This window comes from Nicotiana tabacum, chromosome 2 (assembly GCF_000715075.1).
Source record: "Nicotiana tabacum cultivar K326 chromosome 2, ASM71507v2, whole genome shotgun sequence".
In the NCBI taxonomy this organism is placed as follows: domain Eukaryota; kingdom Viridiplantae; phylum Streptophyta; class Magnoliopsida; order Solanales; family Solanaceae; genus Nicotiana; species Nicotiana tabacum.
In genome coordinates, this window is record NC_134081.1 from 65,972,834 (window position 1) to 66,044,922 (window position 72,089).

Consider the following 72,089-nt stretch of genomic DNA (forward strand, 5'->3'; position numbering starts at 1 on the left):
ATGTATCAGAAGGAATGGAGGTAGCCGCTTTTCAAAACGGGCTGAACAGAAATGGTTCGAGAGCGACAAGAAAATTATTAAGTCATCTTATGAAATACCCCCCAACAACTTGGGACAAAATACATAATGCATATTTTGGGATGAAATAATGCATACTGTGCCGAAGTAGGAGCAGACGAAGATGACCTCAATGGGCCGACTCATCGACTGACCTCAGTACAAGCAGAATACATTAATGATCGGAGAAGTAATATATAAGGAGAGATTCGGCGATCTCACGGCCGAACCGGGAATGACATCTTCCATATGTCAGAACTACCGATGTATCCTCACCTCGAAATGAACAAGGCCTACCCCGATTAAGGACAGGGACTCACCGGAATGAAAGAGGTATGCCCCCTTTATTATCCACTCACAATTTTTGTGTCACCTGCAGAGATCGTCTACGCCTTAGAGAAGCTCGGACCAAAGGTACAGTGGCTGCAGAAAATGAGGTCAGAACCTAATACCAGAAAATCAGACACCCTCTACGAGTTCCATCAAGAGCGAGGACACAAAACCGAAGATTGCATCGCCCTAAGACAGGAGGTCGTAAACATGCTGCGATAGGGACACCTCAAAGAATTGTTGAGCGATCGGGGAAGAACCAACTTTGCTAAGGGATGCGAACATCATCAAGGGCCACCGAAGCCATCCTCGCCAACCCGCACCATCCACATGATCATCGGCGGAGGAGACAACGCTTCCATCAATAGCGTGAAGTTCACAACGACCCACAAACTCAAACGATCTATCACCAATGAACGGTATTCCAAACTCGAAGAAAGTATCATCTTCGATAAGTCATATACCAACGGTTTGGTATTCCCTCACTATGGCGCTCTTGTTATTACTTTATGAATTTTAGATACCAACGTAAGACGGATTATGGTAGACAATGGGAGCGGCGCGTGTATTATCTATCCCTGAGTACTCACACAAATGAAACTCAAGGACAAGATAGCACCACGCTGCATCACACTAACATGATTTAACAATGCAGATGAACGAACATCCGGCGAGATCACACTCTCCGTCATGGCGAGTGACGTCACTCTAGAGACCAAATTCCACATCATGGATCAGGATACGGCATACAACGCCATAATAGGGCGACCGTGGATACACACCATGAGGGCCATACCCTCCAGCTTGTACCAAGTCATAAAATTCCCAACTCCATAGGGCATATTCAGCATAAGCGGCGAACAACGCACATCCCAAGAGTGCAACCGCATCGCCCTTGACAGCACGGTCGCTCAACAAATGAGAGAAAAAGAGAAAGAAGCATAGCAATCAACAAGGTCGAGGTCGATAGACAATGACATCGAGGACGTCATCAGAGACCCCGATGTGGCCGGAGCCGCAGGATCGACCATAGAGGACCTCGGCCCTGTTCAGCTCGACGTCAATGACCACAGCAAGAAAGCTTACATCGGCTGCAAACTCCAAGAATCGGGTAAGTTCAGCAAATTTCTAATTGCTAACGCGGACTTGTTTGCTTTTAACCATGCAGATATGCCAGGTATCCCAAAGGATATCGCCACTCACAGATTGAACGTCGACCCACTCTACCCCCCAGTAAGGCAGATTCGACGTAAGTTCAACCCCGCAATCAATAACGTGGTGCACAAAGAAGTGGAAAAACTACGAGAAATTGGTTCCATCAGGGAGTCGAAGTACCTCCAATGGGTCGCCAATGTGGTCATGGTGAAAAAAAAGAATAGTAAGTGGTGGATGTGTGTAGACTTCACCGACCTAAACAATGCCTGCCCCAAGGACTCGTTCCCATTGCCCCACATCGACCAGCTCATCGGCGCGATAGACGAGCATGAGTTGCTAAGTTTCTTGGATTCCTACTCGGGCTACAACCAGATCCTTATGGCGGAAGAGGATCAGGAAAAGACCACCTTCATCACTCACCAGGGGATGTATTTCTACAGAGTTATGCCTTTCGGATTGAAAAACACGGAGGCAACTTACCAAAGGTTGGTGACGAAGATGTTCAAAGAACAACTCGGAAAGACGATGGAGGTATACATCGACGACATGCTTGTCAAGTCCAAAAGAAGAGAAGATCAGAACGACCACTTAAGAGAAGCATTCAGCATACTCAGGTAATACAACATGAAACTGAACCCCGAGAAATGTGCATTTGGCGTGGCCTCAAGGAAATTCTTCGGTTTCCTAGTGTCGTAGCGGGGTATCGAGGTCAATCCAGCCCAAATCAAGGCCATCGAGGGTATACTAGAGCACTTTACTACCAAAAGGCATGTCCAGAAGCTAATCGGCCAAATAGCCACTCTGTCAAGATTCATCTCGCGATCCTCCGATAGATGCCACAAGTTCTTCGACGTACTCAAAAAAGAGGACGTCCTCCAATGGACCCCTAAGTGCGTCCAAGCACTGAAGGAGTTAAAGGTGTACCTATCCTCGCCGTCGTTGATCTCAAAACCCGAACCAGGATAGCCTCTTCTTATCTATCTCGCCGTGTCTGAGGTAGTTGTAAGCGCAGTCTTAGTCCAACAAAATAAAGGTACGCAATCTCCCATCTATTACATTAGCAAGACACTGGTCGATGCCGAGACGAGGTACCCCCATCTTGAAAACTGGCCCTGGCCTTAGTCATAGATTCACGGAAGCTTAGACCGTATTTGCAATGCCATCCCATCTTGGTCGTCAAGACTTTCCCCCTAAGAAGCATTTTGCACAAACCCGAACTTTCGACCAAATTGGACAAATGGGCCATTGAACTAAGCGAGCATGATATTATATATCCACCGCGAATGGAAATAAAGTCTTAGGTCCTCACCGACTTTAGTGCGCACATATTTCCCGAAGTCGAAAAGGAAGCGATCCATGCTCCTTCCCAAATACACAACCTCTGGGTCCTATACACTGACGGTGTATCTAACGCGTCAGGGTCCGGGCTGGGACTCGTACTCGAACTCCCAACAGGCAAAGTGATTCGCCAATCCATAAGATACCCGGACATGACGAACAACGAGGCCGAGAATGAGGCGGTAATTGCAGGATTAAGACTAGTACTCAAATACGGGGCGACGCGGCTAAGGTTGTGCTGCAACTCTTAGCTCGTGGTCAACCAAGTCACAGGGACTTTCCAAATCAAGGAGCAGAGGTTACAAAAATACCATACCAAAATCTGCAAACTACTACCCGAGTTCGACGAATGTCAACTCGACTGGATTCCCCGAGCATAGAATATCGAGGTGGACAGCCTCACCAAATTAAGGGCAGCTACCAAAAACATCACAACCAGAGACCAAAGTGTGATCCACCTCCTCAACTTGTCGATAGACCAAATCGAGGCAAGAACTATCAACCTAACTTAGGACTGGCGCAACCGTATTATTACATATTTGCACGCCATTCGCGAATCCCCACCGTGTGAGGCAAGACCTGGCTAACCCAGTCAAGAATATCTGCAACCAAAGGAGGGGGCAAAGTCACGGCTAAGCGAGGAAAAGATAGAATGTTAGATTACGATTAAAACAGGAAAAATAAATGCTTGGCAAAAGACACTTACGTGGATAGTTCCAAGCCTCGGGGAATCCACTCGCGTTGGCCACCACTTCCTCGTTCTTGACGAAGAAGTAGCTAAGCTAGAATTGACGATTTGCTTTATCATCCATCTTCACTACCAAACTTTTACTTCCTCGGTGATGAAGTTGCAACATCGTCCCCCTATAGAAATTAGGTGCAAAAAGGTGCATCAGGTGGCGAAGAGAAATCCCGCGGCCAGCCAATTCCGCGTATTTCGTCAACATGCGGATGAGTTTGTATATGTAAGGTGAAAGTTGGGCCTGGCAGACGCCGTAGTAGCGGAAAAATTCCTCCGCCAACGGGAGAAGAGGAAAGGAGTAGCCAACATAGAACGGATATACATAGAACGCGCAGTATTCGGGGCGATTTAGTTACACCACATCCCGCCGGACCAAGTTGATGTGGGCTGAGATTTTGAACTTTGCCCTAAAATTAGCAAGAACGATCTCGTTCATCACCGATTCAGAGGCCTCAGGGTCATCCTAAGGGTAACTTCAAAAAATCAGACATAGGCTTTTCACTACGAGGAATTATTTCCTCCACCGTAGGAAATCTATCATCCTCGAGGGCAGCAGAAGCATCATCGTTGTGAGGAGGCATACATATTGCCAAGGGGGTAGGGTTAGACAACATACCGGAACCGGAGGTTGCGTTAACCATAGTCTTGAAGGAGGATGTCTTAAGCACAGAAATTGAAAGCAATGGTCACTAGAATCAGGGGAGTGGGCACGCAATGATGAAGAAGAATGGAGACTAGGATTCAGTATGCAAAATGAAAGAGAGAAACGTAGGGTATTTGATATTAGATAAAAGCAAAACAAACACAAATGGCCTCAGATCCCTATTTATAAGAGTTTGAGCGCCAGAAGCAAGAAATCAAACCATCATTACCCAACGCAGATATCGAATTAGCAGATGAGCAAGAAACAACGCAAAGTATCGGGAAAAGCATCATAATGACGCATGATGTCATGACGTCATTCTGAAACGACGCATCCCCAAAGTTTGCAACTTACGAAAAGTCATGCTGCCACCTCGCCTAATGTACCGCTACCCAACTTGCTCGCCCAATTTCTTCAAGAAATGACAAACAGAGTCCGCTTACTAAGGCCGTCTGACCTCGGCCTTAATAAGTGGAGAGACTAACTAAATAGGCCAAAAATCTGCCCTTGGAATATTTAGTATAAAATGGCATTAAGGAACGTCATCGGTCGAGCTCATCCAAGACATAGCGAGATTAATGGTCGAGGTGTCGACATGAGCCGTGGTCGATACATCAATAGAAATCGCGATCAAGATGTCAACAAGGGTCAAGATCGAAATCGACTACTAGTGATAAGACTTATAACGGCTAATTTGTCAGAATAGGGTATTAAAAGGGAAATATTCTAGTGAATATTCCTGATGTTTGTACTATTAGAATTTTCTAAGAAAAGGTCCCATATATATAGAAAGAAGAGACAATGATAAGGTCATGTAATATTATTGCTGATAAGAACACTTTTGAGAAGAAAACTCTCTCTCTGGCACAAACACAAAGATTATCTTTTTACAAAGATTCTTGTTCATATTATTCCCTACTTTTCGATCAGATCCAAGGATTGTTCATATGAATCTTGGATCTATCCGTCATACACCGTTGTCAGGCAGAATATTCGTCATGTCCATTCATTATCGGGTGAATCCTTCCATTTGTTTTTACATAAAGTCCATTTATCGACATGTATTGCTAAATATATCTCACTTAATGTTATTGTTGTAAGAGTATTTTACATTTATTGTCATCAACTATATACAGAACTTGTCTCATCTACCGTGCTTTCTTGTGCTTAATTTTTTGAGTTATTATCCTTATCTAGATTTAGCCCTTCATCATATAAATTTAATAGTTTAACCGAAAATTATATTTTTTTTGGTCAAACACATATATCACTCATATCAGTAACCTATATTGATTCTCTATAACAATGAAAGAGAGCAAAATTAAGACACATGACTCACAAAGTCATGTACTTATTCCAAAACTGATAGAACACTACGTGAGCTCTCTATTGTATTCTTATACATATGTATGAAGCTATTTAAATTCGCATTTACTTGAAAGAAAATGTACCAACTGATGGAAATCACATGCATAGCAGAAGTGCGCACTGATAATAGACACCTCATAGTCTATTTTAATCAAATTTTAAAGCGTAAAAAACATATATAAAATTAAACTTTCTTGATATCTTGTGTTGTGTGGATAGACATTGAAATATTAATGGGTCAAGCTCATACGAAATTTGGGCTAAATCCTAAATTCAAGATACTACAAGACGACTCTTGTAAATCTAGGAGTATATTAGGGTTGCTTGGAGACTACTCCATAAAAATCCGAACTTGGAGGTTACTCTACCCTAACCCTAGGTCACTCCTATAAAAACATTTACATATTTGCTTAAAAAAGGATCTCGAAAATGGAGATCATCTCGAAAATTCCATAAACTCACGGGATACTCGCAAAGAGATCAAGATGTGGCCGACTAATTCTTGATATCAAATACTTCAAGTTAAGATCTTATAACATACTTTCATGGATATCAAATAAATCCACGGAAGTCATCATCACCCTACGTTCGAGAAACACGTTGCTCCAGCCCTTGAATCAAAGAGATAATCGGGAGAGAAGAATCAAGGGAGAAACATAATTGTACTCACAATTGATTAATAAAAATATTTTTCTCTTATTTTATGATTTTTGTTTAATTTTCCATATCCGAAATATTTGTTGCAAATAAATTGGCACGCCTAGCAGGATCAGTTCTACCTTTCATCTCTAACCCTAGGTCACTCCTATAAAAAAAGTTACACATTCCCTTACAAAATCTCGAAAATGGAGATCATCTCGAAAATCCCATAAGCTTGGGGGATACAGTCAAGGAGATCAAGATATGGCCAAATAATTTTTGATAATAAAATAATTCAAGAAGATCAATAACATACTTTCATGGGTATCAAATAAATCCAAGGAAATCGGCATCATCCTATATTCGAGAAACACGCTTCTCCAACCCTCGAATAAAGGAGATAATCAGGATAGAAGAATCAAGGGAGAAACAGAAGTATTGTCACGACCCAATTTCTCCTATAAGTCGTGATGGCGCCCAACGACGCCGCTAGCTAAGCCAACGATGAACTAACTACGTGATTACTCTTTTTAATAGGTTTTCAAGTAATTAAATTCTATTTATTAAGAGATTCAAGAAGTAGAAAGTTTAATAAACAAAACGAAAGCAACTGAGTGCAATCATCGATATGTAAACACTCAAAAAAAAAATATGAAGTCTACTAGAATGTGTGCCAAGACCTGGTGTCAAAAGTGTATGAGCACTAGTAGAATATACAAAATTCTAACTATTATCTGAAACAACATAGTCAGAAAATAAATACAAAAGAAAGGCTCTAGGTGCTGCAGAACGGCTCAGGAAGCAGATCACCACTAGGCCTCAGGGTATCGGGGATACGCGTCAGTGTGACCGCCAGATGCACCTGCCTCAGATCTTGCACGGTTAGTACATAAGTGTATACCCAGTAAGAATCAAGTCTAACCTCGAAGAAGTAGTGACGAAGGCACTTACTATGGGCTAAAAGTAAAGAAATACATAATTCTAAATAAGCATGGGTTATGTAAATAATAATAATAACTCATTAACAATCAGAAAGTAAATAATTCTTTCACGCATGGTAAGTCCCAAATAAATTTCTGTCTTATATAATTTTAGCCTATCAAGCCAGGAAAAGATATCAAATATATAATTACACTTCGAGTGTTATCACACACGATTATGCCGAGGTCGTACGGCCCGATCCAGAATTATATGTACACTGTCGAGATCGAGCAACACGAACCATAGATGTATCTATCTACTGCTGAGGCATTCAGACCGCTCCACAAGAAGAGAGGATACTTTATAAATAACCGATTTAAGAGCTAATACAAGGCTAATGTATAACGAAACACAATTTTTATTAACAGTCAAGTAACCCGCCAAAACTCAAGTAAGTAAAATTCGGTCTTTTATAATTGCTCTATCAAGTTCCAATATTAATTAGGCACTTTAATTAACAAGTAGGGTTCAACGTTACAAGTATTTCATGATTCGGGTCCTAAACTACCCGGACATAAGCATAGTTAGTAGCTACACACGGACTCTCGTCACCTCGTGCGTACGTAGCCCCCACAATTAGAAGCAAATAGCAATTTATATCACCTATGGGGTAAATCCTCTCTTACAAGGTTAGGAAAGAGACTTACATTGTCTCAAAGCTCGCTTTCCGGCCTCAAATTTACCCTAAAGCCTCAACTTGGTGCCGAACAATCCGAAACTAGTCAAATATTGTATAAATTAATCAATATACGCTCAAAAGTTAATGATTTAGCTATTAGACTAACTACTCAATCCAAATTGGAAAATTCTTAAATTTTGCCCCCGGGCCGTGCCCGAATTCCGGAAATTGTTTAAAAACATCGTTACCCATAACCTTACGAACTCAAATATATAATTTTCCTCCCATTCCATAACCATTTTCGTGGTTAAATTCCATTTTTATCAAAACCTAGGTTTTTCATCTAAACCCATAATTTTCATAAATTTACATGTTAAAATCTACCCATAATCTATGTATTTATCTCACATTGGATAGAAATTACTTACCTCCAAATTGCTAAGTGAAAACCCCTCTCAAGAAGCTCCAAAATCGCCCGAAATCTGAGAGAAATAGGTTAGAAATGGCTTAAATCCCGTAATAAATGAAGCCTTCTGCCTCCAAGACTTACGCATCTGCAATACCGCTTCTGCGGAACAAGGTCCGCTTCTGCGGAAATGCCTAGGCTGGCTGGCTTCGCTTCTGCAGACGGGATCCTGCTTCTGCGGATGGTGAAGCGCATCTTCGGCCCCCCTCGCACCTGCGGGCTACTCATCGCAGAAGCGAGGCCGCTTTTGCGCGTGCTTCACCTTTTCTGCGGACCACTGGCCAATTGCCCAACGCCACTTCTGCAGCCAAGAGATCGCATCTGTCGGCTCGCACCTGCGGCCAAAATCTCGCATGTGCGGGCACACCAGAACTGGTGCACCAATAACCTTTTTGAGCTCTAAATCGATTTGTGCATCGTCCGGGTTGCACCTGAGGCCCCTGAGGCCTCGTCCAAACATACCAACAAGTTTGTAAACATAAAATGGACTCTCTCGTACCCTTGGAATTCTGAAAACAACATTAAAACTAAGAATCACAACAACGCGCCGATTCATAGTTAAACTACTCGGAAGGGCATCAAATTTTGCGTGCAAGTCTTAAATCACCATACGAAACTATTCTCCGGCTAGGAATCATAAACGGACCTCGATAACACCAAAACCTACACCAAATAAAATTAAAAGAACTTTTAAACCTTCAATAAGCCAACTTTCAACATTAAGCGTTGAAACCTCCCGGGTCGTCCAAAACCCGATCCGAAAATACGCCCAAGTCCAAAATCATCATACGAACCTATTGGAACCGTCAAATCCCGATTCCTAGGTCGTTTACTCAAAAATATTGACCAAAGTTAAACTTGTCCCTTTAAAGCCAAACTAAGGACCAAGTGTTTCGATTTCAACCCGAACCCTTCCAAATCCCAAACTAACCATCCCTCCAAGTCATAAAACAGTAAAAGCATATACGGGGAATCTTACTTAGGGGAACGGGGATCTAGAAAGCAAAATGACCGGTCGAGTCATTACATTCTCCACCTCTTAAATAAATGTTCGTCCTCGGGGTCTAGAATCATACCTGGAGTGCTGAATAGGTATGGATATCTGCTCCTGCATGTCCTCCTCGACCTCCCAAGTCACCTCCTCGACTGGTTGGCCCCTCCACTGAACTATTATCGCATAAATCTTCTTGGACCTCAACTGGCAAACCTGTCAATCAACAATGGCAACTGGCTCCTCCTCATAACCCAGGCTCTCATCTAGCTGAACCGTGCTGAAGTCTAACACATGCGACATGTAGGCATGATACCTCCGGAGCATAGACACGTGGAAAACCGGATGAACTCCCAATAGACTGGGAGGCAAAGCAAGCTCATAAGCAACCTCCCCAACTCGTCTCAACACCTCAAATGGACCTATAAACCTTGGGCTTAACTTTCCCTTATTCCTGAACCTCATGATTCCCTTCATCGGCGAGACTTTCAAGAGAACCTTCTCACCCACCATTAATGATAAATTACGCGCCTTCTGATCCACATAAGTCTTCTGTATGGATTGTGTTGTGCGAAGCTGCTATTCAATAAACTTTACCTTTTCCAAGGCATCCTTCACTAAATCAGTACCATATAACTTAGCCTCGCCGGGCTCTGACCATCCGATGGGCGAACGACATCGCAGACCATATAAAGCCTCAAATGGAGCCATCTCGATGCTGGACTGATAACTGTTGTTGTAAGCAAACTCTGCCAAAGGAAAGAATCGATCCCACTGCCCTCCGAAGTCAATCACACATGCTCTGAGAATATCCTCCAAAATCTGAACTGTTAGCTCCGACTGCCCGTCGGTCTGCGGATAAAAGGATGTGCTGAGCTTTACCCGGGTTCCCAACTCACTCAGTACTGCTCTCCAAAAATGTGACATAAACTGAGGGCCTCTATCTTATATAATGGAGACATGCACACTGTGTAACCGAACAATCTCCTAAATGTAAATTTGAGCTAACCTCTCTGAAGAATACGTGGTAACAACCGGAATGAAGTGTGCCGACTTGGTCAACCTGTCGACAATAACCCAAACTGCATCAAACTTCCGCAAGGTCCGCGGCAACCCAACTATGAAGTCCAGAGTAATGCACTCCCATTTCCACTTAGGTATAGTCATCTGCTGAAGTAGGCCACCTGGCCTCTGATGCTCATACATAACTAGCTGGCAATTAAGGCACCTCGCTACATACTCAACTATGTCCTTCTTCATCTTCCACCACCAAACATGCTTCCTCAAGTCGCGATACATCTTTGTAGCACCTGGATGAATAGAATACCGAGAACTACGTGCCTCCTCTAGGATATTCTCCCTCAAGCCATCGCCATTAGGAACACATAGGCCACCCTGGAGTCGCAGAACACCATCCTCACCGATAGTAACCTCCTTGGCACCACCCTGCAGTACCGTCTCTCTGATAAGCAACAAGTGCGGATCATCAAACTGACGAGCCTTGATCTGCTTGAATAGTGAGGACTGGGCAACAACGCATGCAAAAACTCAGCTGCGCTCTAAAATATCCAACCTCACAAGTCTGTTAGCCAAGTTCTTAATGTCCAAAGCTAGTGGACTCTCCTCTGCTGAAATGAACGCCAAACTGCCCATACTCTCCGCCTTTTTACTCAAGGCATTCGCAACTTCATTAGCCTTGCCTGAATGATAAAGGATGGTAATATCATAATCTTTTAGTTACTCAAGCCATATGCGCTGCCTCAAATTGAGATCCCTCTACTTGAACAAATGTTGCAAGCTACGATGATCGGTGTAAAACTCACAGGATACCCCATAAAGATAATGCCTCTAGATCTTGAGAGCATGAACAACTGTGGCCAACTCCAAATCATGTACAGGGTAATTCTTCTCGTGGGGCTTCAGTTGACGTGAAGCATATGCAATAACTCGTCCCTCCTGTATCAATACACAACCCAAGCCAACGCGTGAAGCATCGCAATACACTGTATATATCCCTGAACCAGAAGGCAATAATAACACTGGTGCTGAAGTCAATGCGGTCTTGGGCCTCTGAATGCTCGCCTCGCAATCATTGGACCATCAGAACAGAGCACCCATCTGGGTCAATCTAGTCAAAGGTATTACAATTGATGAGAACCCTCCACAAACCGACGATAATAACCTGCTAACCCCAAGAAGCTCCTGATCTCAGTCACTGTGGTAGGACAAGGCCAACTCTAAACTACCTCGATCTTCTTAGGATCCACCTTAATTCCCTCGCCTCACACAACATGCCCCAAGAATGTCATAGAATCTAACCAGAACTCACACTTGGAGAACTTAGCATATAGTTTTTGTTCCCGCAAGGTCCGAAACATCACTCTCAAATACTGCCCGAGCCCCTCCATGCTACGCGAGTAGATCAAAATGTCATCAATGAAGACAATGACAAACGAATCAATATATGGCCTGAACACCCAGTTCATCAAATCCATAAACGTCGCCAGGGCGTTAGTCAAACAGAAAGACGTCACTAGAAACTTATAATGGCTATATCTAGTCCGGAACGCCATCTTCGAAACATCGGAATCCCAAATCTTCAGTTGATGGTACCCCGATCTCAAGTCGATCTTAGAGAACAACCTAACACCCTCTAACTGGTCAAACAAATCATCAATACGCGTCAACGGGTACTTGTTCTTAACGGTAACGTTGTTCACCTAGCAGTAATCAATGCATATCCGCATAGTCCCATCTTTCTTCTTCATAAATAACACTGGTGCACCCCAAGGCGATACACTCGGTCAGACGAACCCCTTTCCTAAAAACTCCTCAAGTTGTTCCTTCAACTCATTCAACCCTTTCGGAGCCATGCGGTACGGTGGAATAGATATAGGATGGGTACCTGGAGCCAAATCAATACAGAAATCGATATCACGATCGGGTAGCATGCCTGGAATATCATAAGAAAACACATCGGAGTACTCCTGGACCACAAACACTGAATCAATCATTGGAGTCTCTACAGTAGTATCCCGAACATAAGCTAGTTAAGCCAGACAACCCTTCTCGACCATGTGTCGAGCCTTCAGAAAGGAGATAACCCGACTGGATGTACTGACAGACGAACTCTTCTACTCCAATCTAGGAAACTCTGGCATCATCAAGGTAACATTCTTGGCATTGCAATCAATGATGGTGTGATATAGAGATAACCAATCCATGCCCAGGTTGACCTCAAAGTCAGTCACATCGAGAAATAGAAGATCCGCTCGGGTCTCAAAACCATAGAAAGTAAAAATGCAGGACCGATAGATCCGATCCACGACAATAGAATTGCCCACTGGTGTGGACACATAAACAAGAGTACCCAAGGACTCATGAGGAACTCCCAGGAAATTAGTAAATAGAGATAAAACAAATGAATATGTAGACCCTGGATCAAATAGTACCTAAGCATCCCTAGCGCAGACAAAAATAGTACGTTTGATCATGACATTTTAGGCTACTGCATCTGGTCTTGCTAGGAAGGCATAAACTCTGGCCGGGGCTCCTCCTGGATGGCCTCCACCTCTAGAATGACCCTTACCCACCTGCCCTCTGCCTCTGGGCGGCCGGATGGCTAGTGGGGCAACTGGCGATGAAATCATAGGCTGCTGAACCTGCTGCATTGCCTTGCCCTGAAGCCTGGGGCAGAACCTCCGCATATGACTAAGGTCCCCGCACTCAAAACAACCCCTCGGTACGGTGGACTGCTGACCTTAACTCTAACCCTAATGGCATGAATACCCACTGGAGGATCCCTGAATAGCTGGTGGGCGGTAGGAACTCTTTGGCATGGCGTTGAAAAAGCTTGCATTGGAGCTACCTGAGGAGGCGGTGGTGCTAGATATATGGGCCTACTAGACTGACCCCTAACGAACTGACCCTTTCCCCCAGCCAGGGCACCACTCAACTCTCCAGAATATTGAAACTGCTTATCCCTCATCGCCTGCTCTCGGCCGTAAGAAGTCCTCATCTCCACAACTAGCCCGTAATAAGTCCCCATCTACACCTCTTGAGCCATGGTGGCCTGGATACCAGAGTGCAACCCGGCAACAAACCTCCGCACTCTCTTTGCATCGGTAGGAAGTATCATAAGTGCATGGCGAGACAACTCAGAGAATCTCGCCTCATAGTCGGTCACCGACATCTGGCCCTGCTGAAGCTGCTCGAACTGAAATCGCAACTCTTCCCTCTAAGAGAGTGGAATATATATGTCCAAGAAGAGGCATGTGAACTGATCCCAAGTCATGGGAGGAGAACCTGCTGGTTTGCCGGGAAGATAGGACTGCCACTGGCTACGGGCCCTTCCCTCCAGCTGAAAGGTGGTAAAGTCCACCCTGTGGGACTCTAATATCCTCACGTTGTGTTGTATGTCCCTACACTGATCAATAAAGTCTCGGGGATCCTCATATTGTGTAGTATGTCCCTGCACCGATCAATAAAGTCCTGGGGATCCTCATGTTGCTCACCTCCAAAGACATGAGGATGAAGTATGGTCCATCTGTCCAATAGCTTTTGTGAATCGACGACCGCAACTGGTCTGGGCTCAGGTATAGCTGTTGCAGCTGGCTGAGCTTCACCCACGGGTAGTGATCTTAGGGTCTGATATACGACAGTTGCATGCCCTAGAGCCTGATCTGTAGGGGTCTGTACTCCTCCTCCCACCTGTGATGTGGCTGGGTCTGATAGAAATAAACTAGCCTGAGTCATAGAATCCATGAACCACAAGATACGGCCCATGACCTCCTAGAATCCCGGTGCGAACATGAAATCCACAGGGGATGGTTATGCTGCAGACACCTTGTCCTGCTCTTCAATAATAGGATCCTCTACTTGATCGACTGGTGGCATGATTGGAACAACTCTGGGACGCCCTCGTCCTCTACCACGAGTTGGAGCCCTCCCTCAGCCTCTTCCTCGGCTGCTAGCAACAGAGAGAGCAACTCCCCCATGATCGGGTACATCTATCATGCGCGTTCTCACCATCTGTGAGAGAATAAGAGAATGACACTCAACACAACATCAACTGCACAATAGGAGATGAAGAAAAGAGTAGTTTCCTAACACCCTATAATCTCTCACAGATAAGTACGGACGTTTCCGCACCGATTCGCAAGACTCTAGTAGGCCTGCTCATAACTTGTGCGACCTACGTGAACCTAGTGCTCTGATACTTTGTTGTCACGGCTCAATTTCTCATATAGGCCGTGATGGCACCCAACGACGCCGCTAGGCAAGCCAACGATGAACTAACTACGTGATTACTCTTTTTAATAGGTTTCCAAGTAATAAAATTCCATTTATTAAGAAATTCAAGAAGTAGAAAATTTAATGAAGAAAACAAAAGCAACTCAGTGCAATCATCAATATATAAACACTCAAAACAAAACATGAAGTCTACTAAAATGTGTGCCAAGACCTGGTGTCACAAGTGTATGAGCACAAGTAGAATATAAAAAACTCTAACTACTGTCTGAAATAATATAGAAAAAAAATAAGTGCAAAAGAAAGGCTCTAGGTGCTGCAGAACGGCTCAGGAAGCAGCTCACCACTAGGCCTCAAGGTATCGGGGATGTGCGCCGGTGTGATCGTCAAATGCACCTGCCTCAGATCCTACACGGTTAGTGCAGAAGTGTAGCGTGAGTACATAAATAATATGTACCAAGTAAGTATCAAGTCTAACCTCGAAGAAGTAGTGACGAGAGGTCAACATCAACACTTACTATGGGCAAACAGAAAAGAAATACAAAATTCTAAATAAGCATGGGTTATATAAATAATAATAATAACTCATTAACAAGCAGAAAGCAAATAATTCTTTCAAGCATGGTAAGTCCCAAATAAATTTCTGTCTTATATAATTTTAGCCTCTCAAGCCAGGAAAAGATATCAAATATATAATTACACTTCAAGTGTTATCCCACACGATTATGCTGAGGTCATACGGCCCGATCCAAAATAATGTGTACATTGTCGAGGTCGAGCGGCACGAACCATAGATGCATCTATCTACTACCGAGGCATTCGGCCCGCTCCACAAGAAGAAAGGATACTTTATAAACAACCGATTTAAGAGATAATACAAGGCTAATGTACAACGCAACACAAGTAGGGAGCAATATTACAACTATTTCATGATTCGGGTCCTAAACTACCTGGACATAAGCACAGTTAGTAGCTACGCATGGACTCTCGTCACATCGTGCGTACGTAGCACCCACAATTAAAAGAAAATAGCAATTTCAATCACCTATGGAGCAAATTCCCTCTTACAAGGTTAGGCAAGAGACTTACCTTGTCTCAAAGCTCGTTTTCTGGCCTCAAATTCATTTTAAAGCCTCAACTCGGTGCCGAACAATCTGAAACTAGTCAAATATTGTATAAATTAATCAATATACGCTCAAAAGTTAATGATTTAGCTATTAGAGTAACTACCCAACCCAAATTGGAAGATTCTTAAAATTCGCCCTCGGGCCCACATGCCCGGATTCCAGAAATATTTGAATAAAATCGTTACGCATAACCTTACGAACTCAAATATATAATTTTCCTCCCATTCCATAACCATTTTCGTGGTTAAATTTTACTTTTATCAAAACCTAGGTTTTTCATCTAAACCTATAATATACATAAATTTACATATTAAAATCTACCCATAATCTATGTATTTAACTCACATTGGATAGAAATTACTTACCTCTAAATAGTTAGGTGAAAACCCCTTTCAAGAATTTCCAAAATCGCCCAAAAAGTGAGAGAAATAAGTTTGAAATGGCTTAAGTCCCGTAATAAATGAAGCCTTTTGCCTCCAGGACTTCCGCATCTACGGTCACAAGGCCGCATCTGCGGAACAAGGTCCGCTTCTTTGGAAATTCCTAGGCTGGCTGGCTTCGGTTCTGCCGATGGGATCCCGCTTCTGTGGATGGTGAAGCGCATCTCTGCCCCCCTCGCACCTGTGGGCTACTCATCGCAGAAGCGAGGCCACTTCTGCGCGTGCTTCTTCGCTTCTGCGGACCACTCGCCAATTCCCCAAATCCACTTCTGCGGCCAAGACCAAAATCTCACAGGTGCGGGCACACCGGACCTGGTGCACCAACAGCCCTTTTGAGCTCGAATTAATCCGTGCATTGTCCAGATTGTACCCGAGACCCCCGAGGCCTCTTCCAAACATACCAACAAGTTTGTAAATATAAAACAGACTCGCCTGCACCTTCGAAGCGCGGAAAACAACATTAAAACTAAGAGCCATAACCCAAAACTAATAGGATCAACTTATGAACTTCAAATTCTTCCAACTTACTCCGAATGCGCCGATTCGAAGTTAAACTACTCGGAAGGGCACCAATTTTTGCGTGAAAATCTTAAATCACCATACGGAACTATTCCCGGGCTCAGAATCACAAATTAACCTCGATAACACCAAAACCTACTCCAAAACCAAATTCAAAGAACTTTTAAACCTTCAATAAGCCAACTTTCAACATTAAGCGTCGAAACCCTCCCGGGGCGTCCAAAATCCGATCCGAACATACGCCCAAGTTCAAATTCGTCATACGAACCTAGTGAAAATGTCAAATCCTGGTTCCGAGGTCGTTTACTCAAAAATATTGACCAAAGTCACACTTAGCCCTTTTAAGCCAAACTAAGGAATTGTCACGACCCAATTTCCCCTCCATTGGATAGCGTGATGGCACCTAGTCTTAGGAACTAGGTAAGCCTAACATTTACTAAATAACAACCATAATAAATAACATCTAACAACTTGAAATAGAATTCTTTATAAAATTTACAAATTCCCAAAACCGGTAGTACAAGTCATACGCTCTACAAAGATTGCTACAAATTGCTAAATACAACTGTTTGAAAATAGGTAAAACAGTGTGAATATAAAATAAGAAGGTGACTCTGAAGCCTACGAACACAGCAACAGGTTTAGCTTGAGTTTCCACAGCAACAATACGCACAACTAGTTAATGATCAACTGACTTGGAAATACTTGAATCTGCACAAAAATGTGTAGAAGTGTAGTATGAGTATACCACGGCGGTACCCAGCAAGTATCAAGACTAACCTCAGTGGAGTTGTTACGAGGTATAGTCAATACACCTACTAGACTAAATAACCTGAACAAGTATGCTTGTGCAAGTGTCTTAACATAGTTCATACCAGCTAGTGAGCATAAGGAAAAGAACGGAACGCATGTAGAATATTTTCTCACAACTTTCACAAGATAAATCTAACACGGATAAGTGTACCACTACACAAATAACACCAACAAGAATACCCCCAGGCCATCACAAATCATCATAAATCAATCCATGACATAGCCTACCATGTCTCGCCAAGTGTCCAATAGTAAAGTAAATGCCCGCCTTGTCTCGCTACATGTGCATAATAATGTTCCCACCTTGTCTCGACACATGCGCAATCCATATATATACATCCCGCCTTGTCACGCAGCATGTGCAAATATCAATAGTAATAATAGCACGGCAGAAACCTCGTGTACCCCATAACAAAGAGATGTCAACAAAGGGCACTCCCGAGATACCGTCTCGTAATCTCAAAAGTAAATGCTCAACAGGGGATCTCCCGAGGTACCGCCTCGTAGTCCCAAAAGTAAATATGCAAGACAAGGGGATCTCCCGAGATACCGCCTCATAGTCCCAAAGTAGATATACAAGAACAACAAGTACAATAACAACAATAACACTAATACAAGAGTATGACAAATAAATCAACTCAGAAATTCCAGAACTCAAACAAACAGAGGAACTAATTCACAAGGAGTAGCCATAATAGAGAATGCTAGTCATAATAAGAACAGTTCAACAAGGGAGAAAATAATATGTAACAACGGTCCCACAAAGTATAGTTCAATAACGACGGAGATATCACGAGTCATAAATTCCAATAAGGATAAGTCAACTAAGATATAGGATATCTAAACTTCTTTTAAAGTTGGGCAAGTACGAAAGAGACACAACAACTTCAATTAAGGATAAGCAGTATAAATAAAATCATAGCCTTAGTTAAGGATGAACAATTGCTGAAGAAATAATTATAACTTCAAATGAATATAAGCAGTTAGGGAAAAGACAACATGGCGATAGAAGAGATAACAATTTCAATTAGGGCACATATGACTCAAATAAGCAACAAGGGAGGATCATGAAGCAATTAATTATAATTAAAGCTGGTAGAAGTGAAACTAGTAATTAAGAAACGTAATCATAACGAGAACAACTGTACACTCAGCGAATACAAGGACCAAAGAACCCTAAAAGTCCAATTTTCCACAAATAAGTTCGAGCACGTACTCGTCACCTCGCGTACACTGACTACAATTAGCATAGAAGACTCAAATCCTAAGGGGTAGTTCCCCCACATGAAGTTAGGCACGATACTTACCTCGAATCAAGCTCAATCAATCTGTAACAATGCTCTTTCCACGAATATCCAACTCTAAATGGCCCAAATCTAGACAAAATCAACTACATAACATAAATATAACTATAAGGAACTAATCTAGCTAATGAAATCAAAGCTAAAGCAAGAAATTGGAAAATCGCCCTAAAAAGCCTCCCCTGGCCCCCATCTCGGAATCGGGTAAAAGTCACAAAATATGAACACCCATTCACTCACGAGTTTACTCATACCAAAATTACTCAAATTAGATACCAAAATCACGATCAAAATCCCAAAATTCGGCCTAAGAACCTTTCTCAACTTTTTCCCACATTTTCAACCCCAAATCCGAAATTAAATGGAGAAAACAACTATAGATTAATGTAATACAACCAAAAACGAGTTAGGAATCATTACCCCAAAGCTTCCTCTGAAACTCCCTCGAACAATTGCCAAATTCCGAGATCTCAAGTCCAAAGATGAAGAATGAAATCAAACCATCATACTTAGCCCTTTTTCTGCCAGTCAAACCGCTTATGTGGGACTTCAACCGCATCTGCGGTTCCGCACCTGCGGAAATTCCATCGCAGGTGCAGTTTTCAATTAAAACTCATCGCCCGCTTCTATGATCAAAAGGTCGCACCTGCGTGTGCGCACCTGTGCACCTATGTCCGCTTCTGCGGTCCTCCATCGCTCCTGCGATCTCTCCAGCGCATCTGAGGGCATCGCAGATGCGGAACTCACCTTGCACCTGCGGCCCCTGACAACTCCCTCGAAGTCCACTTCTGTGCTTAATCATCCGCGCATGCGGCCCCGCACCTGCGATTCCCCCACCGCAAGTGCGAAACACCAGAAACCAGCAAAACTTCAGGAACTTCCTAAGTCCAATATTTCCTCCGTTAAGCATCTGAAACACACCCGAGGCCCCCGCGACCTCAACCAGACATACCAACCAATCCTAAAACACCATATGAACTTAGTCGAGCCCTCAACCACATCAAACAACACTAAAATCACGAATCATCCTCCGATTCAAACTTAAAGAACTTGAAACTTCAAATTTCTACAACCGATGCTGAAACCTATCAAACCACGTCCGATTGACCCCATATTTTGCACACAAGTCATATTCAACATTACAGACCTACTCCAACTTGCGGAATTGGAATCCGACCCCGATATCAAAAAGTCCACTTTCGGTCAAAATCTCCGAAAATTCGACTCTTGCCATTTCAAGCCTAAATCAGCTACAGACCTCAAATTCACCGTACGAACACGCTCCTAAGTCCAAAATCTCCCAACAGAGCTAACGAAACCGCCGGAACTACATTCTGGAGTCGTCTTCACACAATTCCAACTACGATCAAAATTGTAAGACTTAAGCTTCCGTTTTAGGGACTAAGTGTCACATTTCACTCTGAATCATTCGGTAACTGAATTCAACCACGCACACAAGTCAATACACATAATACAAAGCTGTTCAGGGCCTTATGTCGCCGAACGGGACTTAAATTCTCAAAACGACCGGCCGGGTCGTTACACCTTTCCCTCTTAAACAAACGTTCATCCTCGAACGTGCCAAGAATCGCCTCGAAGTTTTCAAATTACTGAAAGCACATATCCAACATACACCCATGGGTGACCCCACGTCACCCCAACACATATAAGCCTGATGACACCATCTCAACTGTAATTTATCCTCTTTACCAACACCGATAAACCTTTGAGTCAAAATTCTCACCTGTCATTCTTCTCCAAAAGACCCGATTCTAAATCCATACCCGGTATCAGTCTCAACCAGCTATAACAACTCATGCCTACATCCACAAGGTACGACCAGTCAACCTCACATGCCACACATAGGCCCATAATAACATATTTGATCATAATAGCTACCCGTAATCAAAATCAGCACCAGCAATTAGCCTCATATCCGCTAGAACCCTGTTTCAAATCTCCACAACACTGACAACGATGCAAGAAACATGAAGACCTCTTAACTATATACCCGAATCAACAAGTCACAACTAACACCACTGGGCACACACCCCGCAAGCTAAAACTCAAGATGCACAGAACGAAAATGACTGAATATGTAAATAGAAACACATAAGAGAAATATCAAACAAGCCCGACATGCAAAACTCTCTATCAGTACCATACTACGAATCAATTTAAAAGGGAAGAATCAAGGTATATGAACAAATCACAAGGATCTCATCCTGATATAACTTCCACCGCGGCATGCAGCCCGGCTCAAACATATCAAATCACATAGAATCGCGAGGGTCTCACCCTCAGCTCTGAATCACAAGTCGAATACACATCATACCAATGGAAATCTTCCACTAACTCAATTTTTCCAATAAAATCACAACACTTACTAACTCTCACCCTGGTAGAGTATCAAATCACAAATCGTAACCAAATTACTCAGGAATCACATCAAACCTGTCATAATAGACAACATGAATTCACTTATACTCTTGTAACTTTCAATAATGAATTAAAATAATGATAGACATGGCTATCACTCATAGAATCTCCCAATAGGGGCAAACACATAAACATAATATTAAGTCATGAACTCACCCATAGGTGGGACAACAATAGGGGAACTCGCCCCGATAAGCAGAACCGAATCAAAAATATGAATGGTGCCCCTCTATAACAAATAAAAAGCATACCTGTATGACATCATCTGGTGCAGTGGCCTCAAACCTACTATATGAAACACAATAACGGGCCGGGCCTTCCCCTCTTGGGCACCTTCTACTCGCCTGAATACTCCGTTGTGACACACATGTCCGGAGTCTAGGACAATCTCTCACCATGTGGCTGGTATTTCCACACTCGAAGCAACCTCTCTGCTGATGTGGCTGTGGGAACTGTGCAGTACGGGTACTCTAAGACCTATGAGCACCTGAAGTACTGTGCAAAACCTGAAGTGAAAACTGAACTGGCTGACCCACAAAACCTCTACCATGTCGTACCCTGCCTCCAAAATACGGACTAGTAGATCTCTCTGGTCTACGAGACCTCCTGCCCCCCTGTCCTCTCTCTCCTGACCTCGTATGTACTCTCTCTCATGGCCCAGCTTGTCTCCTCTCTCCTGATCCCACATGGCCTCCACTCAGCGAGCGATCCCTACTACCTGCTGAAACGAAACATCCGACTCTAACTCCCAAACCAAGCTGAATTGAATATCATGCCTGAGCCCCTTAATGAATCTACGGACACGCTCTCTAACTGTAGAGACCAAATGAGGTGCATGTCTTGCCAAATCACTGAATCTAACGGCATACTCTGACACCGACATAGTGCCCTAGCGCAGCTGCTCAAACTTCGTGTGCCATGCATCTCGAAGGGACTGAGGTACAAACTCTCTCAGGAATATTTCTGAAAACTGAACCCATGTAAGTGAGGCTGACTCGATCCGGCTACCTAACTCGTATGCCCGCCACCACTGATAAGTCGCTCCCCTGAGCTGGAACATAGTAAAAGCAACCCCGCTTGTCTCCACAATACCCATAGTATGGAGAATGCGGTGACACTCCTCCAGCAAACCCTGGGCATCGTCTGTCGCCAATCTACTGTAGGTAGGAGGGTGGTACTTCTTGTACCTCTCAAGTCTAAGTTGTTCTTCCTCAGATGTTGCTGCCCTAACCACGGGCTGAACTGGGACCACCGGCTGTGTTGCCATGACACCTAGAACCTGACCAATATGAACTCGCTGTTCTAGAGTGTGGGCGGTGGGAGTCTGGGTTCCTCCCCTGGTCTGTGAAATAGCTGGTGCAACCGGAATCAACCTCGCCTGAGCCAATGTACCAAATATGCTCAGGAACTGTGTTAAGGTCTCCTAAAGTCCGGGGGCAACAGCAGGCGCCTCCGGTACCTGCCCCCCAACTGGACTACTGGCGGCTCCTCAACTGCTACTCCGATAGGTGCCCTAGCTGCGGCACCTGCTCCTCGTTGGCCTCTGCCTCTGCCCCTAGCGACATCTGCTTCGGGGGTAACGTCATCAGCAACTGCACCTCATGTCCTCACCATCTGTGAGAGAATGGAATGATAAAAGTTCAAACTTCAAGACCAATGAACTCGCACGATAGGAATGAAGGAAGTGAAACTATCCTAATAGTTTTGTAGCCTCTCGAAGATAAGTACAGACGTCTCCGTACCGATTCGCAAGACTCTACTAAACTCGCTTATGACTCGTAGCACCAATGAACCTAGAGCTTTGATACCAACTTGTCACGACCCAATTTCCCTTCCGTTAGGTAGCGTGATGGCTCCTAGTCTTAGGGATTAGGTAAGCCTAACATTTACTGAATAACAACTATAATAAATAACATCTAACAACTTGAAATGGAATTCTTTATAAAAATTTATAAATTCTCAAAACCGGTAGTACAAGTCATAAGCTCTACAGAGATTGCTTCAAATTTCTAAATACAACTGTTTCAAATATAGGTAAAATAGTGTGAATAAAAATTAGGAAGGTGACTCCAAAGCCTGCGAACGCAGCAGCAGGTTTACCTTGAGTCTCCACAGCAACAATCCGCACAGGTAGTTAATGATCAACTGACTTCGAAATTACTTGGATTGGCACAAAAATGTGCAGAAGTGTAGTATGAGTACACCACGGCGGTACCCAGCAAGTATCAAGACTAACCTCAGTGGAGTAGTGACGAGGTACAGTCAAGACACCTATTGGACTAAATAACCTGAACAAGTATAAGTATAGAAACAACATAGTATGATATCTACATAAAGACTACGCGAAGTGGCAATTAATACGGTAATTGCAATAAGGAAGGAAAATAACAAATATCAGAAGAACACCATAATAATGGCATAGAAGAATGAACGGAAACACATCCTAAGTCCGATAATCACAGATAAAGAAAGGACAAGTAATAACTCAACAATACGACATCTTTTACACCGGGTTTTAGTCAATAAACTCCACGAGGTAACAAACCTCGGACAAATCACAACTCACGGGTCTCAATACCTGAACCCTAACACTTGGCATCATGTGCCCTCATTACACCTCATAACCGCACTGATGACTCGCGTGCCAAATAGAGTCATTCTCACATAGAAGGCAAGTAAGCAAGGGTGTGCATTTATACTCAACAATATCAAAAAAACCTCTTATCCGATAAGAGTGCTTAACTACGTGTATGCTTGTACAAGTGTCCTAACATAGTTCATACCAGCTAGTGAGCATAAGGAAAAGAACGGACAACACGTAGAATATTTTCTCACAACTTTCATAAGATAAAGATCACTCGGATAAGTGTACCACTACACAAATATCAACAATAAGAATTTCCCCAGGCCATCACAAATTATCACAAATCAATCCCTGACATAGCCCGCCTTGTCTCGCCACGTGTGCTATAGTAAAGTAAATGCCCGTCTTGTCTCGCTACATGTGCATAATAATGTTCCCACCTTGTCTCGCCACATGCGCAATATATATATATATATATATATATATATATATATATATATCCCGCCTTATCACGCAGCATGTGCAAATATCAATAGTAACAATAGCACGGCAGAAACCTCGTGCAGCCCCATAACAAAGAGATATCAACAAAGGGCACTCCCGAGATACCGTCTCGTAGTCCCAAAAGTAAATGCTCAACAGGGGATCTCCCGAGGTACCGCCTCGTAGTCCCAAAAGTAAATATGCAAGACTGGGGGATCTCCCGAGGTACCCGCCTCGTAGTCCCAAAGTAGATATGCAAGAACAACAAGTACAATAGCAACAATAATACTAATACAAGAGTACGACAAATAAATCAACTCAGAAATTCCAGAACTCAAAGGAACGGAGGAACTAATTCACAGGGAGTAGCCATAATAGAGAATGCTAGTCATAATAAGAACAGTTCAACAAGGGAAAAAATAATATGTAACAACGGTCCCACAAAGTAAAGTTCAACAACGACGGAGATATCACGAGTCATAAATTCCAATAAGGATAAGTCAACTAAGATATAGGATATCTAAACTTCTTTTAAGGTTGGGCAAGTACGAAAGAGAGACTACAACTTCAATTAAGGATAAGCAGTATAAATAAAATCATAGCCTTAGTTAAGGATGAACAATTACTGAAGAAATAATTATAACTTCAAATGAATATAAGCAGTTAGGGAAAAGACAACATGGCGATAGAAGAGATAACAATTTCAGTTAGGACACATATAACTCAAATAAGCAACAAGGGAGGATCATGAAGCAATTAATTCTAATTAAAACAAGTAGAAGTGAAACTAGTAACTAAGAAACGTAATCATAACGAGAACAACTGCATACTCAGTGAATACAAGGACCTAAGAACCCTAAAAGTCCAATTTTCCACAAATAAGTCCGAGCATGTACTCGTCACCTCGCGTATACGGACTACAATTAGCATAGAAGACTCAAATCCTAAGGGGTAGTTCCCCCACACGAAGTTAGGCACGATACTTACCTCAAATCAAGCTCAATCAATCCGTGACAATGCTCTTTCCACAAATATCCAACTCCGAATGGCCCAAATCTAACCAAAATCAATTACATAATATAAATATAACTACAAGGAACTAATCTAGCTAATGAAATCAAAGCTAAAGCAAGAAATTGGAAAATCGCTCTAAAATGCCTCTCTGGGCCCACGTCTCGAATTCGTGTAAAAGTTACAAAATATGAACACCCATTCACTCACGAGTTTACTCATACCAAAATTACTCAAATACGATACCAAAATCTCGATCAAAATACCAAAATTCGGCCTAAGAACTTTTCTCAACTTTTTCCCAAATTTTCAACCCCAAATCCTAAATTAAATGGAGAAAACAGTTATAGATTAATGGAATACAACCGAAAAAGAGTTAGGAATCATTACCCCAAAAGCTTCATCTGAAAATCTCTCGAAAAATCGCCAAATTCCGAGCTCTCAAGTCCAAAAATGAAGAATAAAATCAAACCCTTGCACTTAGTCCTTTTTCTGCCAGTCAAACCACTTTTGCGGACTTTCAACCGCATCTGCGGAAATTCTATCGCAGGTGCGGTTTACACTTAAAACTCATCGCCCGCTTCTGCGATCAAAAGGTTGCACCTGCGCACCTATGTCCGCTTCTGCGGTCCTCCATCGCTCCTGTGATCTCTCCAGCGCATCTGCGGGCATCGCAGATGCGGAACTCACCTCGCACTTGCAGCCCCTGACCACTCCCTCTAAATCTACTTCTGCGCTTAATCATCCACACGTACGGCCCCGCACCTGAGGTTCCCCCACCGCAGGTGCGAAACACCAGAAACTAGCAAACTTTAGGATTTTCCTAAGTCCAATATTTCCTCCGTTAAGCATACGAAACACACCCGAGGCCCCCGGGACCTCAATCAAACATACCAACCAATCCTAAAACACCATATGAACTTAGTCGAGCCCTCAACCACATCAAACAACGCTAAAATCACGAATCATCCTCCAATATAAACTTAAAGAACTTAAAACTTTAAATTTCTACAACCAATGCCGAAACCTATCAAACCATGTCCGATTGCTCCAAATTTTGCACACAAGTCATATTCATCATTACAGACCTACTCCAACTTCCGGAATCAGAATCCGACCCCCGATATCAAAAAGTTCACTTCCGGTCAAAATCTCCAAAAATTCGACTTTCGCCATTTTAAGCCTAAATCAGCTGCAGATCTCAAATTCACCGTCCGGACACGCTCCTAAGCCCAAAATTATCCAACGGAGCTAACAGAACTGCTGGAAGTCCATTCCGGAGTCGTCTTCATGCAGTTCCAACTACGGTCAAAATCCTAAGACTTAAGCTTCTGTTTTAGGGACTAAGTGTCCCATTTCACTCCGAATCATCCGGTAACTTAATTGAACCATGCACGCAAGTCAATACACATAATACGAAGTTGTTCAGGGTCTTATGCCGTCGAACGGGACTTAAATTCTCAAAACGACCGGTCGGGCCGGGTCGTTACAGGAACCAAGTATTTCGATTTCAAACCGACTCCTTCCAAATCCCGAACTAAGTATTTCCGCAAGTCATAACGCCGTAAAAGCACATACGGGAAGTCTTATTTAGGGGAACCGTGATCTAGAAAGCAAAACGACCGATCGAATCGTTACAATTGTACTCACAATTGATTAATAAAAATATTTTTCTATTATTTTGTGATTGCCGTTTAATTTTTCATATCCCGAAATATTTGTTGCAAACAGTGTGATCTAAATATTTAACTTTACGAGTTACAAACTTAAGCAAAAATTATTTATATAACTAGAATTAAATGTAAAATATTAATATAACAGCATTCCTTATGTCTTTTAGTTTCATATAAACAGTAAATATGGCTAAATGTTTTACTACAAGCTTTCTTGTTGGTGGCTTAAACAACAAGTACTAGAGGCTGTCATGTCTGTTATTTACCGGCGGCGTCTCTCTACGTGTGTCTGCTTCCCCCAACAGACAGCATTAGCCAATTAGGCTGACACTTCAACTTTCCGCCGTTTCAATATTTTACTATCCATCCTGTTATGAATTTCATTTCTATAAGTATATTGAATACTATAATAATTACCCATTCTTTTCAAATAAGACGAGATACTTTCTTTTTTAATTTATTTCAAAATAAAAGATACATTATTAAATTTAGAAATAATTTAACTTTAAACTCTTATTTTACTTATTTTACCCTTAATGAGAAATTTTTATAATCACACAAATGTCATGGCCCCATAAATTTTTACCCCTTAAACTTTTAAGACCACAAATTTCAAAAGTCTTCCTCTTTTTTCTTAAATTTGGTGTCAAGTCAAACTAACTCATCTAAATTAAAACGGAAGGAGTATTGTATTGTGGTTGAATTGATAAGATTTTATATTTTAATCAGAAACTGTGATCGATTTCGAATGTTCAAAATATTACTCACTCCGTTTCAATTTAGATGTGGTAGTTTGACTCGACACGAAGTTTAAGAAAAAAAAGACTTTTGAAACTTGTGATTTTAAAAGCTTAAGGGGTAAAAGCTTTGTGGGATCATGATATTTGTATGATTATAAATGTTTCTCATTAACGGTAAAATTGATAAAATAAAGAGTTTAAAGTTGAATTATTTTTAAATTTAGTAATGTGTCATTTATTTTGGAATAAACAAAAAAGGAAAGTACATCATCTAATTTAAAACTCATGGAGTATTATATTTTTGACAAAGAACGCTTTTATTTGTTTTATATAATTTAGTTAGTCTATTGAAATTTAATTAAACTGGAAAAAATATTATTGATTGCAGCTATTGTTGACGATTATTAAATATCCACCTCAATATCATTCTACTCCCTGCGTCTCATATTAACGGTCGTGGTTACTCAAAATAGTTGTCTCAAACTATTTATCATTTTAGAAATTCAAGATAAAATTAATTATATTTTTTCTTTTTTGCCCTTAGTAATAATTATCTTTGAAGATTACAAACACTAATTTTATTCAAATACCGACGAAGAAATATTAAATATCAAGACATGAATAAGGATAAAGTAGTCAAAATCTCATACTCTCTCCGTTCATTTTTACTTGGCATGTATACTAAAAATAGATTTTTATTTTTACTTGTCACTTTACGCATATCAAGAGAAGATAAAAAAAAATTCCTGTTATATTCACAATATTTATTACTCATTTTAAATTATTTTTTTAAATTTAATAAAATATATATTAATTAATATGAATATCATGATAAATTATATATTTTATTTATTATTTTTTAAGAGACGTAAAAAATTAATATATATATATATATATATATACCAAGTAAAAGTGAACTTGTTAAGAAACGTATACTGGAGAATCACGACAAATAATGGGAATAGCAATATGAGTGGGAACCGGCAAGTATACAATATGCGTCGGCGACGCGAACTTTTGTGCCTTATTAAATCCTACTCGTTTTCTGAACCCTACTCGAAAGCTTCACGTGCACAATGTTTTTCTTTTTTGTCATTGATTTGTCTTTGTGTATACTGGTAATTTTTCTCCCACAAATTATCAATTAATTTTTTCCCTTTTCCCTGTCCAAGAGCCAGGTTTATATTCCGTCGGTTCAAATATATTAGTCATAATTTGATTGAACAAAAAATTTAAACAAAGAAAGAAGAATATTTGACAAATAAGTCTTACATAAATTAAATAGACCATCAAAAGTATCGATGCATCAGACAAGTTGTTTTGCATCCAGCAAGCAACAAGTCAGATCAAGGAAAATGTAGATTTATGTAGATATTGAGTGGTCGTCTGGCATGAGGTAGAAAAATAATGTTGAATATAATGTATTAGTAAAGTTGGTATAAGTTATGTTGGCATTAATTATAGTGAAATAATTTTTTATTTACTATTTTGTTTGATGTATTAAAGCAGTACATAATTTCTTAAAAATTGGTTGTTTACAAAAATATCTTTCACATTCTTTAACTTTATTTCAAGTTTGAACTTATAATTTTTGAATTCTCCAATAAGTTGTATACTCCGTAAATGTTAGTAACTCAAATAAAGTTCAAACCAATATCAAATCAATATTAATGCTAACAAAAGACATTCAATTCAATTGTACTAGAAATGAAAATATTGTTGGATATCTATTTTTTATTTTTTCTATGGTTTAGATAAAATGCATAACTTTTTTTTTAGTGTTTAGTCATGTAAATAATAGTACTTATAATAGCACTTATTTTAGCAACTTAGTAATTTTAGATTATGTTCATTTTTACTATGGCTTATTAATAATATTTTATGCGATTTTATTATCTTTAATATTGAATAATTAGTACAACGTCATCACTCATCTCATATTTTATGTTATTTTCTTTTAAAATACCTTATATAGTTTTGTCTTACTTGAATTAAAGAAATATTTAGAGCACAATTCTATATTTTGTACTATGATAACTTTATGAAAAAATCCAAAAAAAACCCGAACAACCCGAACAACCCAAGAAAAATCGAGATTAAAAAATCTGACTTTTATTGATTTGGTTTGTCTTTAGATTTAATAACCTGACACAATTGATTTGGTTTAATAATTAAAAATCCGAACTAACTCGATATATGTACACCTCTATTTAGCAGCAAAGGTAAATATCAAACACTTCGACATGAAATGAAGGCTCCTATCTTAGTTAGGGGGTATCCGTGTTGAGGAGCATAGTGCACGTGAATCTATGTTTTTTTAATATATTATGTATAATCATTTTTTATTTTTAAAAACTTATATGTGTGTGTCCACCCAAGCTCTAAGTGTCCCGTAAATTATAATGCAATGATTATTGGGTAAACCTTAGGGGTCGTTTGGCAGGAGGTATAAGAATAATGGTAAATATGGTGTATTAGTAATGTTGAAATTAGTTATGCTAACATTAGTTATGATGAAATTATTTCTTATTCACTATTTGATTTAGTGTATTAAAACATTGCATAATTACTAAAAAAATAGTTGTTAACAAAAATACCCTCCATATTCTTTAATTTTGTGTACTATTTTTATTGCAACAGTTTTATTACCCATCCTTTACTCTCTCTAAAGCCAACCTTTTTTTACATGAGAGTAAAACTAAAAGAGAAAACTATTTGAAATATTAAAGTTAAAAGAGAAGAAAAAACTAATTGCTATTGCATATAATACAATATATCAATTATTAAGAAAATAGATAGATTTGTAACAAATAAAGAAAACTTCAGTTTATACTTTGAACGAATTCAAAATCAAATTAGTATCAAATATGATATTATTTTGATTATTGTAGAATCTTGAAGGAAAAAATAAATTAAAGTATCAATATATAAATATATATACAAATATATAAATATATATACAAAATATGGCGGAAAGTATTTGAAATAGGTTTTGAGAGATTTGAGAGGCAACTATGCCTTTAACTAAGATTATGCATGTATCGATAACCTTGGTATTGTTAATACCATGTTTGCTATGTATTAGCTATACATAGGTTAATACCAAATAGGTTGTGTAACTAATGTTTGTATTAGTTAAACATAGGTTGAAAAAGTGTATCAAACAAATATTACTGTAACGACCCAGCCGGCCGTTTTAAGCATTTACGTTCCTTTCAACTATTTGAGGTCTTGCATAACTTCCTACGAGATATTATGACTTGTATGAATTGTCGGTTTTGGTTTTAAGGTATTTCAGAGTTAGCTTGGAAGAATGAATTTCATGTTGAAAGCTTAAGTTGAAATAGTTGACCGCATGTTGACTTATGTGTAAACGACCCTGAAATAGAGTTTTGATGATTCCAATAGCTCTGTATGGTGATTATGGACTTAGGAGCGTGTCTGAAAATTTTTTGAAGGTCCATAGTAGAATTAGGCTTGAAATGCCGAAAGTTGAATTTTTGGGAAGTTTGACCATGGGGTTGACTTTTTGATATCGGAGTCGGAATTCAGTTCCGAAAATTTTTATAACTCCATTATGTCATTTATTACTTGTGTTCAAAAATTCAGGTCAATCGGACTTGATTCGATAGGTTTCGGCATCGAATGTAGAAGTTGGAAATTTCATAAGCCTAAAGTTTTAAGTGAGTTCGCACAAGACCTAACTTCAAACGAGTATACCTCTCTTGATATGAATAGTTATAAGATGTGTTACCTATCAAAAGAAAGGTCTATGTGTCTAGTTTCCAATGCTTCAAACCGTTCGTCATTTGGACATCCTACAATAAATTATGACTAAATTACCAAAGGCTGGAAAAATATAATTTTGCGGTCAGATGTGCGACCGCAGAATCATTATACGATCGCATAATGACACATTGTGCGACCGCAAAATGGTCGCCGATATGCCCAGCGCAGCCTAGTTTTCGGCAGCGATTTTGCGGTCCATTGTGCGACCCGCATACCCATTGTACGGTCCATTGTAAGACCGCATACCTATTTTCGAAGGGGTAATTTTTCTATTTTCATAACACGACCCCCATTTTGATAAATAGGTTTTGGAGCATATTTTGGGGCAATTATCTGATGATTTTAGAGAGAAATGAGAGTGTTCTAGAGAGTGGAAGTAGATAAAGTGTCTTGTTCATCAAATTCTTGTCCAAGCCTTGAAATCCAACAAGAATTCCCTCAAGTTCTTCATCAAAGAGGTAAGGTTCTAACCCATAATCTTCAATTTCGAGTTTGGGTAATGATGGGTGATTAAGAGTATGATTCATGGGTGTAAGAGTATTATTTATATTTATCAATAAGGTTTATGAAAAGAGTGTTGAGTTCAAATGGGTAACGATTGGGTTAAAAATGGTAAAAATCTTCAATGACTTTAATTGAAGATTTGAGGGTCGAGTTGATGTCGGAATTTAGTAAAATTTATATGGTTGGACTCGTGGTTGGATGGGCGTTCATATTTTGTTACTTTTGTCGGGTTCTGAGACGTGGGTCCCACGGGCAATTTTTGAGTTAATTTGAGATTTTATTGGAAAATTAGTATCTCCTTATGGAATTAATTATAATAATTGGTATTGACTGAATCAAATTAATTGTGGCTAGATACGAGACTTTCGGAAATCAATTCACGTGGAAAGGGCATAGCGGAATAAAGAACTGCACGGTTTGAGGAGAGTAATAGTTTTAAATCTGGTCCTGAGGGTATGAAACCCCGAATTTTTGTATCATGTGATTATTTTGGAGGTGACGCACATGCCAGGTAACGGGTGTGTGGGCGTGTACCGAGGGGATTGTGACTTGGTCCGTCCCGAAAAACTGTAAAGTTGAATAATTTGTTGTTAGCTATATGCTCTTTATGTGTTGATAAAATTTGACTGAAAAATCATACTTAGGCTATATGATTGTACTATTGGGATCCGCAGAGGTCGCGTACTTGTTGAATTGTCTGCTAAATGCTATATGTACTCAGTCTCAGTTTTTACTTGCACATTTTGTCTCAGTCTCTGTTATTATTATTGATACATCATATCATTGTTGTTTGGGCTGATTGTATGATTGTTGAGAGCCCTAGAGACTGGAGAGCTTTATGACTGAGTGAGGCCGAAAGCCTGATTGTGAGATATTATACTATAGCACGTGAGTTGGCCGTGCAGATCCTTATATTATACTATAGCACGTGAGTTGGCCGTGCAGATCCTTATATTATACTATAGCACGTGAGTTGGTCGTGCAACACGTGAGTTGGCCGTGCAGATCCTTATATTATACTATAGCACGTGAGTTAGCCGTGCAGCTTGTGAGTTGGCCGTGCGGATCCTTATATTATACTATAGCACGCGAGTTAGCCGTGCAGCTTGTGAGTTGGCCGTGCGGATCCTTATATTATACTATAGCACGTGAGTTGGCCGTGCGGATCCAGATATTTATATTATGGAACGTGAGTTGTCCGTACAGATTATAGCGCTTGGGTTGTGGGAGCCCCTCCGGAGTCTGTACACCCCTAGTGAGTGCGGGTACCCATTGAGTGTGAGTGTTGAGGGCTGGGAGCTCAATGAGTGAATGTTGTCCTGAGAGGCTGTACTTGTTTTTCATTGGTTGATGCACTTAGTTGCTATCTGTTATTGTGGTGAAATTTGTGAAAGATTCTATATCCGGATTATATGAACTTGAATTGTATAAAAATGATTTGACTTAAACTGCTGGATTTGAAAGCGTGTCTATTCTTTGGTGGAATTACTGAAAATGAATTATAATTGTATAGCTCGTCGCTATCTTCAGTTTCTTATTTATTATTGTTACTTGCTGAGTTGGTTGTACTCATAGCGGGTGTTGATTCTTCCATACAGCTAATTTTCTGGAGATTCTGAGGTAGCTGCCGTGTTTCGCAGACCTTGCCTCTCTTTCCTTATCTCTTCATTTACTATATTCAGTCTTAGACTATTATAGACCGTATTTTTCAGACTTGTATTCATATTAGATGCTCATGTACTCAGTGACACTAGGTTTTGGGGAGTGTTTGTATCAGTATTTGTGGGATTTTGTATTGTATTTAATTATTATATTTTCAAACTTGAAAGAAATTGTGGATTATGGATATTATCGGCTTGCCTAGTATCGATATAGACGCCATCATAACAGGGTGGGATTTTGGGTCGTGACAAGTTGGTATCAGAGCTTTAGGTGATATAGGTCTCACGAGTCATGAGTAGGTTTAATAGAGTCTTGTGGATCGGTACGGAGACGTTTGTACTTATCTTTGAGAGGCTACCAAAACCTTAGAAAAATTTCACTTTCTTGTATTCTGTCGTGCGGAATTGATTCAGCTTGAAACATAACTCATTGAATTCCTTCCACGTATTCGTATGTGCACATGAGCGCTCAGTATCAGCTGTGTATCGCCGGCTTGTGATTCTATGAACGAGGTTCAAGATGTGTATTATGTGTATTGGTGATGGGCCAGTCTGGAAGAATTGAGGCCAGGTTTAGACCTCAACTTAGACTCGGTAGCTTCAGTTGTAACATGTACATTTGGACTCATATGTCTGGTAATGTCCTTACGAGTGAAATTTATGGCTCGATGAGCGGTGGAATGTCTTTGTGATGAGTATGATGTGAATGCGGGATGTGTTAAGACGATTTGAATGTGACGAGAAGTGTTTCCTTGAAATGTAAAGGAAGGCCATTAGGTGCTTTATTTTCGTTTGATGTGACGTACAATCTCGAGTGTAAATATTTTGAAAGATTCTTCCCGTTGTTAAATTTTGGGGAAATTTAATTCTCGTGTACGGTTAATGAGTTTGGACTCAGAAAGATTAAGTGATTTCATAGTAATTGTGGTTGTGAAAGGGTATAACAAGATGCCAATTTGAGACTAAGCATGTGGGTTATCTCCTGCGGAGTATTTTATGTAAGTGTGTTCTTTATAATGTGAATAGAGAGTTTCTTTTCTGCCAGCAGGGTGTATGTGTTGAGACTTGAATTTGAATCTGGTTGAAAATGTTGACTTAAGTGTTAAGAGAATGAATGCGAGATTAGCAAATAATTGAGGTATTTTATGGTTGGTGTGTCTTGAGCTTGAGAAGATTTTTCATTGAACTGACTGCGGTATTAAGGCAGTAATTAAGTATGGGTATTGTGAGTTATCAAGTATTTTAATCTATGGCTTTGAGACAAGTGGGGGAGCCTGCTATTGACAATTCAATTCATGGTTATGTGTCAAATTCTTTGTTTTGGTCTGAAGTATACTTGGGAATCAATGATGACTTGTAGAGGTGGAGTTCGAGAATGACTCGAGTAAGGAAATTTTTGGATACGAGTTATATTACGCTTTATGAGTATTATGAAAATCGTGGGATGAGTGAGTTGTTATTTGTGAATGATGTAGTGCGCACGGAGTATGAATTTGATAGGTGGTATTAAAGTAGAGTTACTTCTTTGAGTGTTGTTGTGCTAATGGGGCACGTGTCTTTTGGCCCATTTGGGCAGTGTAATGTGGATTTGAACAAAGGGGGTGACTCTCGGTAAAGTTCTAATGGATTCGAGATTAATATGTAACAATTGAGAATTTCAGGCGGATTTGTTTATGGCTAAAATCTGAGATTTGAGTTAGATGGTGTCGAGACTTGTGTGGCATTTTTGTATATCATTATGGATTTTATATTTCGGTAATAGGAAAGTTTCTAACTTACCGGGTATGTAATTTGATGGTGACTCAGAGTTGATAATGGGATTCTTGTTCTTGTCACGTGATGGCATAATAGATGTGGTGTGGTGTGCGAGATTTAGATTTATATGTACGAGGTGGCAGTTCATTCTTGAAAGTAAGATCACAGATTCTGAATGGAATGGTCAGTGTTATATATTTAGGTGAATGTTATAGTTGCTCGGTCATCCCTGAGAAGGGTGCGCATTTCAAAAGGTGCATTGTGTTTCGACTTACGAACGTTTATTGGTATTTGTAGTACTCACTTGGTTGATAGACTGCTGATATTCAAATTATTTCTATGTGGAACGGAAGAATTATGAAAGTATTCCTCATGGGAATATCGTGAATGGAAGATGTGTTAGTCATTATAGTGCTGGAGGTTGGATAAGTTACGGTGATTCATGTGTTTGATGAATTTGGAGTCTGGGAGTTCTCAGAAGTATATTGTTTCGGGTTACGTCCTGTTTGAGGTAAGTATTTTATTTTAACTCAGTGGAGACACTAGTTGCATTAATTATTTGTGATAGCTGCGCGCTATAAGTGTGCATATATGTGAGGTTTGAGACAATATGCGAGCATCAGGGCAAGTATTCATACTCGAAAGAATGCTTAGGCTATGATATGCCTAGAGTTGACTGTTAAGCGTAAATTTATAACGTTTCTCATGTTCGTACCTTTGTTGAACACTATTTGGGCTACATTTAAGGTTACAAAGAGGCTAATTCCCTTGAATAAATGAGGTAGTTACTATTTTTGCGTTAAATTGCCGATTTGAAGTGTGATAGCAGACTTTACACATGCTTACACTATGGCGTGTTATTTATACCAGTCCAAGAGCATGCGAATCTTATTTCATTATCATATACAAGTGTAATTGTTTAATTGCTCTTGTATGATATGCTGGGACTAGAGGCCTGTGACGATGCCGGGTGATTCATATTATTGGCACGTGAGTTGTCCGTGCCATGTGTGGGAATTTTATTTCTATGATAATTTATCTGATTCATTAATTTTCTTCCTCTACAATTGTGCATATGCGCCTACGGTTATCCTCTTTACGAAATTTGAGGTGTTGGTTGTAACATTGCAGTTGTAGTGGTGCTTGTTGAACTTGCAATACAGTTCTTTTCCTTGAGACATCTCCATATTGGGGTATACAGATTGCGCAGTTGTGGCTTGGGTTATATTGATGTGGAGTGTCTGTTGGATAGTTGTGATTAATAATATAAGGTTACTGGACCTAGAGTGGGTACTATCAGGTTTGATTACGGTAGATTTGGGAGGATAATATTGAAAGTCGGCTTAGAAAGTGATTATGGTTCTGGTTGGGGCGAGAGAGCTCCATGACTTGTCTGATAAGGGGTAATGAGATTTCTGCATGTTTCTTTTATTATCAGCAGTGTACGAAGATTTTGGAATGAGGTTTGGCTTAATATGAGGTTTAATACTTGTACTTGGTTGGTTTGGAGTAATTACTGTGATTGTGATCGGGAATGGTGCTGCGAGCATGTAAGTTGTATAGTATGTAATGTGATTATATCTGGGGTCATGGCTATGGCTTGATACAGCTGGTTCAGACTTATACGGTGTAGATGTGAGATTTAGATCTTGGAAAGAATTCTGGGTGTTAGAAAGTGGGCTCCAAGTTTTGGGCTAAGTTTAAATTAATGATTTTCAGTTGTGTTATGTTGTCAGGTCTATATAGAATAGGGTGACGTGGGATCACCCCATGTATGTGCATGGTAAGGAGGAATAGTGATTTAAAGGCTTAGGAACAACTCTTGGCACGTTCGAGGATGAACGTATTTTTAAGTGGGGGAGATCGTAACGACCTAGCCGGTCATTTTAAGCATTTACGTTCCTTTCAACTAATTGAGGTTTTGCATAACTTCCTACGAGTTATTATGACTTGTGTGAATTGCCGGTTTTGGTTTTAAGGTATTTCGGAGTTAGCTTGGAAGAATGAATTTCATGATAGAAATTTTAGTTGAAATAGTTGACCGGATGTTGACTTATGTGTAAACGACCCCGGAATAGAGTTTTGATGATTCCAATAGCTCTATATGGTGATTATGGACTTAGGAACGTGTCCGGAAAATTTTTGGAGGTCCGTAGTAGAATTAGGCTTGAAATGCAAAATTTGAGGTCAATCGGACTTAATTCGATAGGTTTCGGCATCGAATGTAGAAGTTGGAAATTTCATAAGACTAAAGTTTTAAGTGAGTTCGCACAAGACCTAACTTCAACTGAGAATACCTCTCTTGATATGAAGAGTTATAAGATGTGTTACCTGTCAAACGAAAGGTCTATGTGTATAGTTTCCAACGCTTCAAACCGTTCGTCATTTGGACATTCATACAAGAAGTTATGACCAAATTACCAAAGGCTAAAAATATGCGATTCTGCGGTCAGATGTGCGACTGCAGAATCATTATGCGATCGCATAATGACACATTGTGCGACCGCAAAATGGTCGCCGATATGCCCAGTGCAGCCTAGTTTTCTGCAGTGATTTTCCGGTCCATTGTGCGACCCACATACCCATTGTGCGGTCCATTGTGTGATCGCATACCTATTTTCGGAGGGGTAATTTTCTTATTTTTATAACACGACCCCATTTTGATAAATAGGTTTTGGAGCATATTTTGGGGCAATTATATGATGATTTTAGAGATAAGTGAGAATGTTCTAGAGAGAGGAAGAAGCTCAAGTGCTTTGTTCATCAAGATCTTGTTCAAGCTTTGAAATCCAACAAGAAATCCCTCAAGTTCTTCATCAAAGAGGTAAGGTTCTAACCCATAATCTTCAATTTCGAGTTTGGGTAATGATGGGTGATTAAGAGTATGATTCATGGGTATAAGAGTATTATTTATACGTATCAATAAGGTTTATGGAAAGAGTGTTGAGTTCAAATGGGTAAAGATTGGGTTGAAAATGTTAAAAATCTTCAATGACTTTAATTGAAGATTTGAGGGTCGAGTTGATATCGGAATTTGGTGAAATTTATATGGTTGGACTCGTGGTTGGATGGGAGTTCATATTTTATAACTTTTGTCAGGTTCCGAGACGTGGGTCCCATGGGCGATTTTTGAGTTAATTTAGGATTTTATTGGAAAATTAGTATCTCCTTATGGAATTAATTACAATAATTGGTATTGACTGAATCGAATTAATTGTGGCTAGATACGAGTCTTTCGGAGACCAATTTTCGTGGAAAGGGCATAGTGGAATAAAGAATTACACGATTTGAGGTAAGTAACATTTTTAAATCTGGTCCTGAGGGCATGAAGCCCCAGATTTTTGTATCATATGATTATTTTGGAGGTGACGCACATGCTAGGTGACGGGCATGTGGACGTGCACCGAGAAAATTGTGACTTGGTCTGTCTCGGGAAACTGTAAAGTTGAATAATTTGTTGTTAGCTATATGCTCTCCATGTGTTAATAAATTTTGACTGAAAAATCATGCTTAGACTATGTGATAGTACTGATGAGATCCACAGAGGTCGCGTACTTGTTGAATTGCCTGCTAAATGCTATATGTACTCAGTATCAGTTTTTACTTGCACATTTTGTCTCAGTCTCTGTTATTATTATTGATAAATCATATCATTGTTGTTTGGGCTGATTGTATTATTTTTGAGAGCCCTAGAGAATGGAGAGCTTTATGACTGAGTTAGGCCAAAGGCCTGATTGTGAGATATTATAGTATAGCACGTGAGTTGGCCGTGCAGATCCTTATATTATACTATAGCACGTGAGTTGGCCGTGCAGTACGTGAGTTGGCCGTGCAGATCCTTATATTATACTATAGCACGTGAGTTGGCCGTGCGGATCCTTATATTATACTATAGCACGTGAGTTGGCCGTGCGGATCCAGATATTTATATTATGGCACGTGAGTTTTTCGTACAGCACGTGAGTTGTCCGTACAGATTATAGCGCTTGGGCTGTAGGAGCCCCTCCGGAGTTTGTACACCCCCAGTGAGCACGGGTACCCATTGAATGTGAGTGTTGAGGCTGGGAGCCCAATGAGTGATTGTTGTCCTGAGAGGCTGTACTTGTTTTCCATTGATTAATGCACTTAGTTGCTATCTGTTATTATGGTAAAATTTCTGAAAGATTCTATATCAGGATTATATGAACTTGAATTGTATAAAAATTGATTTGACTTAAACTGTTGGATTTGAAAGCATGTCTATTCTTTGGTGGAATTACTTTAAATGAATTATAATTATATAGCTCGTCACTATCTTCAGTTTCTTATTTATTATTGTTACTTGCTGAGTTGATTGTACTCATACTACACCCTGCACTTCGTGTGCAGATTCAGGAGTTCCCGGATATAGCGAGTGTTGATTCTTCTGTACAGCTGATTTTCTGTAGATTCTGAGGTAGCTGCCGTATTTTGCAGACCTTGCCTCTCATTCCTTATCTCCTTATTTACTGTATTCGGTCTCAGACTATTATAGACCGTATTTTTGAGACTTGTATTCATATTAGATGCTCATGTACTCAGTGACACCAGGTTTTGGGAAGTGTTTGTATCAGTTTTTATGGGATTTTGTATTGTATTTAATTATTATATTTTCAAACTTGAAAGAAATTGTGGATTATGGATAATATCGGCTTGCCTAGTATCAATATATGCGCTATCACGACAGATTGGGATTTTGGGTTGTGATAATTACTAATACACAAAGTTAATGCATGCATTATGTTTTCTAATACACTTTACCAAACGACCTCTTACAATTGCAGTTGGCGGTCTCACGTCTATCCACTTGTTTTTTTTTTCTAGAATTGATCTCTGGGTTTCAAACCTTGTGTTTATGAGCATGTTTAGTATTCCCCTCTTGTGTATTAGTTAAGTATATTTTTTCTCTTTTTTATTCGATTTATTCAGCTCCAAAGCGAATACATTAAAATCCTGCAAGGAAAAATTTACTTTTGACCAATAATTTTAAAATAGTAATGGGTTGATGGTAAGATCCTAAAGATTAAACTCATCAAATATAAATTCTGAATATATTTTCATAGTAATGCACTTATCTTCTTAAAATCCTGGATCCGCCTTTGATCTTAGTCTAAACAAGTCAATAAGTCTATACAATTCTAAAATGTAAATACCTCTTTTTTTGGTGAACTAGATAATTATATAATATAGTAAAAATGGTTACATCATTGTTTGAGAGCTACTGCTCCCAATTGTTGCAATAATATTGTCTTGCATTACAAGGGGGTTCCCCCTGGTTTTACGTACAAAAATATTTCCTAGGATGTCTGCTCACTGGGCCTTATTTACAAACACTAGAGGAACTGTCAAAATTTATGTCCTATCAAAAAACTTTTTTTCTGCTCCTTCCTTTGCGAGGAGGTCTGCCACCTAATTTACTTCTCTGAAATTATGTCCTAGTGTTGGGTTCCCCAGCTGCTCTACCAATGAACTGCATTCAAAGATAATAGAGTTATAATGCAGGTTTCCCTCATTTAGCATTCTTACAGCCTGTTCAGAATCTGTAGAGGTGTGAGTTTGTGTTCGAGGGATGACCCTGCCATAGAGCTTGGAGTTCCGCCCCTAGGCTGGAGGTATGTGGTAAGCCTCTCATATAACCTAGTACCTAGTTACCCCTGATATTCCTAATGACACCCCCAGTTCCTCCTACTCTTGATTTTGGGAAAGCAGCCCCATCAGTGTTAAACTTGTAGGAGCCAGAAGGAGGTGGCTCCCAAATGATGTGGATTACAGTTGTTTCACCTTTATCCATGTGTTGGACAACGACATGGTAGTATTCAGTGGCTCTGGCAATGATTTGTTTAACAGGGGCAATGCTCTTTCTCTTTTCAAAAAGATTTTTGTTTCTTGTGAGCCATAGGCTCCAACAACAGAAAGGTAAAAGGGATTTCCAGTTGATAGCATTATTAAACTGCATGTTCTTGACCTTGTTCCATGTATCCTCCCAGTGGATCATTGAGAACACAAGGTATAGATGGGAGGTTTTGTTAGTACACTCTAGTTTTATGGACTGCCAGAATGCTCTCGCATTTGAGCATTCAAAGAAGATTTGATTGATGTCTTCCACTCTAAAGGAGCAGAAATGACATACTGGGCTTACATTTAAGCCTATGATGCTTAAGTGCTTGGCAGTAGGAAGTATGTTATGTTGCATCATCCAAGTGAAAAATTTAATCTTATTAGAGACCCTTAACTTCCAAATCCAGCCGAAGGTATCATCATGGTTGGAGTTAGAGTTTAACTCAGAGCTAATCAGGTTGTAGGAAGATTTGGAGCTGAACAACCCATTACCATTGAGGTTCCATATGAGTTTATCCTAAGAGTTGGTAGAAATATGGATGAAAGTGCATTGAATAACACACTTAATATCCCTGGGAATGGGGTAGTGGATAGTATCAAAGTTCCATTCCCCATTACTGAGGATGGAGCTGATCGTAATGGTCAAGTCAGAGATGTGTCAAGGCCCTTGGAGGATTGTGTTGAGGGGTTGCATATTAGGGATCCAGTATCCAGTTAACTCTATCCCCTTTATGGACAACCCATCTAGAGGCCTTAAGATAGACCTTCCATCCTTCCCGAATACATTGCCAAGTCCTAGTTTTAGGTTTAGCTCTATGATGGTTACTACTATAGTGCTTCCTAATCAGCACCCTAGCCCACATGGTGTCAGTGTTCTTGTAGAGTCTCCAAGCTAGACTGGTCAGGCTAGCTTTATTTTTCATGTGTGCTTGTTGAAGGCCCATACCCCATTGTTCTTAGGCTTAGTAATAGTATCCCATTTAATCATGTGCAACTTTCTTTTTTCAGCAGTTGTTTCCCATATAAATTTCCTTTGGATTTTATCTATCTGGTTGGTGATGTGTGAGGGTAACTTTATATAGCTCATTACATGGCTGGGAGTGATCTCCATGCTAGATTTTGCCAAAGTTGTATAACTAGCCATGTTTAACATTTTAATTTTCCAGCCAGCCAACCTAGTATTATACTGTCAATGATGAATTGAAAATCTCTATTGGTAGGCCTTTTATGGAAGATGGGGAAATCTAAGTATTTACCAAAATCTCTTCTTTTCCTAATTCCTAGCAATGAGTTGCAGCTATTGGCCCAATCCTCATGACGGTTGAAAAGATAACCTTGAATTTTTGAAAGTTGACCTTTTGGCCTGATGCATTATTAAACTCCTATAAGGTAGCCAGGAAGGCTTCACAACTCTTTTTATTGGCTCTACCAAATAGTGTGAGATCATCAGCAAAGAATGTGAGAGATTTTGGGCCATTCCTACTGATGGTGATTGGAAACCAGTCATTTCTCAGGATTGCCTGGTCAATATTCCTTGAGAGCCTCTCTATGCAAATAATAAATATGTAAAAGGAGATGGTATCTCCATGCCTGATACCTCTGGTAGGATTGAAAGGCTTAGTTTGGTTCCCATTGACCAGGATGGATATGGAGCTAGCGGAGATACATGAGAGGATCAAATTGATAAATATAGGTGGGAACTTGAAAAACATAAGGAAGTCCCTGATGAAAGACCAATCAAGTCTATCAAAGGCTTTCTCTAAGTCTATCTTGAGGATCATGTTGGCATTTTTCCCTTTCATCTTTTGGAAATGAGTGATATTTTCTTGAACAATTATGGCATTATCAGCAGCCCTTCAGTTAGAGAGAAAGCTGGCATGTGATGGCTCAATAATGGTCTGAAAGAAGGGCTTAATCCTATTCACTATGAGTTTAGTGACAAGATTGTACATAGTGTTGCACAGCTCAATAGGTCTAAAGCTCTTAAGCATAGTGGCATTCTGGAATTTAGGAATCAAACATAGGAGGGTCCTATTAACTTCAGGGGCATGGTTGAGGTGGTGAATACATTATGGTAAAAATAGTTGACATGGGTAGATGGGATGATTCAGTATTTTTGGTAGAAGAAAGGATGCAGCCCATCAGGCCCAGGTGCCTTAAAGGGCTTGAAAAAGTTCATGGCTTTTTTGATTTCAGAGAACTTAAGGGTTGATCAAGGTAAACCCTCATGCTATCACTAAGGACTAGAGGGCTGCCCTCACTGTAACATCTCTTGTAGGTGAATGAGGTATGGGATGTGGTAAAGAGATTCTCAAAGTAGCCCCTAGTAGTCTCCATGATGAGGTTAGGGTCTTTGATCTGATTACCTACCTCATCTATTAAACTAAGAATCCTATTTCTCCTTTTTCTATTGAGGGTGGTTGTGTGGAAGAGCCTAGTGTTAACATCTCCTTCATAACCAGCTGACTCTGGATTTCATCTTCAAAAAATCCTCTTCATTTTTAAGGATAGCTGAGAACTCAGCTTGGAGATTTGATTCTAAGTTTTGAAGGTAGATGCTGAAAGGGTAGGCATTAGAGTTTTGGATACCATTTAGACTAGCTAGAATGTGTTTCTTCTTATGGAAGATATTGCTAAAGACTAGCCTACTCCAGGTGGTCACATTGGCCTTAAAAATATTAGTGTCCCCCAATAGAGCTGAAGCTATTTTTAACAATGGAGGGGAAGTCAGGATAACCGCACCACATAGACTCTAGCCTAAAGGTCCTACTATGATCACTGTACTATTGACTAGTAATGTTTAGGAGTAGAGGACAGTGGTCAGAATGGGTCCTAGGGAGATGGGTAACAGTGGATTCTGGATATGACTCAATCCAGTCAAAGCACCTATCCAGCCTTTCTAATATAAGGTCTTTCCTGTTAGTGTATCTTTTATTAGACCAAGTATACTTTGAGCCTTTGAAACCTAGGTCAACTAGTCTATATTGATTCAAACAACTCCAAAAACGATTATTTCTACTATTGTTAATATTGTTGCCCCCAAATCCGTCCCTGCTTTTATGACTTCATTGAAGTCAACTCCTGCAAGCCAGCTACCTTTATAAATAGAGTCCATGTCCTCTAGGGACTGACATTATCTAATTCTATCATTTAAGTGACTACTAGCATAAATAGCTGAGAAAAGCCATTTCGAGTCATCAGGAGTTACCTTCACCATGACATGCACACACTGGGGTGTGGTACATACCTCTTCAAGCTTCACTAGGTTATCCTTCCACATGATGACTATTCCTCCAGATTTCCCACTGGCAAGGGATTGGAATTGAGTTGTGAACTGGAGCTCAGCAGTAAAGTGCATATGGTCAGCCATTCTTGTCTTAAGGAGAACAAGAATAATATGGTTGTGCAGCTTGACCATGGAGGCGCAGTGTCTGCGAAATTCAACACTGTTGGCTCCTCTCGCATTCCATATTATGAAGGTCATCGGTAAAGGGTTTTGAGATGGGGCTTTCCTCTTGAGACCCTTCCCCTTCCCACAGGGGTCGCTTTGACTCTTCCCAATACAAGGCTTATTGATACTGCCGAGTTCCCTAAGCTTGGAAATGAGTGAACTTGGAGATTTAGTTTGCAGTTTACTAGCTTTCTAGGGCAGAGTGCAATAAGCATTTCTACGAATGACTTTTTGAACTTGATCACCCGGGCTTCTTGCATGAGGAGGACTATTATTTTTGGGACTCCTAACATTTCCAGGGTGTTTTCTAGGTCTGCGTTGGACTCTTTGAGGTACACTAGGGTTTGGTTCTTCTCCTTGATTAGCTGGTCCATGGCCGTGGACTGAGTCGATGGTGGGGGAGTAGGCGGGTTCACTTGTGGCCACATGGTGAAGGCCGATGATGGAAAAGGAATGTTCAGGTCCATTAGTGGAAAAAAGGCATCGTTTGACAAATTTTCCCCATCAGATTGTTGAGCTCTTCCATAGATAGAGGTTGTTGTGTGCCCATGTATTGGGCTTGGAGAAGAGTAGACAACCATAGTTGGTAGCCGAAGTTGGACAAACCCTGGTAGAGGAGGTAGGTCGCCAGACATACCAGGTAGCCTGGGCCTTGGATAGTGATGGAGATTGGGACTGGCTCAACCATCATTTGCAGGGTCTGGGAGTGGCCCTGCAGAGCCATCTCCAGCCACGATTCCAACATCAAATCTGGAGGTAGCGGGAGGGTGGACATTGTGAGGGGGTTGTTGTTCTGTTGAGGGTTGGGGTTGTTCGGGTTCGCTATTAAGAGATGAGTTTTGGGGAGATCATCGGTTATGCTTGAAAACATAGACATCTCTTCAGTTGCCTGAATATAATCTGTTTGAAGGCTGTTGGAATTCATGTTGGGACATTTAAGATCTTTGCTCAATCTTGAAGGATTGACACATTTCACGACTGAGATGGTGTGTTTGATTTTTGCTAGGCAATTGATTGCCTCTATTGAGAGAGGTGCAATCGGAGTGGGTGTGGGCATTGTTTGAGTGTGGGTTTGGAATGAGCTGGGTTGGGTTGCTGGGTTAGAGAGGTGGCCCACTGTAGCAAATTTATTTGAGTTTGTGTTTATTAGAGTATAATTATCCAAATCGGGGGGTATCAGACGCGGGGATATTATTTGATTTGGGGGGGGGGGCATTTTCCAAAATTTGGGTGGGATCCACCCTTTTCCCTCATCCTTGATATATAGTTGTATTCCCAAATTAGGGATCTTTTGTCAATGGGTCGAAGGTGTTTAATTGCCTTTTTAACCCAGAGTATCTTTGGTTTGGGCTAGCATGTGTTTTGCCCGTGGAGCTGCTAGGAGATGGGCCATAGTGTGCCAGGCCTATTTTTTGGTCCTATTCTTTACTACTTTTGGTTGGATTCGAGGGCTGCCCATTGGGCCCCATGGAATCTATAGTCCCATTTGGTTTTGGACTACCTTTGCTGGAATCCATGGCCGATTTTGGGTAGAGGTCAAGGAACGTACCTGAGGAGGCATTAAACCTCTTTACGTGGGCGCTTGAATGACTTTGTTTGAATGGCATCTATATTTGAAAAAAGGGAACAATGTGCCATTGAGAGGTTTGGTCCCTCGTGGTACCCTCGTTGTTGGTTTCGTCGGAAGGTGGTGGGTGTTGCTTTACGGTTTCCTTGGGAAAAATTCATAGCTTCTCAGGGTGTGGCCAATTCTGCCACATCCCGTACAAAGTATCCCATCCCCTTCGTAAACGGGTGATTGGTTGTGGGTGCCAATAGTGACATTCATTGTTACCGAAATATCCAAAGGAAACTGAACACATATTCCGGAGTACCTTCCTCGTAGGGTAGATGGGGTGCATGTATCAATCTTTAGAAGCTTACCTACTTTGTTGCCTACTTGTTCTAAAATTTCCTTGTCGTAGAATTCTGTTGGCAACCGTGGGAGTCTTATCTAAACCGTCATTATGGCTAATTTAGATTCTGCTGGAACAAAATTTGATTCCCATCTATGGATTGATAGAAAGTGCCCAGCTACAAACCATGGCCCCTCACTTAGGACTTTTCTCATACTCCCCTCCTTGTTAAATTTAGCGATGAAAAAAAATCCCAACCTAGATTGATTAGGGTGAGAGGTTCATTTGGTTTCCATGCATGGGAGAGTTTGGCCTTGAGTAAGTCGTGTGGGATTTTTTCCCCAAATAGTTTGATAATCAAGGAGTATTTTCAAGGTTTGTAGAACATGATTTTGTCCTCAACTGACAGTGGGATTGGTATGTTCCTCGGGTTTAATTCAAAGGCATATGTGTGCAAACATGATTGGAGTGGATCATAACTTGTAGAGGAGGCCAATTTTTTATCGAGTAAGGCTTCCTTGAAAATATTTTTATCCATGTTGTCTTCATCCATAACAAAGTTTGGATCTAAAATTGGTATATCAGGGGGTTCCGATTATTTTTCGATGGGTGGGGATGTGACCATACCTGGATGGGAGTGGGGATGTTGCCATACCTGGATGGCTAGGTGATTAGTGTCTAGTTAGAGAGAGGTTGGTCTTGTTTCATACTATCTAATACTCACAATCTTTTTTTTTGTGGGCATCAAATACTCAAACATCAGAAGAGTAACCCAGACAATTGCAACATCTCGAGTATTTTAATATTTTTTTAAAATCTTTTTCAAAATCAAGCAGCTGGAAGATATTTTAAACACTCATTTAACAATGTGTGTCTTGTTTACCCGAAAAATCAGATAATGTTAAATTTATGTATGGTTCTAAGGATACGTGATACCCTTTGATACAAAGATAGCAATACGAGTATTTTTGACTATGAGAATGAGAATAATGAACAAAAAGAATGAGTAAGAAGAAGTAAAACAAGCACAAGGAGATATCTTTGTATATGAAATTTTTTTTAGTTCCAGTGTATTCAGTATATCCATAGCTTACAAGGATCCCCTCTTTTATAATAGAGGGTCATTACTTTATTTATAATAAAAAATAATAAAATAAAGTATATAGTGGAGGACCCAAGATGATTTGTCTCTTCCTCGATTCCCGCCAAGATTCTCTCTCTTGGTTCGGTTGTAACAGCTCTTGTCTGTGAGCTCGATACTGGCTCGAACTCGTTACTGGGTCGAGCCCTTCGGTCTTGGCTTGAGTTCAACCTTCGGGATGGGTGTGGCATATTTCCGACCTCGAAGCAATGCCTTGCGGATAGATTTGGTCATGGGCTCGATAAGATTATCGAGTCGACTCCTCGAGCAGCCTTCGGACTCGAGGCTCGTTTGTACTGTCTTCGGAGTTCATTCCCAAAATCCCGCTCTGGTTTCTTGCCACTCAAACTCGATCAAACGTAAAGAGGTTGAAATCTATTTCGACCGTATACAGATAGTCCCCTCGTTTCTCATGGAGGATGCGGTGAGAATCGATATGATTTTCGACGGTTCGATCGAGTTATAAGCTGACATTTTAACAGGGATCGATTATGACGTATGTGATAAATGTCCCATCGATTTAGCCTTTCAAGGTATTTAATGCTTGTCAGATGGCGGTCGGCCACCTCTGATATTGAATCTTCATGATGCGAGCCTATAAATAACCCTTCCATCTAACATTTACCACTTTTACGCCTTCACTCTTCCAAAGTTTCTTATCCTTTCTCTCTATTTCGTCGCTAGCAGAGCCATCTACACCAGCGTTTTGGTGTCGTCAATTTTTCACCTTCCTTTGCCTTTTTCCTCTCATATCAATGGCCAAAAGTTCGAAAACCATACCTTAGAAGGAGAAGGCTTCTTCTTCACGGCCATCCGGAGACAAGGCGCCGGTGGAGCCGTCCACCTATGACTATGTTCCCAACCCGTGTACTCTGAAGATCGATTTTAAGGTTGAGAATCCTTCATCTGTTCTAGGTCGATGCGAGCACGTGTCGATGTACATATGCTCTATAACGTAGGGTCATCCCGAGGTTGTGTTGCAAATTCTATCCCCCGAAGAGAGCGTCATCACCCATGTGGAGGGGCTTTTAAGTGTGTACACTTATCCCTTCACGTTGGGTCCCGTCGACCCGGTGATCATTTATTTTTGCAAAAGATATCAGGTCACTCTCGGTCAAATTCATCCCTCTCTATGGCGTATAGTAATCCTACTTTGCTTCTTCTCCATCAAAGCCGGGGGGCTGGATTTTTCCCTGAATCACCTCATACGATTGTATCGGCCTCAAATCTTTTAAGGACTAATCAGAATTCATCGTCGGGCATCGAAGGCTTTGATGTCGAGCATCGACGAAGACAAGGATCGGGGTAGGATGGGCCGTTATATTCGGGTGAGGACCCGTGATCTTATTCCGGAAAAGAAGATGTCATTCCCCGAGGAATGAAATTTTAACCGTAAGTGGTTCTCATAAGACGTTGTTTTTCGTATCTTTTCCCAATTATTTTTGATGTCTTTCTCCGATATACAGCTTCCCCTTGGATGCCACAAGCGGTACCCGGCCTCGAGGATTGGGTTCGGAAGTTAGCCTCGACTTTCTCTTATGCCGAACGCGCTTGGCGTGATTTGGCAAAAGGTAGATAGTAGGCCAAGAATCATGGTAAGGTTTTACTTCTCATTTCCTTCTAAGTATTCTTTGTGCTCCATTCGTTACCGATTTTCTTTCATGCCGATGTAACCAAGGATGCTGCTTTGAGGCCTTCGAGTGGTGAAGAAGGAACCAAGTCTCCGGTCCCGAAACCGGTGAAAGATAAGAAGCGAAAAGCTGCCTCTCGGTCAGAGGACACCAAGCCCAAAACTCGAAGGGTGAGGAGGAAGGAAATTGCTTTTCCAATTGACTCGGTCCAACGACTGAGAGAAGAAGAAGAAGAAGAAGAAGAAGAAGAAGAAGATGATGATGATGATGATGATGCCTCAGCTTTGGTGATCCGATCTGCGAAAGCTATCGAGGTCACCAGAGCTCCTGAGCCGATGGCGGCTGTACCGGTTGGGGTCGGTCCTGGAATCCCGAGTCTTGATCGGAGAGCCCCGAGTGATTCACTTGGGGCTATGGCAGTGGGTCATTCGCCTTCCCTTCCAACCTTTTCTGAGGAGGCATTAAAGGAAGCTCGAGAATTGAAGACCCCCGATATGGGTGGAGGCTCTAGTGTAAGGGACCCTTTTCGGGATTGCTTTACTGGAGTCGATGATGCTTCCGATATTGGTGACGCTTCACTTCTACTAGAAGAGGCCCAACGTTTCATTACTCGGGTAATGATTTTACTATACTTGGTTTTTTTGTTCTTTTCCAAACTTGACTTGTGTTCTTTCCCTGCTGTGCAGGCCAATAGTAGGTTTTGATTCGACCTTAGCCTGTGTGAGGTCGAGCTTCATAAGGTCTTGGGGGAGAGAGACGCCCTGCGGCTTCTTTGCAGCCAAAAGGACAAGGATATAAAGGACCTCCAAGCGGATTTGGCTAAGGTTCGTGAAGAAGAGGCCGAACTCGATAAGCAGGTGAGCCTCGTTCTGTTAAAGTATGGGTTTGACTCAACTGTGGAAGTTAACCCTTCATTGTCTCAACTACAGCAAAAGGTTGAAAAGATCGGGTTACTTCGGGAAGAAGTTGATCAAATCAAAGCTGAATATAATCGGTGGAAGGAGACTATCGTTCGCCTGGCTGCGAAAAAAGAAACCATTTTGACCAAATTATTATCGGCCGATGTTCAGCTTCGAAGCGTCAAGCAAAAGGGTTCGACTCAAGCTAAGAGGATCGAGGAACTTGAAGCACGGCTTACTGAGGCCATGGCAGAGGTTGAGTCATCGAAAGTCATGGCGGATAAGTCCATTGCCGTGTATCGGGCTGATGCCAAGGCTGCTCAGATGGAGGCACGAGAGGCAGAGGATACTGCCGACACTCGAGCACATTGGGTTGCCGAACTTGCTAAATGTAGGTCTTAGAGGGAGACCCTCGAAGAGATACACGCTCGAGGTTTCGACCTTACTAAAGAGACAAAAAAGGCTAAAGAGCTCGAAGCTGAAGCTGAAGCCTTGGCTTCTAATAGAGATGATGATGATGATAATGGTAACAAGAGCGGATCCGAGGATGGGGAAGAGCCTGACAGAGAAGCAAATGCCCCTGAGGATGACCAGGAAGCTTAGTTCTTAATTTTTTACATTTGTAATCAATCATGTAGACAATTTTGTATATAGACAACTTGGCCGACTTGCTTCCATTTCGTGATGACTTTATACGTGCCTTACAAATGTTTTCACAAGGATCTTAACAATTTAATCAAATTTGGACTTCGTAGTCTCTATGATTGATTGTTTTTTCAGACTCGAAGTGACGTAGCCCTTAGGCTTACTAGTTAAGTCAATGATTCGAACTCGAAGAAATATAGCCCGTAGGCGTAATGGTCGAATGAGTGCTCGCTCGAATTTGAAATGAAAGTAGCCCGTAGGCTTATTATTCGTTGAGTGAATGATTCGAACTCGAAGTAATATAGACCGTAAGCGTAATGATCGAGTGAGTGCTTGCTCGAACTCGTAATAAAAGTAGCCCATAGGCTTAGTCATCGAGTGAATGATTCGAACTCAAAATGAAGGTAGCCCATAGGCTTAGTTGTCGAGTGATTGATTCGAACTCGAAGTAATGTAGCCCATAGGCGTAATGGTCGAGTGAGTGCTCGCTCAAACTCGAAATGCAAGTAGCCTATAGGCTTATTAGTTGTTGAGTGAATGATTCAAACTTGAAGTAATATATCCCGTAGGCGTAATGGTCGAGTGAGTGCTTGCTCGAACTCGTAATAAAAGTAGCTCGTAGGCTTAGTCGTCGAGTGAATGATTCAAACTCGAAGTCATGTAGCCCGTAGGTGTAATGGTCGAGTGAGTGCCTGCTCGAACTCGAAATGAAGGTAGCCCATAGGCTTAGTTGTCGAGTGATTGATTCGAACTCGAAGTAATGTAGCCCGTAGGCATAATGGTCGAGTGAGTGCTCGCTCGAACTCGTAATAATAGTAGCCCATAGGCTTAGTCATTTGGTGAATGATTCGAACTCGAAGTAATGTAGCCCGTAGGTGTAATGGTCGAGTGAGTGCTTGCTCGAACTCGTAATAAAAGTAGCCCGTAGGCTTAGTGATCGAGTTTATCTTAGTTCTGATTGCATAATAAATCTCCAAATAGAGGAATGTTTCTTGGATATAAGATATCGGTAAAGAGGAGGACTTTCTTTGCAATTCATTATACATGTGTTCATGTTTTGCGTCTGGGTTCGGGCCAACTATATGAGCATGGTTTGTTTTGACCATTTTGGCTCTTATAACGTTTTCTACTGGAACCCCGTTGTTGCGAAATAACTTTCTTGCATCAGAACTTGATATATTTGAGGGCTAATGTCCCCCCCAGTATTCGAGGTCGATTGTACAGAGGCCTCGGATACTGATGTAAGTGCAGCACAATCATTGGTTGCCTCATTAAAAACCTTGCCGAAAAAACCCATTTGAGATAAAATCGGTCTAAGGGAAAAAGAGTGCAATGCGTGCTTTCAAGCGAAGGATCCATCTTAGCTCTTGTTCGGACTTCTGCAGGGGTCAGTTTTGAAATGTAAATGAATATGGAATGGTCATACCTTAGCAGTAGTATCGTTTTAGATGTGACACATTCCAACTTCTTGATACCTGTTTGCCGCTTATAATGCCGAGCCTGTACGATCCCTTTCCGACGTTCTCGAGAACCTGATATGGTCCTTCCCAATTTGGTCCTAGTTTTCCTTCGTTCGAATTTCGGGTATTGATGGTGACTTTTCATAACACTAAGTCCCCGGGCTTGAAATGGCGGAGCTTGGTTCTTCGATTATAATATCTTTCGATTCGCTGCTTTTGGGCGGCCAATTGGACGAGAGCAGCTTCTCGTCTTTCGTCCGATAATTTGAGGCTGGTATCATAGCCTCGTTATTTGATTCTTCCATCGTGAATCAAAATCTGGTACTGGGTTCACCGACTTCGACTGGTATCAATGCTTCGGACCCATATACTAAGGAGAATGGGGTCGCCCCCGTACTGGATTTTGACGTTGTCCGATATGCCCAAAGGACTTCCGGCAGGATTTCTTTCCATTTTCCTTTAGCGTCGTTCAACCTCTTCTTTAGGTTTTGAATGATAGTTTGGTTCGTTGATTCGACCTGTCCGTTCCCACTGGGGGGGGGGTATGGTATTGATTGTATCCTTCTTATTTTGTGAGCTTCGAAGAATTTTGTTACTTTGCTGTCAATGAATTATTTCCCATTGTCACATACTATTTCGGCGGGTATCCCGAATCGGCATACGATATGATCCCAAATAAAGTATATAACTTCTTTCTCTCTTATTTTCTCGAACGCCTGCACTTCAATCCATTTAGAAAAATAGTCAGTCATAAATAAAATGAATTTGGCTTTACCTGGGGTCGATGGCAGAGGGCCGACGATATCTATTCCCCATTTCATGAACAGACATGGGGATGGGACTGAGTGAAGTTGCTCTCCGGGTTGATGGATCATTGGCGCAAACCTTTGACATTTGTCACATTACGAACAAATTCCTTCGCATCTTTGCCTATATCGATCTGATAATACCCTGCACTGATTATATTTCGAACTAATGTATCGGCACCGGAGTGATTCCCACAAGTGCCCTCATGCACTTCCCATAGGATGTAATCGGTACCTCCCGGACCCAAGCATACTGCCAATGGTCCATCGAATGTCCTTCGATATAGCATTCTATCCGAAGCCAACGTGAATCGAGCAGCTTTAGTCCGTAGGGCCCTAGAATCTTTAGGGTCCGATGGGAGCTTTCCGCTCTTTAAGTATTCAATATAATTATTTCTCCAATCCCATGTTAAGCTTGTAAAATTTATCTCGGCGTGACCTTCTTAAAGTTGAACGACAGTCCCCGAGCTAAAGTCATCTTCCTCGACCAACAATCCCAAATTCGCAAGTGCATCGGCCTCATTGTTTTGTTCTCGTGGAACATGCCGTAAAGTCCATTGTTTGAAATGGTGCAAAGTGACAAGCAGTCTGTCTAAATACCTTTGCATTCTACCTTCTCGAACTTCGAAGGTTTTGTTTACTTGACTCACCACCAGCAAAGAGTCACATTTGGCTTCAATGACTTCTGCTCCCAAGTTTTTAGCTAGCTCGAGACCTGCAATCATGGCTTCATACTCGGCCTCGTTGTTAGTCAACCTGGTAGTTTTAATAGATTGCCTAATAGTATTACCCGTGGGTGGTTTCAAAACTATGCCTAGCCCAGACCCCTTCACGTTCGAAGCCCCGTCCGTAAAAAGGATCCATACCCCCGATGATGTACCCGATTTCAAAAAGAGTTCTTTTTCGACTTCGGGTACGAGGGTTGGCATGAAATCGGCCACGAAGTCTGCTAAAATTTGAGACTTGATGGCTGTACGGGGTTGATATTCGATATCGTAACCACTAAGTTCGACGGCCTAATTCATGAGTACGGATATTACCAGTGCATCGTTATGAGGTTGGATGACTCCTTCTGCATCTTCATCATCGAAGGACAAAGTCCCTATGGGTGCGTAATCTTGAGTCTGAGATCGTTTTTCCCTCACAATCGATGTTTTAGTGCGTTTAAGCACTAGTCCCTGAGGGGTATTGGCGCCGCCGATGATCATGTGAATGACGTACTGTAGTTCTTCTTGCTCGTTTTGCTTGCCAAAATCCCTGTTTTTAAAATGGTTCTTCGCCCTGTCACTCAGAAATTCCGAAGGTGCCCTTTATTAAATAAGTGGGCTACTTCCTCTCTTAGTTGCATGCAATCTTCCGTTCTGTGGCCATGGGTGCCATGATATTCGCACATTTGATTGGGATTCCTGTGGGCAGGATCGGTTTGCATGGGTCGAGGCCATTTAGTGCCTTTGATGCGTCCGATAGCCGACACGATGGCGGATGCACCAACGCTGAAGTTATACTCTGATAACCGAGGTGCTTCTATAGGATCGACATATTTATCAAAGCCGCTCTTGATCATAAGTCCCCGAGAATTTTGCCCTCGATCAATCCTTTGATTGTTCCGAACTGTATTGCATATTGAACCGTTGTTCATCCGATCTGCGACATACGGTTGATATCGGTCTCTGTTCGACCTTTGTTCTCTGTCGATCTACCTTTGGTTTTTAGTAGCTGTCCTGTTCTGATGCACGGGTCCATACGGAGCTCCCAACTGGTCATCTTCGACCCTAATTTTTGATTGATATCGGTTGTGTATATCTGCCCAAGATATTGCTGGATACTCGATCAAATTTTGCTTCAGCCGACGTGATGCTGTCGAACTTAGCTCGTTCAACCCTTGGGTGAAAGTTTGTACGGCCCAATCGTCTGTGACCAGTGGCAATTCCATGCGTTCTATTTGAAATCGGGATACGAATTCCCTCAGCATTTCATTACCCCTTTGCTTTACTTTGAAGAGGTCTGATTTCCTTGTTGCAACCTTTATGGCACCAGCATGTGCCTTTACGAACGAATCTGCTAACATGGCAAAAGAATCGATGGAATTTGGCGGTAAATTGTGATACCAGATCATTGCTCCCTTCGAGAGGGTCTCCCCAAACTTTTTCAACAACACATATTCGATCTCATCGTCCTCCAAATCGTTACCTTTGATGGCACATGTGTAAGAGGTGACGTGTTCGTTAGGATCGGTCGTACTGTTATATTTGGGAATTTTGGGCATACAAAATTTTTTGGGGATTGGTTTTGGGGCCGCACTCGAGGGAAAAGGCTTTTGTATGAATTTTTTCGAATCAAGCCTTTTATCATTGGTGGAGCCCCCGGGATTTGATCGACTCTGGTATTGTATGTTTCCACTCTCTTGTCGTTGGCTTCGACTCGTTTTGTGAGTTCCTCGAGCAATTTAGTAATTTCGGGAGTGGTCCCCGATTCTTGCTCGTTTTATTTCACTATGGCGGGCTCCATTTTGGGGGTAATTTCTCGAAGCGGATTGGGATCCGGCCTGCTTTGTATATGAGTTTGGCTCTATAACTGGGCTATCGCTACTTGTTGGGCTTGTAGCATCTCGAAGATCCTTGTAAGCTGGCTTCGATTTCCCCCGCGGTATGGGTGTCTCGGGCTACGGATCGAGTACTGCTCTGAATGCTTTTTTCCGGTTCGGAACGCTGATTTGCCTCCAGAGCTATTTGTGAATTGACATCCAATGGTACTTCGACTCAAATTTCGGGTACTTCGATTCGAGTCTCACTGCCATCGTCAAGTGGCCTTCCGCCCCCGGGTGCCAAGTTGTTGGTTTCATCTTGAAGGTCGGCTTCATGGTCGATAGGTAAAACCATTGCTGATTTGAAGTTGTAAACTGGTGTGTACTGCAGATTTATATCAAATAATCACTGTTATCCTTAGCCCCACGGTGGGCGCCAAACTGTTTACCCGAAAGATCAGATAACGTTAAATTTATATATGGTTCTAAGGATATGTGATACCCTTTGATACAAAGATAGCAATACGAGTATTCTTGACTATGAGAATGAGAATAATGAACAGAAAGAATGAGTAAGATGAAGTAAAACAAGCACAAGAAGATATCTTTGTATATGAGAAAAAATCTTTTGTTCCAGTGTATTCAGTATATCCATAGCTTACAAGGATCCCCTCTTTTATAATAGAGGGTCATTACTTTATTTATAATAAAAAATAATAAAATAAAGCATATAGTGGAGGACCCATGATGATTTGTCTCTTCCTCAATTCCCGCCAAGATTCTCTCTCTTGGTTCGGTTGTAACAGCTCTTGTCTGTGAGCTCGATACTGGCTCGAACTCGTTACTGGGTCGAGCGCTTCGGTCTTGGCTTGAGTTCGACCTTCGGGATGGGCGTGGGGCATTTCCGACCTCGAAGCAATGCCTTGCGGATCGATTTGGTCATGGGCTCGATAAGATTATCGAGCCGACTCCTCGAGCAGCCTTCGGACTCGAGTCTCGTTTGTACTGTCTTCGGAGCTCACTCCCAAAATTCTACTCCAATTTCTTGTCACTCAAACTCGATCGAACGTATGAAGGCCGAAATCTATTTTGACCGTATACGTGTCTATATTTTATTTTGACAAGGAGCGGGCAGTGGAGGACTCATGAGCGGGACATATGCACAACTGTAAACTAAGTATATTTTGTTTCCCATCCTCAGCGCGATATTCGCTTTTGGAGTCTGAATTATCAACTTCATACCAAAAAGTACATATTCATATCAAAAATAACTTTATTCCAGTGTTTTAAAAGGCATGGACGTAAGGCGAGGGATAAGTCCCGAGGCACGGGGCGCGTAAGCTTCATGAGTATTTAATTTTTAATATTTTATAAAATAATATAATTACAGTAAATATTTATAAATAATTAAAATTGCATAAAAATTAAAGAAAACTATAAATATGTGAAACATATATATGTGTGTGCGCATGCGCGCTTCATCCCCATAAAAAACTAATCAAAACAATCTATTATACGCTACTTACAAGCACAAGTAACTTGAGTCGAAAAGAATAAAGTTTTCTACATGGATGAACAAAAAGGATGACTAACCTGCAATTTGAAGTTTGAACTTGCTACTATGAAGGAGAATGAAGTTCTCTTTGTATTTGTACAAAAAAATGAATATTCGTTGCTCTTGGAAGATATTAACAGACTAGCGGACAAGATAAAGAATTGGGAAAGACCATAACTTAGGGTTTCAATCAATAAAAAATGTCTTGACTTTTTAGTTTAATAAATTTTAATTCCTTTTTAAACCTTTTGAGTAATTACAAGCTGACTTTTGAGAATTTGGGTATTATATGAAAGACTTATTCAATAAATATTATTTTAATTTGAAATAGTCTATGAGGCTTATGCCTTACTATAAAAATGCGTCTCAAACGCCGGGTATACGCCTCTTGAGATTTTCGCCTCACACTATCGTTTTGAGACAGTTTTGATGCGCCTCGCTCCAGGGCTCGCCCCGAAAATACCTTTTTAAACACAGGTAAATATTCATATAAAAAACAACTCTATACCTTGAATTTACATTTGAGAGATCCAGTTAAAAATAGAGGTATCAAAATAAAAGATAAAAATGTATAATAAGTAAGAGATAGAAGACAGAAGTATATGATAGCGTAAATAGAGGAAGAATAGAATGAGAGAGATTAGTGGGTAAAGGGGACGAGCGATAATTGTGACATCTCACAATCTGACCATACCACAGACCAGAGAGCGAAGTGATTGGGGAAAAAGGTCCTTTCTCCTCTTTCTTGCTTTTCTCAATGCAAAAGAAGAGAAGTAGAGGGGGTAGGGGAAATTCACGTCAATCAATCACAGAAGAAGCACAATGATTACATAGTCAGTTGTAAAAACATCCGATTTGAAGGCTTTAGGTTTAGGCAATCACGTTTCCCAATCTCTGATTGAACACATCGTCGCCTTAGCCCCCCTCCCCCTTTTCTTCTTTAGCCCAGCATAACTTCGCCACTGAATTCTTAACTCCGTTGTCAATTTATACTGATTAAAAATTGACATTTAATATATATAACCGATAAATGGCATAAATTAGACATGTTGTATATTTATTAGTTTAGTATTATTAGATGATCAAATGTTAGTAAATTTCGTTTGTTATAAACACGCTAAAAGTGTTAAAGATAAAACTAGATTACTCAAATATCTCATTTTACGTGACAGTAATTTTTTATTTGTTTGTTTCAAAATGAATGATATCAAATTTTAATAGTCACATATTAGGGTAGGTTTAAAATCATAATTTATTTTTAAAATATTTTAGTATCGAGTCAATCTCGATCACATAAATTAGAACTTAGAGAAAAGTATTAGTTTTAACACATTTTAAAAATATTTAGAACCTTAACGAAGGAAAAGAAAAATATTCAAAGATAGCTCTTACAACAGTCGACCGATAGCTATTGATGTAGGTGAAATCTGCTGACAGTAGAAACTGATCCTACCGGCCTCCGAAATCAATGATGCAGGCTCTCAGCATATCCTTCAAAATCTGAATGGTACGCTCGAACTGCTCGTCCTTCTGAGGATGAAATGCCGTACACAACTCAACCTGCATGCCCAACTCATACTGTACTACTCTCCAAAAATATGATGTAAACTGAATGTCTCGATCCGAAATGATAGATACAGGCACACCATACAAGCGAACAATTTCTCTATGATAAATCCAAGCCAATTGCTCTGAAGTGTAGGAAGCCGTAACCGGAATGCAATGTGAAGACTTGGTCAACATATCCACTATTGGTGATGATAGGGTAGTGAGGTTTCAGGATCGGATTTGTGTTCCTAAGGTGGATAGCTTGAGGGAGTTGATTCTTGAGAAGGCTCACAGTTCGCGGTATTCTATTCACTTAGGTGGTGCGAAGATGTATCACTATTTGAAACAACTTTATTAGTGGAGAAGGATGAAGAAGGGGATTGTTGAGTATGTTTCACGATGTTTTGAACTGTCGCAGGTCAAGTCTGAGCATCAGAGATCGGGTAGTTTGCTTCAGAAGTTAGATATATCAGAGTGAAAATGGGAGCGTATCACTATAAATTTTGTAGTTGGGTTGTCATGGACCTTGAGGAGATTTAATGTTGTGTGGATTCATCTCCTTGGCATTACCTAGTTGACACTATTTCCTTAAGGACAAGAAAGTGTGAATCATCATATTGGCGCACCTTAATGCGCTAAAAAAAGGACGACTATAACACAACATAAGCAAGTACCCTACTGTGCTCCGAGATATTCAACATCACAAACTTGTTGGCCAAAGTTTGAACATACATAGCTAACAGTCTCTCTACAGTTTGAATAAAGGCCAAACTCCCCATGCTCTCTGCATTTCTACTCAAGGTATCAACTACTACATTGGCCGTCCCCGGATGATAAAGAATGGTAGTATCATAGTCCTTCAGTTGCTCCAACTATCTCCGCTGCCTCAAATTCAAGTCTTTATGTTTGAACAGATGTTGGAGACTCTGGTGATTTGTATACACCTCACAAGACATGCCATATAGATAATGCCTCCAAATCTTGAGTGCGTGTACAATAACAGCTAACTCCAAATCATGCACCGGATAGTTCTTCTAATGGAAATTCAGCTGGTGCGACGCATAGGCAATCACCCCCACCGTCCTGCATCAATACACATCCAAGACCAAACTTCGAAGAATCATAATAGACCATATATGATCCCGATCCTGAAGGCAAAATAAATACTAGATCTTTAGCCAATGTCGTCTTGAGCTTCCGAAAGCTCTCCTCACACTCATCTGACCACCTAAAATGAGTGCCCTTATGAGTCAACTGAGTAAATGGAGTTGCAATAGATGAAAACCCCTCCAAAAAGCGGCTATAATACCCAGCCATACCTAAGAAACTCCGGATCTTAGTAGCGGTAGAAGGTCTAGAACAAGTTTGAACTGGCTCAATCTTCTTTGGGCCCACATTGATCATTTCACTAGATACCATATGCCCCAAGAATGCTACCGAGTCTAGCCAAAACTCACACTTGGAGAACTTAGCATATAACTTTTTCTCCCTAAAAAACTGGAGCACAATCCTCAAATGTTGCTCTTGCTCCTCAACACTACGAGAATTTACCAAGATATTATTAACTAGCACAATGACAAAGGAATCCAAATACGGCTGTAACACACTGTTCATCAAGTGCATGAAGGTTGAGGTATTAGTCAGCCAACCCAAAAGACATCACTAAAAACTCACAATGCCTATAACGAGTCCTGAAATTCGTCTTGGGAATGTCCGAAGCCCTGATCTTCAACTAGTGATAACTTGATTTCATATAAATCTTCAAGAACACCATAGCACCCTGAAGTTGGTCAAATATTTCATCACTGCGAGGCAATAAATATTTTCTCTTAATGGTAACCTTGTTCAACTGCCTATAGTCAATACACATTCTTATGGAACCATTCTTCTTCTTCATAAACAATATTGGTGCACCCCACGGTGATACACTAGGCCTGATGAACCCCTTATCTAACAACTCTTGCAACTGTTCTTTCAATTCTTTCAACTCTGCTGGATTCATGCAATATGGTAAAATAGATATGGGCTGAGTGTCCGGCACCAAGGCAATACAAAAATAAATATTTCTATCAGGTGGCATGGCTGGTAGGTCTGCTAGAAACACATCAAAAACACCCTCACAACCGAAACTGACTCAACGCTAGGAGTATCAACACTAACATTCTTCACAAAGGCTAGGTACGCCAAACACCCCTTCTCAACCATCTGCTGAGCTTTCAGAAATGAAACCACCATACTAGAAGTATACCTATTTCAACCTTTCCATTCCAACCTTGGCAACCCCGACATGTCTAACGTCACAGTCTTAACGTGACAATCCAGAAAAGCATGATACGGATATAACCAAGCCATACCCAAGATCACATCAAAATTTACCATACTAAGCAACAAGAGATCAACACTAGTGTCAAAGCCCCCAATAGTAACCAAAAAGACGGATATACACGATCTACTATAATAGAGTTACCAAGTGGTATAGATACATGCACATGAATATCAATAGAACTACGAGGAAAACCCAAATACCATGCAAAGTACGATGGCACAAAGGAATTTATAGAACCAGGATCAAATTGAACAGATGCATTCCTATGACAGACCGAAACAATACCTGTGATAACCGCGTTAGAGGCCTCCGCCTCGGATCTACCTAAAAAGCCATAACAGCAGGCCTGACCTACTCCCGACTGACCTTCGCCTCTAGGGTATCCCCTGAATGCTAGAGCTCCCATTCTAGCTTGTAAGGTCCCGTAAAATTTCACCAAGGGATTCAAGTTTTGTGGTGCCGAGTTAGGGTGATGTGCTGTGGAGTTAATGGAAATATTTAGCAGAAGAAGGCGATTCTGCAGAACCACTCCGCGGGCTGCATACCCGTCGCAGAGTTGAGCAGAAAAAATGGTTGAATTTTAAAGGTCGTTTTGCGGTCCACTATACGATCGCATATCCATTTCGCGGTCCGCATTTTCTATAACAGATTTGGCATGAAGAATTTTGTTGGATGATTCTGCGGTCCATTCTACGGTCGCATAAGTGGTCTGCGGACCGCACACCGGTCCAGACCAGCCCAGTTCTTGGCATCATTTTCGCAGCCCATTTTATGGGCCCCATATCTGTTATGCGGTCCATTCTGCAACAGTCAGAGGGTCCATTTTCCTATTTATATAACCCCACCCCACTTTGATAAATAGCCTTAGGGGCTCATTTTAAAGCAAATATCTGATGATTTTAGAGAGAGGTAAGAGTATTTTATAGAGAGAAGGAGGAAACCTAGCATTCTAATCACCCAGTCTTGCACCAATCTTCAATAATCAAGGAAGCCAATCACTAGATTATCATCTATCCGGGTAAGTCCTACTCCTAAGCTTTCATGCAAGAGGTTATGAGTTCAAGTATATTGTAGGGGTTGGAAATAGGCCATACATGTGACAATGGATTGTAGTATGTAGGGTTAATGAACCATTTTGGTTAGCTTCTTGTTGAAATTGGTTGAGGGAGGAAGGGATTACCATTTTAGAGCTTTATAGTCTATTTTGCATACTAGGTGTTTGACAAAATTCTGAAGAGAGTTACACATGAGAATCCTTCTAATTATTATCCGATATTCGCTATCTTCCTATATATTGTTATTTCTAGAAGTGTTGTGACATTGTAGTAACTTAAGGAAAGCTCAAATAGGGTATGTTGGCTAAACTACTCTCTTAGAATTGAATTCCATGATGGTCCCATGAGTTTCAAGTATGGTTGGCTCAAGTTTCTTATTCCCATGTTCCGAGTTGTTCCCAATAAATTCGATTATCCCGAGTAAGCAAAGTGTCGAGAATTATGTATTCAAAATGTGTTCCGAATGTTCCTATCACATTATGTTATCCTCCGGGAATGTGTTCAAGAATGATATGTGTATTAAATTGTTATGACTTTGAGTCATGTTTCAAATGAAAGTCTATTATGCTTAACTTGGAAAGAATAGGCAATGCGTCTAAAACTCCTAATGCTCATATATATACTTAAGGCCTTGATTTCGAATGTTCATATTGTTGATAATCTATAAAGATACTTGAAAGTGAACGAAGTGAGTTGTAGGTATAAAGTGTGGCCAATGTGGCCAACGTACCAAGAATAAAAATTATACTTGTGGCCAATGGTGCCAATGAAATGAAATGATGTGAGAGAAGGTTATTAAATGAGCCTTCATTCAACTGTTCCAAATTGACTTTGAAAATAGATTTGCCTAAAAGTTTATGTCCTCAAGTCATGCCCCAATGTGGTTGCTTTAACTAATGCTATGCTTTGTAAGTATTTCCAATGTGTTTTAAGCCTTTACATATTTATGAGTTGAAATTGTGCACTGCCCTTTTGGGAAAATAATTTAAAAAATAAATAGTGTATTGCTCGTTTATTATTCAAACGTGTGTTTCTACTGCTGGTCAGTTTGCCCCATTCTTTGGGAAGAAACCTATTGTGTTTAAAGTTTTCATTACTAATGAAATTGAAGTTATGATTTCCGGAATATTCGCTATGTTAATGTATGTGATGATGATCCTTGAAAGTGTGGAATACGAAATACGGCCAACGTGCCATAAATGAAGAATCATAAGTATGGCCAAGAGAGCAAAGGAAATAACGATATCGTGAATGGTTAAAAATACTAATGAAGATATATATAGTGTGAAAGACAATGAGGTTAATATAAAATATAATTGTAATTTTGTTTCCATTGTATGAAAAACAAAAATATTTTTGGGAATATCGTTAGTCACCGAGGAAGGGTAGGTCGAAATAACCTAACCTCGAAACTACACATGCCGGTGAAGGAGTGAATTGTAACTGTACCCCTTTATTGGGATGAGATTGATGTGATGAGAATATTCCCCTTTATTGGGATGAGATGATTGCTACAAAAGGGTGATGTCGATCCACACGGCATTGTGGAGAGACGGCCTAGCCGGTCGGGTTGTGATCGGACGCCATGATGCACACATGGTGGTGATACTCTCCCAGAATAATCCCGAACTCCAAACGAGGTATCACTAAAACTGCCAGAATATCGGGGCTTCTTGCTCCTCCCTACCATGGCGTCCCTACTCTGACTCTGGATGCGCTCAATCCTGCGTGCTATGTCCACAACCTGAAGAAATGTAGTACGAGTCTCTACCTCATTAGCCATAGCAATCTTGATACCAAAATTCAACCCCTCAATAAACCTCCTCACCTGCTTAACCTCAGTGGGGATCAAAAAAGCTGCATGATGGGGTTGATCAGTGAATCTCATCTCATACTGAGTCACAAACATACGACCCTATTAGAGGTACTCGAACTGACCCCGCATCTTTTTCCTCTATGTTAATGGAATAAACTTCTCTAAGAAGAGATGTGAGAATTGACTCTAATTGAGTGGAAGTGACCCTCATTGCCTGCTATGCTCATATGACCTACCAACACCTCTTGGCCCCTGAAGCTGAAAAGTAGTGAATGTGATCCCATTGGACTCCACCAAACTAAGATTCCGCGGAGATTGAAAACTATCTTAGAAATCATGTGCATCTGCCAAAGTATCACCATCATAATATGGAAGACCCATCTTCCTGAATCGATCAAACCTCTTCTACTCCTCCTTAGACATAACGGCCTCCACCATCGGCCTAGCAGTGGCTACGGGAGGATACACCTCAACCTGTACCACTCCTGACATTCAATAACCAACCGCAACATGATTAGGAGTGTGAGTAGAGGGAGTCTGTGCCCCTCCCCCGACTTGAGAAGTATCCGGTGCCACTTGAAGTACACTAGTTAGTGCTAGACCCTCCATAAGACCAACCAAATGAACAAGGGCATCCTAAAGTACCGGGGTAACAAAAACCCCTCTTGGACCTGAGCTGGTCTAATTGGCTCACCCTGATAAAAAACATGCTCCTCCACCGAAGCTACTAGCGGCTCCATAGTGACTGCCCTAGCAGGGGCTTGGACTGCAGCTACCTCAACCACGGCCTCATACCGCCCTAGCCTGAGGGGTGGTCCCTTAGTAACTTCTCTCGATGAACGTGTTTTCACCATCTGCGAGAGAATCGAAAGGCAAGGATTCAAACTTTAAATCAATAAAGCTGCACAATAAAGAATGAAAGAAGTATAGCTTACTAACATCATGTAGCCTCTTGGAGATAAGTACAAACGTCTCCTTAGCGGTCCAAAAGACTTTACTAGACCTACTTGTAACTCGTGAGACCTACACAACCTAGAGCTCTGATACCAATTTATCACGACCCAAAATCTCACCTAAAGATCGTAATGGCGCCTAGCTGAACTTGCTAACAAAGCCAACTCGAAGATAACAAATAAAGTCTATTTTATTATTTAACAGAGATATTACTACTATTAATAAGAGGGAATGTGAGGAGCTTCCGGTCAAAGTGATTTGACAAAAAATGCAACTCATTTAAGTTTATTCCCTAAAATACTCTTCTAGCTCAATATTTTTGCCTCACATTATGTTTGCCTTTTCAGTCATTCCACCGCAATTTTATCCAAACATGGGCCCATCAGGCTTCCATTCCATACGTATAAGGCCAAATACATATACAGCCCATTCAACTTGACTCCGTTTTTTATTTTGGCACTCTATCTCAACCGTGTTCTATTTTAGCCCTCCAACTCTATTTCTTATGTTTCATTTTAATATAAAAGCTGAAACCAGTGCAAAATAATATAGTGCGTGTGTATACACAAATCTGAGGTATAATAAATATCCAATTAAATGTTGACACCTAGTTGTTTTATCCTTTATTTCATATAAGCTTGAAGTTTGAAGTGAATCCATGTCTCAAAGAAAATTATTTGGAGGGACCGATACTAATTCATGTATTGACCCGGTACTAAATTCATGTATCAACCATGCTCACAGGACCCAAAATAACATGAGTTATCACCTGATTCTGGAGGGACCGATCCAATCCAAGATCAAAAAGGGGTATAATAGCATCCCTAGTAAGTCAATATCCGATCATCAAGTCCAATGTGCCATAATTGTATCACATCCAAAGGCTTATCTATAACGACCCAACCGGTCGTTTTGAGCATTTACACTTTTCTCGGTAGTTTACGGGCATGAGTAGCTTTATATGATATATTATGACTTATGTGAATTGTCGATTTGGTTTTCAGGTTATTCGGAATCGAATTGGAAGAATGGATTTCATGGTTGAAGCTTTAAATAGGGAGAGTTGACAAAGTTTGACTTTGTGTGATTTTGAACCTGGAACGGAATTTTGATGGGTCTTGTAGGTCCATATGGTGATTTTGGACTCGGGCGTATGCCTGAATTGGTATTTGGATGTTTGTAGAATGTTTCGGCATAAGTTGGCAAAAATTGAAAATTTGAAGGTTTGAAAAGTTCAAAGGTTAGACCGGAAGTTGACTTTGAGGATATCGGATTCAGATTATGGTTTCAGGAATTGGAATAGCTTCGTTATGTTATTTGGTATTTGTGTGCAAAATTTGAGTTTATTCCGGGTTGATTTGATATGTTTCGGCACGAGTTATTGAAGTTGAAAAGTTTAAAGTTCATAGATATCGAATTGAGGAGTGATTCATCATTTTAATGTTGTTATGTGTGTTTTGAGACCCCGAGTAGGTCCGTATTGTGTTATGGAACTTGTTAGAATGTTCGGACGAGGTCCTGAGGGGCTCGGGTGAGTTTCAGATCATTTCATTGTATTTTTGGATTTTTTATAAGCTGCTGGTTCTGGTGTGATCGCACCTGCGGATGGTTTGCGCAGGTGCGATGGTCTGAGAAGTGACAGAGGAGTCGCATAAGCGAGGTGTGAGCTGCTAAGGAAGACCATAGAAGCATAAGTAAGGGCGCATTTGCGCGTTCGCATAAGCGCAAGATTAGCCGCAGAAGCGACGAGTGGCGCAGGAGCGGGAGTTGGTTGGCGCACCTGTGCGTGCGCAGAGGTGGAGAATCTCTACATGTGCGGAAGGTCCGGCTTCCATGGGCTTCGCAGAGGTGATATTTTATCCGCAAAAGCAGAGGTCGCAGATGCGACATTTTAACCGCATAAGCAAAAATGCTTGGCAGAAACCATAAAATCGAGGCTTTGGTTCTTTCTTCATATTTGGAGATGTGGGACTCGGATTGAGAAGACTTTTGGAGCAATTTTCATCACAAGGATTGGGGTAAGTGTTCTCTACTCGGTTTTGGTTATATTTCATGCATCTACCTTTGTTTTTGGTAATTAAATTGTGAAATTTAAAGAGGAAATTGTTGGTTTTTGTATAAAGTTTCATATTATGAAATTTTGAGTTTTAAACATCGAATTGGAGTCAGATTTGATTGAAACTAGTATGGTTGGACTCATAATTGAATAGGTTATCGGATTTTGTGAGTTTTGTTGGGTTACGAGGTGTGAGCCAGGGTGTAAATTTTGGCCGATTTTGGGTTTTGATTAAGGATTCGATCTTTATCATTTGGAATTATTTCCTTGGGCTTTATTTGAGTTGCTTTTGGCTAGTTTTGAGTCGTTCGGAGGTCGCTACGTGCGTGATAGCATCTTTGGAGCATCGCTTGGCTTACTCGGCATTGGTATTGGCTTGTTCGAGGTAAGTAACTCTTCTAAACGTAGTGCCGAGGGTATGAAATCCAAAAATACGTGCTATGTGGTTGTTATTGAGGTTACGTACATGCTAGGTGACGGGCGTGTGGGCGTACACCATGTGAATTGGGACTATGCTATTTCCATGGTACTGTATAGTGGTCCTACTTTGTTGATGTCCGTGTTTTCACCATGTGATAAAGTAATTGAGCTGTCAATCATGCTAGATATCATATTTAGGCTTTATGACGATACTACTAGGACCCATAGTGCTCGTTTCTTGCTGTCATTTCACTGATTTAATTGATATTTTGTACTCAATCATATTCATGCATTCATATCATATCTTTGTCTTAGTTGTTATTTATTGATACATCATATCATTGTTGTCTGGCGAGTTTCGTGACATTGTGAGCCAGTGAGTGAGACTTGAGAGATTGATGACTGAGTGAGGCTGGGGGCTTGTTTGTGAGGATATTGATATTATGGCTCGTGAGTTGTCCGTGCGGATTATAGCGCTTGGGTATGTAGGAGCCCTCCGGAGTCTTCAAACCCCCAATGAGCGCAGTTTATTATATATATGTATATGGATCAGGTTACACACCACAACGAGCCTTATGGATAAATATATATATATATATATATATGTGTGTGTGTGTGTGTGTGTGTGTGGATCGGGTTACACGCTGCAACCAGCCTTATGGCTATATATTTGCGGATCGGGTTGCACGCCGCAACAAGCCTTATGGCTATATATATATATGGATCGGGTTGCACGCCGCAACGATCCTTATGGCTATATATATGTGGATCGGGTTACACGCCGCAACGGGCCTTATGGTCATATGTGGATCGGGTTGCACGCCGCAGCAGGTATTGTACAGTGCTGAGTGATTGAGTGTGCTAAACATTGAGCATAGTGAGAGGGAATGCGAGACAGTGAGATTGAGTACTCAGAGAGTGTGAGTACATGAGAGGTGCATTACATTTGACATGCGTACTTGAGATATACGTATAGAGATGCATTTCCTTATGCTACCCGGTGTTGGTGACATTTATGATTTTACCTGTATCTTGATATGTAGGCATAGAGACACACTTTCCTCATGCTATCTGAAAATGAAACATATTACTTATTATTGAAAGGAGTTTTGGGAAAAATCATAGTTTTTTAACTTACTCGTATTTTGGAATTTTCGGTAAAAGATTTTTGGTTTTCACTGAGATACCTGAAAAGAAATGTCTATTTTTCTGGAACTGTGAACGAACTAAGCATTTTATTTCTGAGATACCTCTTTTATTACTTGTACTATGTTGTTATGAACTATTGTGGAATATTGGTGTTGGACCCGACTTTTGTGTTAGCTCGTTACTACTTTCAACCTAATGTTAGGTTTATTACTTACTGAGTGCATGGGGTCGGTTATACTCATACTACACTTCTGCACCTTGCGTGCAAATGTTGGATGCTGATGTTGTTGTGTTCGATGGGAGCTGAATTTGAAGATGTACCTGCATCCTGATTGTAGCTATCTAGCCTTAGATCTATAAAACTATGTTAATGTATTTTTCAAACAGATGACGTATTTACTTCATTTTAGCTTTGTAAACTCTATTCTTAGAAGCTCATGATTTGTACTACCAGTCCTTGGGAAATGTATGAGATTCAGATAATTTCTTTACTTAACTGTCTTATTAAATATTATTGGAATTGGATAGTTGTTAATTGGCTTACCTAGCGGGTTGGGTTAGGTGCCATCACGACTAGTTGGATTTTGGGTCGTGACAAGCTGGTATTAGAGCCCTAGGTTCATAGGTTCTACAAGTCATGAGCAAGTATCTAGTATAGTCTTGCGTATGATGATGTTCATACTTATCTTCGAGAGGCTACAGGATTTTTAGGATATACTTCCCATCTTTCTTTCCTTATCGTGCGACATTGATTTAGCTCGAAGCTTTAACTATTTGAATTCCTTCCACGCATTCGTATGAGCATGTGAGCGCTCGATATCAGCTATGTGCCGACCGCTTGTGATTTCATGGTTGAGGTGCGAGATGTGATTTTGGCATGCTGATGATGGGCCAGTTTGGAGGACTTGAGGTTAGGTTTTGATGGTAGCTTGAGCACGGAGATTTCGATTGTGTGAGCACATGCTTTTGGGACTTATAGGTCCGTTGATATCCCTATTAGTGGAATTTATGATTGGCTGACTATGTGGTGAGTATGATGTGACTGCGAGATATATTTAGATTGTTCGAATGTGACGAGAAGAGTTTACTTGAGATGTAGCAAGGACTATGGGGTCTTTGATTTCTGTCTTGATTTGGCGTATGGTCTCGAGTGATGGGTGTATTGAGGGATCTCTCATGTTGTTTAGTTGTCGAGTGAAGTAGATTCTCATATCTTATTGATGAGTTCAGAATCGAGAAGATTAAGTGATTGCGTAGTAGTCATGACTATGGAAGGGTATAGAGAGATATCAGTTTGAGGCAAAGCATATGAGTTATCTCCTGCGAGGTGTCCTGAGGTTGTGTGATCCTTATGATGTTTTGTAGAGAGTTCTCTTTTACCAGTGAATGATATATGTTGCAATTTGAGTTTGGATTGCTTATGGAAGTTGGCTTAACCATCACGAGGATGAACGCGAGATTTGCAGATGATTTGAGGTACTAGATGGTTTGTGTTGCATGAGCGGATGAAGGATTTAGTGGAATCTCACTGTGAAATTATGGTAGTAATGGGTATGGTTATTGTAAGTAATCAGATGTTTTATTCCATGGCTTTGAGCCAAGTGGGGGAATCTGCTATCGACGAGTTGATTGCACGGTTATGTGTTGTATTGGTTTCAGTTCGGGGTATACTGGTGAATCAGTTATGACTTGCAGAGGTCGAGATCGAGGATGACTCAGGTAAAGGAATTTTTGGATACAGGTTGTATTATACTCTATGGGTATATGGGAATCATAAAATAATAATTGAGTGATTATTCGCGAAGGATGTAGTGTACACGGAGTAGGAATTTGCTCGGTTGCTTAGGAGTGTGGGTTACTCCCTTGGGTGTTGGTGTGCTAATGGGGCATAGGTCGTTCGGTCCATTTGGTCTATTTAATTTAGATTTGAGTAGAGTGGATGTCTCTCAAGAATGGTTCTAATGGATTCAAGATTTATATGTAGTGATTTGGAATTTTTAAGATTTGTATATGGCTAGAAACTGAGAGTTACATTGGATGGTGTCGAGACTTGTGGAATTTTTATGCCATTGTGGATTATGCATTTCAACATTGAAGGTGAATGAAACAGTTTTAGGTTCACATAAGGTCTCTTTAGAGTGGGTGTCGCGGTTGTGGTGCTTTGGGGTGCTTAAGAGGGAAGTCAGCGGCTTATGGGCCCTAGGGCGTTGTGGTTTTATACCAGGATCTCTTGTGTGGTGAATTTTGGTTAAGGATCGTGGTGTTGCAGCAAGGAGAAGTATCAATTTGAAGGCAATTTGGAAGGGACTTGGAGAAATAGGACAGCATGGTAGTATGTTGGATCAACACAGTAATGTATATAATAAGTTCTTTGGGTACTTATGATGTGGCTATTCTCCACAGGTATTTCGTGGAAATGCTCTTGTGTTTTGGCGACCCACGTGGCTGGGTTTGAGTTAGAGAGATTTGGTTCTGATAGATTGGTTATGTGCAAATGGATTTCAAAGAGTTCTCAATGATTTTTACCATGGTTCGAGGAGTATATTTCATACCGGTGTGAGGAATATGTTGCGTATTAAGATTTTCTCCTGGATGAGATTAAATGGAAGGTTTCTGACTGACCGGGTATGTATTCTGCTTGTGACTCAGAGTTGATTATTAGATTCTTATACCCTTTACATGATGGCATGATAGATGCGGTGTGTTGTGTGGGATTGAGATTTGCATGTGCAAGGTCACGAGTCAGTTTGGAAGGGAAGTTCATAAATTCGTAGGCAGCATGGACGGTTTCAGATGACTAGGTAAATGATATTACTAATCGGTATGGCTTGATGAGAGTATATATTTTAGAAGGGGAAATATGTTTTGTTTTATGGATACTTCACTGGTACTGCGACACTCTCCTGGTTGATCGACTACTGATATTCAAATTTTGCTATGCGGCACCGAAGAATTTTAGCAGTATTCCTCGTGGGATGATCATGTATGAGAGATGTGTTAGACATTCTGGCGGTGGAGTTGGGATCAGATATGGTGATTCGTGTGTTCTATGGATTTAGAGACTGTGAGTTCTCTAGAGCATATTGTTTCATAGTTGTGGACTGTGAAGTCATGACTGAAGCTAGCCAGATGATAGTATGTATTATGATTCAGTCATTGTGGGCTTTGGGAGTGCTATTTATCTATTTGTGGGTGCCCGGAGTTGATTTGGGGGTCCATTGGTAGGCCCAATTAGGATGTGTATTCTACACCGAGCCGGATTAGTTGGCTCCATACTGCTATTATTGAGGGATGTGCCATTCGGTTGTTGTTGAGATTATTCGTGTTCTGAATTGATCTGTGAGTTACTCTTCTATGCTACAAGGAGTTGTGATTCGTTGGTTATAAGCACACTTGGTACAGTTCTATTTGGGCTTTATAGCGAAATTTGAGCGAGATGAGTAATTGGGTATTGCATGGTCGATGGCGTATGGGTTATGTTCTT